The sequence below is a fragment of the Ovis canadensis genome, chromosome 21 (assembly GCF_042477335.2).
Source record: "Ovis canadensis isolate MfBH-ARS-UI-01 breed Bighorn chromosome 21, ARS-UI_OviCan_v2, whole genome shotgun sequence".
NCBI lineage: Eukaryota > Metazoa > Chordata > Mammalia > Artiodactyla > Bovidae > Ovis > Ovis canadensis.
In genome coordinates this window covers 63,249,547-63,319,546 of record NC_091265.1, presented here as the reverse complement: position 1 = coordinate 63,319,546, position 70,000 = coordinate 63,249,547, and the positions used below count along the sequence as shown (strand labels likewise).

At 55.9% G+C, this 70,000-nt stretch overlaps 1 protein-coding gene across 1 annotated transcript; it reads left to right on the top strand.

The window, feature by feature from the left end:
- Positions 1–56,900: 56,900 nt before the first annotated feature.
- FGF3 (fibroblast growth factor 3) lies at positions 56,901–65,003 on the top strand. Its single transcript, XM_069565027.1, has 3 exons — positions 56,901–57,598; positions 59,830–59,933; positions 63,951–65,003. Exons 1-3 carry the CDS (start codon positions 57,379–57,381, stop codon positions 64,323–64,325), a joined length of 699 nt encoding a protein of 232 aa, XP_069421128.1. The 5' UTR covers positions 56,901–57,378; the 3' UTR covers positions 64,326–65,003.
- Positions 65,004–70,000: the final 4,997 nt, after the last annotated feature.

Sequence of the window (70,000 nt, the reverse complement as noted above, 5' to 3'; positions counted from 1 at the left end):
CCTACACCTTAAAAGGCCTCTGGAGGTGGTTGACTGGCAACCCCCCAAAAGACATGGAACCCTGGAATGTGGTCTTATTCAGCACAGAGGTCCTTGCTGATGGGGTTGAGATAAGGCTCCAGAGCTGAGGGCTTTCCTGGTGGCTCAGATGGTAAAAAAATCTGCCTGCAATGGGGGAGACACAGGTTCAGTCCCTGGGTCAAGAAGATTCCCTGGAGAAGGGAATGGCAACTCACTCCAGTATTCTTACCTGGAGAATCCCATGGACAGAGGAGCCTGGTGGGCTACAGTCCACAGGGTCACAAAGAGTTGGACACAGCTGAGCGACTAACACCTTCTGGAGTCGTCATGGATCACCCAGGCGGGCCTGAAATCTGACAATGGGTGTCTTTATAAGAGAGAGAAGGCAGAAAGGTCCTCACAGACACTGAAGGAAGGAGGCCACGTGAGCACAGAGGCTGGAGGGGTGCAGCCTTGGACCCCAGAAGGTGGGAGTGACAGGACGGATGGGCCCTGGGGGCCTCTGGAGGGACAGCACGCCGGGTCTGGACGGCTGGACTCCACTCCGAGAGAGAATTCATCCGCGTCGTTTTGCCCACCCAGTCACTGGCCTCTTGCACTGATTCGAATCCGCTGCAGGTGGTTGGGGCCGGGCCAGAGGCTCAGAGCAGGGAGCACACTGCCATGAGCAACAGACTTCTTCCTGTGCGCCCTTCCCTTTTCTCTACAGCGTGACGACAGCGGTGCCCACCCCGCAGGGCTCAGGAGGACGAAACGGTCCCATCATGTCGAGCACCTGGAGCACTCTCGGCATCTACCCGTGCACTGCTTGTTTAGCCGTTATGATGATGGTTTCTCTCTTTTCACTGTGAGGAAGAATTTATTTATAACTGAAGTCCAGGAACTCAGCAAAATATACAATAAAACAACTCCACTGTCTATTAACGGTTATGACTTTTATAATTTGCCCAGTCACTTAGCTTGTAGGTGGCAAGCTCATATTTGAAGCCAGGTCCGCCAGCAGACAAAGCCCATGCTCTTGAGGCTTTTGTTGGGCTATGAAAAAGGGTAAAATGAATAGGCCCCCTAACAGGCCTGGAGTGTTATGCTGAGTGGAGTTCAGGAATGGCCTGATCTAGGAGGACAGGGACTGTGTCCAATGCGCAGCTGCACCCTCGGGACTTTGGACTGCGCTTGGTGCATAGCAGGTACTCAGTAAGTCAGCTTGGAAGGAATTGGTGATGAGCGATCCCTCTCCCCTCTCAGGAGGCCAGAGTTTTGGTCCAGCCAGCCTTGCCTCAGTGGGACTGGGGCAGAGATGGGAGTCTCTTTGCCCACATTCATGCCTGAGGCAGGGGTGGGATATCTTGGAAGGAATGTGGGAGACGGGCAGTAGACAATGGCTGGGGAGGTCAGCCCTCATGCCTGAGCCTTCGGAGGCGGTGACGTTAGCAGCTTGGTCCGAATTTTCATCCAGCTACAGAGCGAGGGCAGAGAATTTTCCAGAACCCCAGACCAGTGACTATACAATCCAAGAGCAGGGCAGCCCTGGCCTGTGAATTCCTGGGGGCAAAGCTGGCCGCCTGGAAGCCAGAGGGGTGGCAGCTTTGTCTGGGAGGCCTCAGAGGCCAAGGGTGAGGGGCAGTGGGATGACTGTGGGGCCCTGCATTTGGAAAGATCACTGGGTACCATGTGGGAGCTGAGGAGCTCTTAGTGGGAGTCTAAGGTCAGCCAGATTGGGTGGGGATGGGGGATAATTTTAGATCAAAAGCACCCAAAATAGCCCACTTCCCTTTCTGCAGGGCCCAAGGGAAGGATGGGAATCTCCAGATACGGGGAGGGGGCAGCGTGTGGTGGGAGGGCAATGAGAAAGCACCTGGTTTCCCGTCTTTTTGTCTTCAGCTTCTCTCTCTGAGAAGAAACAGGTGAGGATCCATCCTGCCTGCCCAGGTCTCAGCATCTAAGATGCCCAGGAAAGGACTTGATGAGCTCTGAACAGCTGAGGCATCTCTGTCGGGGTCAGGACTCTCTGAGCAGGGAGGTAGGCTGCAGGGCCAGGTACGGCTGGGAGGGCCCGGACCCTCTGTGCCCCGGCTTCTCTTGAGATGCTACCTAGAGAAGGCCTTGGGACCCATCGCTGTTGGCTTGGCATCTTCTGCTTTTTCCAGTCCCTGTGGGAGCCCCTGTTCCTTCTCTTTTGAAGCCCCTGCCTTCAGGGACAGGCTTTCAGGCCGAGGCCCTTGCTCTTGGAAGAGGCCTGGTCGGTCGTGGGGAGAGGGACGCTCATAAAAGAAACCCTTCCCTCCCTTCTTGGGCCGGGGTCTCCGCGGGACACCGTGCCTGTGTGCCTGAGGCCATCCCAATACCTCCCTTAACAACAACAAAAAACCCACCATTTGGTCCATCAAAGCCGTTTTGTCCTCGGCAGGGCTCAATTTGCACCTGGTTGCAGGTCAGTGAGCAGGCGGAGGAGGAGCTGGGATGGGTTTACGACAGGGCAGGCTGGGGGGCTCTGGAGGCTGCAGAGTTGGCACCATTTGGAGCCCCCCTGCTGGGACTGCCTCCCACTGTGGGCCCTGCCCCCACTGCACACAGGCCAGCAGGAGGGAGGTCTCTCCGGAGCCAGCTTCCAGGAGGCAGCCAGGGGTCCCAGACCTGGGAGGGGCGTTCAGGTGGGGATGGTGGCACTGCCTCCTGCTGGGAGGGACCCCTGGGTTAGCGCTGGTCAGAGCCCTCTGCCCTCAGTCCCCACGGGACAGCCAGGGTGGTCTTCCCCAAAGCAGACTGGCTAACCATACCCCCAGCTTGTAGCCTTCCAGAACCTTCTATGAGGTGAGGATTCTGCCTGTGCCTACACTCTTGACCTTGTCTCACCCCCTCTCTTCTGGCTCACAAGCCCCCCACTCCGTTATCCCTGAACCCCCCACCCCCCAGTTCAATTATCACCTCTGCAGGTAGGTCTTCCCAGATTTTCCTGGCTGGTCACCCCCTCCTAAGTCCCTCACAGCCCAGCTTGCATGATGTGGTCACCATCTGTCTTCCCAGCTGGACTCTGGGCTGCCTGGGGCGGAGACCCCACTGGAGTTTGCTCACTTCTGTGTCCCCATCCTCCTGGCCCAACTGGGGCAGAGCAGGGTCCCCCATGAGTGTGTGTTGGGTGGAGACAGGATGGTGGAGGGTGTTTGCAGGTGTCCTAGGTGAGCCCTGGGGGCCTGCTGCTGTCTGTCAGGCTGAGGGGGCCCCACCAGGACCCTCCTTCAGGGGCCTCACCTCCCTCACACCCCCCAGTCCCCATCACAATGACAGGCATGCGCTCTGGGCTGGGGCAGCTGAGGCCCCAGGAGAGGAGACCTTGATGCACCCAGGAGCCAGCTGGTCCTGCGTGGACAGAGCTCTGCGTCCAGCCCGAGGGTCTCCCCCGTCCCACCTCCACCACCAGGGCACCAGCCCAGCCTGTGTGATGAGAGTGGGGCTGTGTGGTTTACATGCAGACCCTGAGTGCAGGGCCTGGCTCTGGATGTGTCCCAGTGGGATAGGGGCAGGATGGGAGAGGCCCAGCCCACAGGCGGCCCGTGGCCGCTCTGACAAATGGTGACAAGCTGGGTGGCTTCAAACCACACAAACCGATCTTCTCTTGTGTTTGTGGAGGTCAGAGTCCTCGGTGAGCTTCTGGGCAGGGTCTGTGTTCTTGCCTCTTCCAGCTCCTGCAGGCTGCCGGCATCCCTTGGCGGGTGGCTCATCCCTTTGACCTCTGCCTCCGCCGTCTCCATCTCTGGCTTTGATCTGCTTCCCTCTTGTAAGAACCCTTGTGATGACATTGAGTCCATCCGGATAATCCAGGGTGATCTCCCCTTGGTTTCTTGTGTGTGTGCGTGCCAAGTTGCTTCAGTCATGTCTGACTCTTCGTCACCCTAAGGACTGCAGACCTCCAGGAACCTCTGTCCATGGGATTCTCCAGGCAAGAATTCTGGAGTGGGTTGCCGTGCCCTCCTCCAGGGGATCTTCTTGACCCAGGGATCGAACCTGCATCTCTTGTGTCTCCTGCACTGGTAGGTGGGTTCTCTACCTTTACACCGCCTGGGAAGCCCACCCCCTTAGCTTCGCTCCAACCTTTATTTTATCACACCCACAAAGTCCCCTCTGCCGCGTAAGGTAATGTGTTCTCAGGTTCCCGGGATCAAGGTGTGGACATTTATGGGAAGGAGAGACGCTTAGCTCCCTCTCCAGGAACTGAGAGGACGCCCAGCTGGCCAAGTCAGAAGGGTAGCAGCTCGCCTGGCCTGTGCAGGCTCGGACTCCCCTGTTACCTGCTCCCTGGGTCCTCAGAACAGTGCTCTCAGGTAGGGGCCACCATCGTTCCCACTGCGCAGGCGAGAAACCTGGAAAGGAGCCAAGTTCAGCCAGAAAAGCGAGGGCTCGAGTCCAGCTCGCGGGTGGGGGAACCTCACCCCCAAGCCTGCCTATCGCCCTGGTCTCACGCTGCGGCCGTCTACGCTTGGTTCTAACCTTATCTTTGAGAAACTTGCACTGACGTGATGCACGCACAGCCACGTGCACGGCTGGGTGGCTCGCCTACCCAGCCAGCGTCCCGATCAAGACAGAGCCACACCCTGCACCACGCCCTGAGGGTAACCACTCCTGACTCCCATCAGCATATCTGAATTCTGCCTGCTTCTGCTTTCTATGAAGGAATCGTCCAAAGTCTGTGCTCTGGAGTCTGGCTTCATTAATCTCGGCATCTATCTGATCGGCCCTTGGGTGAGCTGCTGGTCAGGAGCTCGCAAGGCTCCCTGGATGCCGATATACGGAGACACCAGGGCCCACCTGTGCACGCTTCTCTACGCGTGCTTTCGGGTGGAGTCCAGCTTGGGGCTTTTCTAACCAAGGCTTCAGAGAACGCTCCAGCGCATGTCTTTTGGGGTACATGTGCCTGCGTTTTGACTGGGTACGCACAAGAGCACACAGGCTGAACAGGGCTCTCCTTTTGTGTCTCTTTAGCCTCACGGAGACACGGTTCACAGCTCACGCAATCCGCTTGTTAGACTGTGCAGTCCAGTGGATCCTGGTGAACTCAGCGTCTTGTACAACCATCGGCCCCTCTGATTTTCACCGAGAGCTTCTCTTCAGGACTGAAGTCTCCCTGCTGGCCTCTGACACCTTCCCTTCCAAGTAAAAGTGAGACATTCAATGCCTACTGAGCGAGTGCCAGCTGTATGCATGCGTGTGTGCTGAGTCGCTCAGTCACGTCTGACTCTTTGGGACCCTACGGACTCTAGACCCAGGCCATGCCCTCCTGCCATGCCACGCTCAGCCATTAATTCCAGTTTGAGCCAGTTTAATAAACAGCTAAATAAAGGAGCTAAGAACAGCTTCACAATTAGAGTGGGTTGCCATGCCCTCCTCCACAGGATCTTCCTGACCCAGGGGCTGGACCTGCATCTCTTATGCCTTCTGTATTGACAGGCGAGTTCTTTACCACTAGCTCCACCTGAGAAGCCAGCTGTATACCCAGCAATATTCTAAAATCTAGTGACTCCGCCCAAATGGGAAGGTGCGGCCTTGGCTTCCTGGATTGTACGTTCGGGAACGGCAGGCAAACAGATATATGGGGCCACATCAAACTGCAAAGGGTGCCTCAAATTCAACAGTGAGGTGATGGGCAGAGGGTGTCCAGGACTTGGAGGGTTCCCGGGGTAGGTGCTGGGGTCGCCTGGCCCAGGCCAACGCAGGTGCTCATGCAGCAGCTGGGCAGAGTGTGCAGTGTGTGTGGGGGGTCAGGGCGTGGATTTTGAGGCAAAAATGGACTCACCAGCGGCAGCCAAGCCTGCAGGCCATGGGCTGTGCATTCCTGGGTCTGGCGCTTTGAGCTGTGGGTCCGAGTGAGGCGGTGGACTGGCGGAGCCTTTAATCAGGCCGAAATTGCTATGGGGGTGCCCTAGGACACACACAGGAGGGGCCACGAGGCTGGCTCAGCCATTAATTCCAGTTTGAGCCAGTTTAATAAATAGCTAAATAAAGAAACTGAGAACAGCTTCGCAATTAGCCTGGACTCCTCACTAAGTGGTAGGTGGATCCTCGTTTTCCTAAAATAAGTTCTTTCCGTTGCTTGGTGGCGACGCAGCCGGAGCCCTCCGTGGGATGAAAGCTCCTCCTGGCCACTGGGACGCAGCCGCAGGGACCGCAGAGTCCCCTGGAGTGAGGGCAAAATGACCGAGTCCAGCTCAGGAGGATTTCCGTAGATAGAAAACACACGTGCTCGCTTCTCCGCGGGCACCATGGAGACCAGTGAGCATTTGGGCCTGCCAGCTTGTCAACCTTGAGCTGCTCCCCAGGCACAGGGGGACCCCTGATGCCAGGGGACCCCCCAGGAGCAGACCTCCCTGCCTTCCAGACTCTCCCTGGCAAGCGACGTGGATGGTGGGGGTCTGCACCCAGGAAGCCCGCTCGCCATTGCCAGCAGCCCGGGACCCCTGAGCCTCAGTGGTCTGCTCTGTGAAATGGGCTCTCACCCACAAGGCTGTGTGAGACAAAGTAGAGTGTGAAGCTCTCAGTGTGGCCTTGGCGCTTGGAGGCCAGGTCTTGAGATGTGCTGATCACAGCCTCCCTTCATTAACCCTGGGATCCAGGGGCCAGCTTGGAAATCAGGTCTGAGCATAGAGAGGTGAGTGACTGGCCCAGCCTCATGCAGCACCAAAGACTTGTTTCCCCTCTCTTGTCTTGCTGCCGGCGGCTGGGGAGCAGGGCCTGGCGAGATGGGGCGTGAGCTGGCCGACCACCCAGGCTGGCGGGGGTGAGTGGGGCTGGCATCGCCCCAGTTGCCTCGCAGAGACCACTCTCAGGGTTCATCCAGCCAGGCCTCTGGGCCCACCTGGGCATGGCCATGCCGAGCTGTGCCCTCCCGAGCCACAATCAAGGCTGGAAGGTTCTGGAAGCTCCTGCAGTCACCGCGGCATGTTATCAGACATCCCAGCAATGCGCCCACGAGATGTTTGTTGATAAGCTACTTGTAAGTGGGGCGGAGCGGCAGTAATTAATGCCGGGAAGTGATAAGTGTTAAGTGCAGGAGTAGTCTGGGTGAACTTGGCGGAGAATCAGAAAGCCAGCGACGGCTGCCACCTGCCTCGGGGCTCCTCGGCTTCCCAGGTCAGGCACCCTTTCTGCATCTTCAATGCCGAGCACCATCTTTCCCAGTTGATTGGTGTGCTTTTCAATAATCGATAGACTAATTTTAGGGCAGTTTGAAGTTTACACGGCAATAGAGCTGATGGCGTGCAGCCTTCCAGACCCCTCAGAGCTGCCTATTTTTCACATCTTGCGTGAGTGGGACACTCACAGTTGGTGAATCCAGACTGGTACACTGTTGTTGGTTAAAGCCCTGAGTTCACTAGGGCAATGGCACCCACTCCAGGACTCTTGCCTGGAAGATCCCATGGACGGAGGAGCCTGGTGGGCTGCAGCCCAGGGGGTCGCTAAGAGTCGGACACAACTGAGCAACTTCACTTTCACTTTTCACTTTCATGCATTAGAGAAGGCAATGGCAACCCACTCCAGTGTTCTTGCCTGGAGAATCCCGGGGACGGGGGAGCCTGGTGGGCTGCCGTCTCTGGGGTCGCACAGAGTCGGACACGACTGCAGCGATGCAGCAGCAGCAGCCCCTTGAGCTGTTATTTCCCTGAACTGTGCTCAGTGGAGTCTTACTCTTTGTGACCCCACGGACTCACAGGCCCACCAGGCTCCTCTGTCCATGGGATTCTCCAGGCAAGTACCCTGGAGTGGGTTGCCATTTCCCTCTCCAGGGGATCTTCCTGACCCGGGGATGGAGCCCTTGTCTCCTGCGGCTCGTGCAGTGGCAGGCGGATTCTGTACCGCTGCACCACCTGGGAGGCCCCCAGGGTTTGCCAAAGTGTAGTAACACACAGATGGGGAAGGCGTGTGGTGCACGTCTGCATGTGTTCAGAGCAATTCTGGTACACAAGGATCTGGGTCGAGGTGGTCCAGATGGACAGAGCCTGGCGGCTAAGCTTCCATCCTTATTTTCATGTCTCTGTCTTCACCTTTAAAGTGGACAACCTGTGTCCACTTATCCAGGGGCTAAGACTCTGGGCTCCTGATGCAGGGAGCCTGGGCTCGATCTCTGGTCAGGGAACTGGATCTTGCAAGCTGCAACCAAGACTCAGCGCAGTCAAGCTAAATAATTAAAAGAGTAAAATAGTAGCTGTTTAAAAATAAAGTGCATGACCTGTGGACAGGGAATGGTTGGGTCTCACTCGTGTAATCAATCTGACCATCTTTGCCTTTTATTGGGAGCAATTATAGATCATTACTATTCAGTGACGTCCCCAGAGGGGGTTGCGCTGAAGGATGCCTTGTTGGCTTTTTCCGTCTTCTGTTCTGTCTCTCCTTTCTTCTCATTCTCCATCTGCTTATTAGCTTTACCTCTTGGTCTTCGTTTTGTTTGTTTAGCGCTTGCTTTGAAGTCTGTGTGTCCCCACCTAGCATCGCGTCACACGCAGCTTCACACAGAGCAAGAAACTCCTGGCAGTGCCCTCCCCCCGTCTCTCGTCCTCTGGCCTTCATACATTTTCTTCTGCATGTTTTCTGACCCCCCTCCCCCACCAGAATACGCCACAGCTATCTTCGCTTTAAGCAGCCACTTAAATATTTTGAGGAGATTTTTCTAAAGGGAAAAACTGTCTATTTGACTTCATGAAAGGAACCGTTTTCCGGGTGCCTTGCTATTTCTCAGCAGTGTGACTTGATTTTAAGTTTATAACATTTGGGGAGGCAAAAGTTACACTCTAGCAGACATTCCTTTGATGACGGAGCATTGTCATTCTTCAGTCACTGAGCCGTGTTCGACTTTTTGTGAACCCAAGACTGCGGCGTGCCAGGCTCCTCTTCCCTTCACCATCTCCTGGAGTTTGCTCAAACGCCTGTCCATTGAGTCCGTGATGCTGTCCAAGCATCTCATTCTCTGTCGGCCCCTTCTCCTGTCTTCATTCTTTCCCAGCATCAGGGTTTTTTCCAGTGAGTCGGCATTTTGCATCAGGTGGTCAAAGTATTAGAGCTTCAGCTTCAGCATCAGACCTCCCAGTGAATATTCACGGTTGATTTCCTTCAGGATGGACTGGTTTGATCTCCTTGCATTGTACACTTTGAATAGTAATAATATTCAACATTAACTGAGCACCTACTGTGTGCTACGCTCTCTGCTCCATGCTTTATATCCATAAAGTCAGTTTATTCAGTGAACCAGCTTTCTGAGGTGGATTCTGTTGTTACAGCTCTTGTTGCAGAGGAGAACACTGAAGCAACCAGAGGTCCCTGCTGCGGTGGGGCAGGCCCAGGGTCGCTTCCTGGCGCTTCCCCAGCCAGCCCATGCCAGCCTGGGCCCCGCTAAGGCGCCTGCATGAGCCGTTCCACAGCCCTGCCCCCTCGCCTGACTCCTGGCTGTTGGCAGAAAGTGAGAGTTCAAGCCCTTGTTAGAATCATGAAGTACCAGAGTGTATAAAGAACTCTCATCACTCGACAACACAAAGAACAAGCAAGAGGCCTTGAAGAAGCGTTTCTCCCAAAAAGATGTCACATGACTAATAAGCACATGGAAAGATGCTCATTCTGTTTTCCAACACACACACGCACACACGCACACTCATGCAAACACACAAGCATGCACGCACATGCACACACATGCACGCACGCACACAAGCATGCACACGCATGCACATGCACACACACACATGCACACGCACACATGCACACGCGCGCACGCACGCACTCACGGAGGTGGCAAAATTATGCAGATGTCATTTGGAGAAGTTTGGAGAAAACTGCTGTTGTTTCTTGCGGTGCCGGGCTGGGTCAGCGCCTTGGGGCAGGACCCCCCGGGAGAGCCAGGCGCTAGTTCCCCAACCACATCACAGAGCTAACGAGGCGGGGACCCAGGCTGCGGGCAACGGGGCGCTGCTCTGTCCAATGCTGACTTGCTTCCCCGTAGGGTCCTGGACTGTTGGAGCCCCAGAGAATATCGGTGCCTCTCGAACGCCCCTCTGGGGAGCACGTGGAGGAGGGGACAAGAGATCAAGGGGTCCCTGGCCTCAGCCGCTGTCTCCAGCACACCTCTGGTGTGCTCAGCTTTGCCTGTGATGCTCCATTTCACCGGGAAAACGGGCGGTCCTAACAAAGATCAGCTTTAAACAGTGACGTGTGGCAACGCCCATACAAGAGGGAGGCTCGGGGAAGGGAGGCAGCGTGCCCACGGCTCTCAGAGCTCGTGTCTGGGGAGAGCCGCTGTGTGCAGAGTCCACGCTGACCACCTTGTCCTGGCTGCCCCCAGGCCCAGCCACTAGACCCAGCTGACGGCAGGATGCCTTAGACCTTCTGCCTGGTCTCCCTGCCGTGGTGAAGCCTCGGAGTCCACATACTACTGCCTAGAACCGGCTGAGCTCTGCTCCGTCTGATGCAGATTTGATGCCTGTCCCTGGCAAGAGACCCGTCTTTGCGGCGCTGTCCACAGCAGTCTCTCCCGGACCACAGGGACCGTTCTGTGAGTCCTCCTCCCCAGACCTGTGGGCCACCCCTCCTCATGCATACGGGGTACTCAGCACCCAGACACGGGCTTCCCAAGAGAAGCTGAGAGCTGGCCTCACAGTACGGGCTTCCCAAGCGGGGCAGTGGTAAAGAATCAGCCTGCCCTTGCAGGAGAGGCAAGAGACCTGGGTTTGATCCCTGGGTCAGGAAGATCCCCTGAAGAAGGGAATGGCAACCCACTCCAGTGCTCTTGCCTGGAAAATTCCATGGACAGAGGAGCCTGGTGGGCAGCAGTGCTTGGAGTCACACAGAGTTGGACACACTGAGGGCGCACACACGGGCTCACACTACAGCAGACCAGGCTTGAGACTTGTTCCTCATCTGTCACCTCCGGAGCCACTGGCCCACGTGACGGCCCATCCTTCTACGATCGACATCCTCAGCCCAGCGGACGTGCAGGCAGGCACCCTGCCTCCTGCCCCGCTGACCACTGTAGTCAGCTCGCGGCTCTTGCCAAACCCTCAGCTACGGGCCAGACTCTGCTGCCACAGGGCTTTGGCACATACTGGCTCCACGGCTTAGAGCGGTCCTGCCCGTCCACTCTCATCTGGGGAACGGCCTGTCCTGCCTTCAGGCCAGGCAGCTCTCTGTTTGGCCTCTCTCCTCCGGCCTCTCATCTCTCCTGTCTCTGTTGCGATCTCGCCTCCCTCCTCAGACTGGGTTGACGCGTGATGGCTGAGGCAGGTGTTGGGACCCCAGGAGTGGAAGAAGTTACCCCAGGGGATGCCAGTTCTAAGCAGGTGGCAATCATGACTTAGCCTCAGAAGGTGGGCAGCCCGGAACAGGGGCCATCAGCAGCCAGGCTCCTGGAAGCCCCATGTGCCCCTCGGAGGGGTTGCCACACACCCTGCTGTGTGGACCTTGGTAAATCGGGAGCTGCTTGTCACCGTTGGGTGACTAGGGTGTCTCCCTTGCCAGCCCGTGAGCAACCACAGAGCACAGGCAGGGGCACGTGTCCTGGACCAAAGTGCTCGGGGTTCCTGAGCCTCAGTCTTCCCGAGCCTCAGTCTTCCCATCTGTAAAATGGAAGTTGTGGTCCTGGCCGGACAGGGCTCAGTGAGGTAAAGCTGTGATGGGGTGGCGGGGTGTCTGGCATGCCCCAGTATTGATAAGGGGTTGGGCACACTGGGTTCCTGTTTCCAGTGTGGAGTAAGGACGCTGCAGGGTGCTGACCACTGGCCACCCAGTCTCCATGCCCCCACCACTCAGGCACAGCAGAGAGCCCAGAGCAGCAGGCAGGGCTGACTGCTGCAGCTTTGGCGTCCCTTGAGCTCTGCGATGACCCCGTTGAAGGTGCCTAGACGGACGGCCCCTTTGCGGCCGGCATGGGGCTGGCCTGGGAGCTGGCACCTGGTCACCAGGGTCTGATCGTGGCTGGGGGGAACCTCCCCTGCATGGCCAGGGGCTTTGTGCAAGCTTGGCCGCATGCTGGCTGGGCGGCTGGAAACAATGGGGCCGGGGCTGGGCTGGGGACTGGCATAGCGGGCTGGCAGCGGAGCAGAACAAATCCCCAGGGACCTTCCTGTACCTCCGCCCGCGCACGAAACCTAATCTGGTAGGGTGCGGGGCCGCGGCCGGGGTGGGGGGCACCACTGCGGCCTTTGGGCTGCAGTGTGTGTTCACGGTAATTTGAGGGCTTCCACTGGGGGGGGGGGTTCTCGATCATTTGATGTGGCAATTAACGAGGGGACTTTTGTCATCCGGAAAGACACAGGCCGCCCACTTCAATCACCCTGTTTATGCTCCGGCAGAAGCAAACAGCCCCAGCGGCAGATAACGGGTGGACTTCAAACGGCTCAGGTCGGGCGGCCCTGGGACCGCCAGGCCGCGCTGCGTCCCCTCTCTGCCTTTCAAGCAAGCAAAGCGTTACTTTTCCCATGAGAAGTTCCGGCCTTAATGGCATCGGATGACAAAGGCGGTCCCTCACCCACTTGAGCCCTTTTCATGTGGGTACCTGGCTCTCGAGGTGGGTGGGGCCAGGGGCAGGTCATTTCCCATTGATTCAAAGGGCACGTGACCCCCTACACATGCCGAGTGGGGCCGGCCTGGGGGTCTCCTGGATGCCCGCAGGGGCCTGTGTCCCTGCCCTGTCCCTGTAGGGCTGGCAGCTCCAGACTTCGCCCCCCATCCCACCCCGAGAGGGGGCCTCCCCGTCCAGGGAGCTTGGCTGTGGCTTGGATGATGACGAAACAGTGATGACCGTGAGGATACCAGGCTGCCTCCAGCCAGGGCCTCAGCCCCCGACGGCCTCACTCCGACACCCCCAGCTTCCAGAGCGGGCTGGAGAAGGCGCGGGGACTTGCTGTGGTCACAGGTGAGCCCCGTGGACTCAGCTGCGCCTGCCACCCACCCCTCCTGACTCCCCTCTCTGTGGCTGAGGGCAAGCTGAAACCTCGCTGGTCCTCCCCGTCCGGAAAATGGGCCTTTCACCCAAACCCCGCCGCTGCTGCAGTGCAAAGGTGTTGGGAGGGCCAGGCAGAGAAAGGCCTCCGCCTGTGCCAGGCATTTGTCAAAGCTCAGCCAGCTGCACTCTGGGCCTCCATCCTTTCACCTGTGAGCTGGGGCACCAGACACGCCTGGCTGGAACCACACCTGCCCGGCGGACGTCTCACCCCAGGCTCTTCATGGGATCTCACGGCAGGAGCGCAGTGAGGGAGATAGGTGGACGGGGAGGAAAAGGGCTGGTGGGACCCCCGTGCCCATCTGTACGCAAGCCAGATGCCACCCAAGCACTCACACAACAGACTCAGACTGGCCCTTGTTGATGGAGCTCATTCAAGCCTTCATCATGGGCTGAGTCATCCCTTCTAGACCACGCCACTGTGGACAGAAGGCAGAGGGGGGCCTGTGCTGCCAGAATTTCCGCTTGGTGGGGTCTGGTGGGCAGTAAAGACAGACAGGACACCCCCCACGGTCGGCCCTCGGACTGGGGGCGGCAGGAGGGTAGGGGGCAGGGGGAGGGTCCTTGTTGCCTGAGCAGTGAGATGGGGGGCTTCCCTGGGATGGGATGAGGGAGCAGGGAGGGGGAGAGGGGGGGCCTGTGGAGGAATGAGTCTGTAGGCTCGGGGACCAAGGTAGCACCAGGTGGCTGGAGCTCACTGGGGGCCTGGCAGTGACCCCAGGGCCCCACTGGGAAAGGCCAGGCCTGCCAGCGAAAGGAGCTTGCTTTTAGCCTCAATGCCTAGGAGTCACTAAGACGAGGCTCTAGCCTTGCTATGCCCCCACTCTACAGCCCTCCACGGCTCCCACAGCCTCCGTAACGATCTCTGTCTTGCTCTGACATTCAAGGCCCAGCATAACATGGAGCTAATACCTCTCGTGATTAAGACTCCAGCCATCCCCTTACACACGTGCCAGCCCACCTTCAGTCTCCCCCTTCCTTACGTCTCCTACCCTTGCCCTCGGATCAGGAGACGCCTTCATCTGAATGTCACCTCTTCTAACTCACCACCAGCAAGGAACTGAAGGATTTTTGTCAAGGCCTTGTGGAAACACCGAGTCCCTTGAGAGGGCAGCTGGGCCTAAGCCTCCTGGGGTGGACTGCATGGACAAGTCTGCTGTGTGACCTCAGAGGAGGTCTTAACATCTCTAAGCCTCTCTGTATAAAACAGGATAATAATAGTGAGTACCAACTGAGGTTGTTAGTGGGATTAAGTGAGCTAGTGGGTCCTGTGAGATAGATTGACTTTATCGTGTATTGTGCGATATAAGATACCACTTACTCTAACCAGCGAAGCAGTGAAGTTGCTCAGTCGTGTCCGACTCTCTGTGATTCTGTGGACTGTAGCCTACCAGGCTCCTCCAGGAATTTTCCAGGCAGGAGTACTGGAGTGGGTTCCATTCCCTTCTCTAGGGGATCTTCCCGACCTAGGAATCGAACCCAGGTCTCCCACATTGCAGGCAGACACTTTACCATCTGAGCCACCAGGGATGCCCACTGATTCTAAGAATAGCCATTATTTTATATCCCCCTAGGGAAGCCTGGCATACTACAGTCTATGGGGGTCGCAAAGAGTCAGACACGACTGAGCAATTGAACAACAGCAAGACGGCTTCCCAGGGGGCTCAGTGAGTTAAGAATTTGCCCGCAATGCAGGAGCTTGCGGAGACTCGAGTTCAGTCCCTGGGTGGAGAAGATCCCCTGGAGAAGGAAATAGCCACTCACTCCAGTATTCTTGCGTGGGAAACCCCATGGACAGAGGAGCCTGGCGGGCTACAGTCCATGGGGTCGCAAGGAGTCAGACACAGCTGAGTGACTGAACACATCCAAGCAGTGGGAAAGCTGACAGGTAAACCATAACGCGTCTCAGAAGGTCCCTCTGAGGGAGCCAAGGAGTTCAAATTTTAACTGGAAGGAGGTTGAGGGTTTTAAGCAAAGGAAGTACAAGAACAGATTCAAGGCCTGCGTGCGTGCTAAGCTGCTTCAGTCATGAACTCTTTGTGACCCCATGGACTGTAACCCCAGGTTCCTCTGTCCGTGAAATTCTCCAGGCAAGAATACAGGAATGGGTTGCCATTTCCTTCTCCAGGGGATCTTCCCGACCCAGGGATCGAACCCGCATCTCTTGCATTGCAGGCACGTACTTTACCACTGAGCCACCTGGGAAGCCAGATTTAAGGCCTAAGAGGCTTCAAGTTGCTGCCTGTCTGGGATTGGCCCCTTGGAATTCCAAAGCTGGAAAGAATCAGGGGAAGGGAGACACAGAGAAGAGGAGGCCCAGCCTGGGTCCCCTGGGGACGGGGGAGGGATCCCCTCGAGCAGAGGCCCCTCCCCTGCAGTGGCCGCCGAGGTCCGCATCTCTCCCTGCCCTGCCATCACATCTCCACTGCCGCCCACTGGGCGGCGGGCCCAGCGAAGGTCTGTGAAGTCGAGTTTTCAGTGGTCAGCTCCTGTCCAAACAGAAAAGGGGACTCGGGGCCGATGGGTGTGGGTCCAGAAGGAGCCCCTCTGTGAAGCCCCCATCCCCTACCTTTCCACGTATTCAGTGTCACACCTGCCTGGTGGAACTGGAGGGACTGGAGATGAAACCAGGGTATCATGACCAGCAGGAGAGTTGGACAGGTAAACAGCTGGAGATTACGGGAGCACCAGCCGGGGGAGGTCCAGGCAGACTTCCTGGAGGAGAGAGCGGAGGCCTGTGGCGGCGTGGCTGCAGCAGCTGGATACCAGCATCTCCAGAGTTTGGTCCTCTTTCCCAGAGTCCTGGGTTCCCTCTCCTGCTGGGCAGCTCTCAAGCAAGAGCCACCGTGGCCCGGGGATCCTGGTTTCTTTCCTGCAACATACTCAGCCTCCTCGCCAGATAAGTGTCAGCATGGGGGCAGGGGTCCTTCCTCCATAGAGCACCTGCGGGATGCTGAGCCCTTGTTTCAAGATGCAGACAGGGCGGGAGGCAGGGGTGAGGGCCCAGCTCTGCGCTGGCTTGCTGTGTGACCCTGGGCAGAAGGCCGCCCCTCTCTGCCCTGGCAACCTCTCTCTTCCGGACATGCAGACACCAGCCTGTTACCACCCTCCTTGTCAGGGGAGGAGGAGGTGAGGTGCTGACTCAGGGCTCTGCCTCCAAAGCCTAGCACCTTCTGCTCCTGCCCCTGCTGCTCCTCTGCGTGGCAGCCCCCCCCCCCCCAACTTCCTCGCCAGGTGGGAGGGCTCAGGCCCCACGGCCCAGAGCGTGCAGGGCCTGGCCTGGCTTCCACTGCAGCTGGCTGCGCCTGCCCCTCTTCCTGCACCGCCCGCCTCCCTGCTGCACACGCCTGGCTTCCTCTCAACATTCAGGCCTTGAGTTGAAGGCACTGCACCGAGAAGCCTTGTGTGTCTACAGGGTCTTGGGTACCTCTCTTGGGGGATGGGAGCCAGACTTCTCTGACTCTGTAGTGAGCAAGGCTGCAGGCCCCCCACCATGATGGTGGTCATGCAGTCACCATCATCACCATCACCGCCATCAGGCCAAACAGACTTGGTGGCAGGAGACAGGCTTGGTGGCGGCCCCACTGGGCTGCCCCAGAGATTCTGCAACCAGGGAGGAGGCTCACAGCCTTCTCAGCTGACCACAGTGGAGGAAAGGAAGATTCCAGACCAGCGTAGACTCCCAGGTAGGTGCCCAGAGGTGCTGCCTGGCTGGCGGATCTCTCGAGGCCAACTCTGAAATTAACAAGGATCTGAGATTTTAAGTTTCATGGAGGGGGTGGTGAGCTGGGCACCCCTAGCTGCAACGGGGTGGTGGGGGAGGGACAGGTAGCCTGACCCCCAGGGAACAACGGGGTTGCTGGCGGTCGCTGCAGCTCCTTTAGTGACCAGTCAGCCCTTCTTCATTCTGCCCCTACAGAAAGGCTCCTGGGGGAGCCCTTCCCCTGGGGCCAGGCCTTTGACAGCTTCCTGGACACGGGCTGAAGTAGTTGGCTTTTGAGCATCTAAGACGGCAATTTGCCACTTCATTATGAGCTTGATGGATGAGCCCTGAGCGGCTCCTGGGTTGCCCGAGGCTGGTGAAAGGCCGCTGATGTGCATGACAAAATGTTTTCTTGCCGCCCTGGCCCTGGTGACAAGCCCCTCAAAGGAACTGCAGTCCCTGCAGAAGCGATTCACGCGCTCGCCTTTTTGCGTCGCTGAGGTCGGCAGCTTTTATTTGGTGGCCGAAGAAAGGGCCGCCAACCCTTCCTTGTCTCCGAGAATGCCTTCCCTGAGGGCCATCAGCCCCGACCAGCCTCTGCGAGGCCCCCTTTCATTCTGATGAGGTTTCAAAAAGCCTTGCTGTAGCTGATGGTGGCAGTGGGGAGGAGGGACCTGGTCCCTTAGCCAGGGCCAGAGTTAGAGCTGCCTTCGCTGGCCGCGCTGGATTCCAAGAGAGAGGAAGGGGCTTCTGCCATCTCAGACAGAATGCAAGCCAGCACCAGGTCCCCACGGTGCTCTGGACCACCCCTCCCCACCCCACCAACGTCATCAAGAATGAACTGTACCATCCATCAATGGGACTCTTGTTCTCACTAAACTGTGACCTCCAGGACGACTGTTCTTGTTGGGTGTTAGGTTCCAGCCTGGGGATAAACAAACCTAGGAGAGACCCACCTTGGATCGGCTTTGCTGCGGGAACTGGATCCGCCCCCCGGCCCTGAGGGTTCCTCCTCACCCGAGAGAAATCATGCCGATCTCTGTCACGGGTGGGCACACAAGTCAACACGTGCGTCAAAACCCACACAGCCGGGCACCACAAGGAGTGGGTTTTCCTGAGTGTAAAGAGTAGTTACCTCTCTCGGGGTCAGGACACAGGGAAGGGAGCAAGATTTCTTTGACTGTATTTCCTGTGGGGAACAATGCCTGGTAGCCCAGATGGTAAAGAATCCATCTGCCAATGCAGGAGACTCAGGAGATGAGGGTTCGATCCCTGGATAGGGAAGATCCTCTGGAGAAGGAAATGGCAACCACTCCAGTATTCTAGCCTGGGGAACTCCATGGGCAGAGGAGCCTGGTGGGCTACAGCCCATGGGGTCACAAAGATTTGGAGACGACTGAGAGACGAACACAGATGCCCACGTCCTGATCTCCAGAACCTGTGACCTTACAGGACAGACGGGCCGTTGCAGGGGAGACTGAGTTCAGGATCTCGAGACAGGGAGATTGTTCTGGATGCCAAGAGGGGAAGCGTCATCATAGCATCCTTATAAGAGGGAGTCAGGAAGGCCAGAGCTAGAGGGGCTGTGACTACGGAAGCAGAGATCAGAGTGACCCAGGGAAGGGGTCACGAGCCAAGGGTGCAGGTGGCCCACAGGAGGAGGAAAGGTGAGGAACCGGAGTGTCCCCTGGAGCCTCCAGGAGGAAGCGGCTACATTGGTCTGGGTTCCTCTGGTCTCCAGAGCTGTGAGAGAATCAACGTGTGTTTTTTTTTAAAGACACCAACAGCCATAGGAAACAGCCTTGTTTGACATGTCTGACTTTATAATCAAGTCAATATTTCACGTAATTTTAAAAAATGAGGTTGAATTATAATTAGTGTGTCCATTGCTCAGTCATGTCCAGTTCTTTGCAATACATGGACTGTAGCCCTCCAGGCTCCTCTGTCCATGGGATTTGCCAGGCAAGAATACTGGAGTGGATTGCCATTTCCTTCTCCAGAAGATCTTCTCAATGCAGGGACTGAACCCACATTTCCTGCATTGAAGGCAGATTCTTTACCGTCTGAGCCACCAGGGAAGTCCCTGGTGAATTAGAAGAGGAATCCCTAAATGTTGAAAATAAAACAGAAAAACAAGGACAGCTACAGCCACCAACTCAGACCGTCTCAGACTCTGACACAGGGTGGTTTGATAGCACGTTTCAGTGCTGAGTCCACTGCTGGCAAGTTCAAGGCTCTAAATGGAAAAGGGAGCTGGGGCACTGCAGGGTCTCCCCCTCTACCACAGCCCTCCTGCAAGTGAGGAAACAGGCGGGATGGTGGGGCAGGCGGCGGGGGGGTGGTCTACTGTCACAGTTCAACCCAGCCTCCCCAGGAAGAGGATCTTAAAACCGACTGGGTTGGAGCGCATTCTGGGCCTGAGTCGAGTCTGGGCAGCTCCTCTGCCTCTCGCAGACTTGATCTCCCAGGGCTGAGCCGCTCCTCCACCCAGGCACAGGCCCTCTCTGGGGTAGCGGTGACCTGCTGGGCGGGAAGAGGCTCTAAGGGCCTCCAGGTCCGGCACTGCCCAGCAGCCTCACTTTCAGCTTCCGTCTGTTCACCTGCTGCCACCCTCCGGGTGTTACTGGACCAAACTTGCATCCACTTGCAGTAAAGCCACCCGACGGAGATCAGGTTGTGGTGAAGGAAAGCACAGCGTTTCTTGCAGGCACCAAGCAAGGAGTCCAGGTAGCTTGTGCTTCCAAGACCCCAAATTTCCAAAAAGCTTTCAGGCAAAGGTTTTTAAAGACAGGGGAAGTGTGGGGTGTTGTGTGTGTGTGTGTGTATGGGGGTGGGGTGCGTGATCAGTTCGTGGGCTTTCTTCTGATTGGTTGGTGGTGAGGTAATTGGGAGTCAACATCATCAACCTTCTGGTTCCAACAGGTGTGGGGTCTCGTGCTTGTGGGTCCCACCCAGTTACCTTCTCCCACCTGGTGTGGGCATCCAGGATCTGCAAACCAGCTCTGAGGACATGGCTCAGAATATCATCTACAGCCCCAGAGGAGGAGCTCAAGGTACTTGACTTTGCCTCGTGGCTAAACTATTATTAACTGGTCTTGTTTGACTGTTTTCCTTTCTTTTTGCATTTTCTCACTTATCTGATTAAGTTTAGTCTTTGGAACTCAAGGAAGGCCTAGGAGGATAGAGTTTTCTATAGTCAACATTCTTGTGAAGGACTTGTTGGGGGAGCCCATTCTGGGAAGGCGCCATATAGCCCTGTTTGATTGTACAGACTCTGGGTGTGGCTGTGGGTGGGACAGAATGAGCTCATCATGGGCGCAATGTGGGTGACATGTCACGTGACAAGTGCAAGGGGCAGGCACCGATGAGGACTTGAGGTTCTCACTGGAGTGGTTGGGGAAGCTCCTCTGAGGGGAGACTGAGTAGATACTGGGCAGGTTCCATACATCTGAGCATCCTCACCTGGGACATGGGGCCTACATCTGCTCCATGGTAAGTGGCTGGGAGTGTGGAGTAAGGGTTAAGAGAACATCGCTCAGGTGTGTCTGACTCTTTTCAGTTCCATGGACTGTAGCCCACCAGGCTCCTCTGTCCATGGAGTTCTCCAGGTAAGAATACTGGAGTGGGTAGCCGTTCCCTTCTCCAGGGGATCTTTCTGACCCAGGGTTGAACCCAAGTCTCATGCATCACAGGCAGATTCTTCACAATCTGAGCCACCAGGGAAGCCCCAAGACCTCAATAAATGGCAGCCACTATTATTGTTGCTGCCATGGTTATTGTTATTCAGATGAGGTTCATCCCAGAACAGAGTTATTCCCATAATTTATATTGTTTATTGATCATTCACTGTATATTGTCATTCATTGTATATTGTCACCCTGCTTATTTAACTTCTATGCAGAGTACATCATGAGAAATGCTGGGCTGGAAGAAGCACAAGCTGGAATCAAGATTGCCGGGAGAAATACCAATAACCTCAGATATGCAGATGACACCACTCTTATGGTAGAAAGTGAAGAGGAACTAAAAAGCCTCTTGATGAAAGTGAAAGAGGAGAGTGAAAAAGTTGGCTTAAAGCTCAACATTCAGAAAACGAAGATCGTGGCATCTAGTCCCATCACTTCGTGGGAAATAGATGGGGAAACAGTGGAAACAGTGTCAGACTTTATTTTTTTGGGCTCCAAAATCACTGCAGATGGTGATTGCAGCCATGAAATTAAAAGACGCTTACTCCTTGGAAGAAAAGTTATGACCAACCTAGATAGCATATTCAAAAGCAGAAACATTACTTTGCCAACAAAGGTCTGTCTAGTCAAGGCTGTGGTTTTTCCTGTGGTCATGTATGGATGTGAGAGTTGGACTGTGAAGAAGGCTGAGTTCTGAAGAATTGATGCTTTTGAACTGTGGTGTTGGAGAAGACTCTTGAGAGTCCCTTGGAGTGCAAGGAGATCCAACCAGTCCATTCTGAAGGAGATCAGCCCTGGGATTTCTTTGGAAGGAATGATGCTAAAGCTGAAGCTCCAGTACTTTGGCCACCTCATGTGAAACGTTGACTCATTGGAAAAGACTCTGATGCTGGGAGGGATTGGGGGCAGGAGGAGAAGGGGGCGACAGAGGATGAGATGGTTGGATGGCATCACTGACTTGATGGACGTGGGTCTGAGTGAAGTCCGGGAGTTGGTGATGGGCAGGGAGGCCTGGCGTGCTGCGATTCATGGGGTCGCAAAGAGTCAGACAGACTGAGTGACTGAACTGAACTGAACTGAACTGACTGATCATTCATTTAACAAATACTTACACCACACTGTGTGTGGTGTGTGTCTCAGTCTGAAGTCTCTGAGGCCCCTCCAGCCACAGCGCCTGGCGGAGCACAGCTGTTTCCTCCAGGAGAAAGGGGAGGGAGAGATAATGAAGGTGACCACTGTCCAGATTAACAGGAAACTGCCTCGGGTGGGCAGTAGTTCTGGATGGCCAAGGTCAGTCCTGGGTCAGTGCAGGTGAGCACTGCACTGGGGGCACTTTGTGGACTTAGAGAGTCTCAATCTGAGGGTGTGAAAGCTGAGATTTGGCAAATCAGAAGTGGTCAAGGTGGACGTCCTTGATGGCTCAATGGTGAAGAATCTGCCTGCCGATGCAGGAGACACAGCTTCCACCCCTAGTCCAGGAAGACTAGACCTGAGGAGTGCTTCATGTCCTACAGGTCTCTACGTGTTACAGGATCTAGTTTTGACGTGGGAGTAGAAATGATTGTAGCAGTTAGCTATTGCTGTGTAACAAACCACCCCCAGACACAGCTGCTTTGTGTGGGAAACATTTGTCTCTGTTTTCAGCCCCGTGGCTCAGCTGGGCAGTTGTGCTACTGGATCAGGCTTCAGCGATTTGACTGAAGTCATTTTTAAGTCTACAGGTGACTGGTGGGTCGTCTGGTGGCTGGCTGGTCTATGATGGCCTCGCTCCCATAACGGTGGGCTGGCTCGGAGCTGGGAGGATGGGGGCAGCATAGTTGCATGTGTCTCCCCTTCCAGCAGGCTAGCCTGAGCTGGTCCACATGGCAGGGACTGTGTGTCCTCCTGGGCCCTAGACTCAGAGCTACCAATGGTTCTCTGCTCCCGCACATTACTGGCTGAAGCAAAGATCAGCCTAGTTTTGGGGAGAGGGAGTGCAGGGAAATAACACTTTGCCTCCTGATGGGAATTTCTGCATCCAGAGGTATGGATTCAGGGACAAAGCAATTAGGGACATTTCTTTCTGCAGTCTTACTCAGGCACAAGGACCAACAGAATGGCTTTGCAGAGGGGACCAGCCCAGAAGTAGAAGAGATGCTGTGTAAACAACAGTTTTAGAAAGAAACTCAGATTCCAGCTAAGAATTGGACTTCACATTTTCCTCTAAAAGCCACTGTGGATGCTGTTTGCCCTGCTAAAGGGGAGGAAATGCATCTGTACCCTGAATCTAAGCCCAGTAAACAAGTGATGGGAAGAAGGGACAGCTGATCCTTAGAAAAGAATTCCATTTAATAAATGTAGAAAGAACTGGGAAAATAGAAAGTCAGAGCAACATAGTAACGATTGTTACAGACCCACAGGCTCAAATGAGTGGATACAATTTCAAGGAGAAGTAAAGTATTTTCATTGTCTCAAAGTACCCCACTACCAAATAATTTTAAAGTGCATCAGGAAAAATAATAAATTTACTAAAGAAGCTGGCAGACACCGCCTTCACTAACTGATCTAAGTTTCCATCGTCAGGAGTAAGACAGATCCATTCTGTATGATGCCCTTAGGACGGCACATCGCTTGAAAAAATGTAGCCTCAATCTAATTGCGTAACAGGGGCTCCCCTGTGGCTCAGACAGTAAAGGATCCACCTGCAATGCAGGAGACCAGGGTTCCATCCCTGGGTCAGGAAGATCCCCTGGAGAAGGGTGTAAGCGGTTCACTCCGGTATTCTTGCCTGGGAAATCCCATGGACAGAGGAGCCTGGTGGGCTATAGTCCATGAGGTCTCAAAAAATCTGACACAACCGAGCAACGAACACACACACACACAAACGCAACTGTTAAAATAAAATAAAATAAAATAAATTAACCTCAGTTGAGGATCATTCTCTTAATGTGTGTGCATGGGGAAGACCTTGCCTTAGGACAGTCCTGAAGAAAGGAAGCTTAGGGGCTTGAGGAACCTTCTGGGATGGGGATGGGAGACATGGGAATGTCTCTGCCCATCCTTGTGTGGGTGGAGAAGTACAGATGACCACGAAGGGCGGCTGGTGCAACAACAGGATGAATGCCCAGAGGTGGGAACTGGACAGGGGTGGGAGCAAGGGAGGCTTCTGTGTGGTTGTTGGTGCACTTGGGTGCTCCAACTCTGTACTCTGCAAGGCTTCACCGGCTCCCGGGAGATAACCTTGGTGCTCTTGGGGCCTCCTCCCTGGACGAGCATCTGCGTGCACCTGAGCCTTTGGCCTCGCTCTGCCAGTGCGGCTGTCAGAGGGGCTGGAGATTGAGAGGCTCCACGTCTGTGTGACTGACCCCCCTGGACACCCAGGCTCGGGCGGGCTTCCCTGGTTGGCAAGACTCCGGGAGTGCAGTCACACAAGCTGCTGGGAGGAGGTGACCTACAGGAAGGAGATGGTTGGAAGCCCTGCCTCTTCTGGATTCTGCTCCACCAGCCTCTCACTTGCGTTGATTTTAATGTGCATCCTTTTGCTGTAATGAAGGGAACCATGAGTGTAACAGCTTTGCTGGGTTCTGTGGGCCCTTCTGGTGAATTGTTGAACCTGAGGGTGGTCTCGGGGATCCCTGAGATTTCACAGAGGAGGAGACAAGGGAGCCAGGTCTGGAAGGGTGAACGAGTCTTGCAGGAGAAAGGCTGGTATTCCAGGGAGAGGGACCAAGAGCTTGGAGATGGAGATGGCATCTACCCCCTTCCTTCTTTTGCTTGAAGAGAGCGTAGAATGGTGACTTCAGAGAGAGTGTATGTGTTTTTACAAATATAATGGCATATATATGACGCATATGTGAGTTCCCTTTTTGACACACAACATAACCAGCACAGGCCTTTCCACTCATTTGAGAGACAAATGGGACCTGCCCTCTGCTTGAACCTCCAACACAATCTTCCCTGTTCTCACTCTCAGCTGATGGTCTCATTTCCTGCTTCATTGAGAAACATAGATGCGATGGGAGAGACAGAATTCCTTGGAGAAATGGCTGATTCCAGGGGCAGGGAAGGTACCAGGTGGATCTAAAGCATCTTATTCCAGTGTATCAGAAAGTGCTCAAAGAATGATGAGACATGTCTGAGGGGCTTGATGGGGTTCCCACCGGTCAAATGTAGAACAAATTGAGGATCAAAATAAATAATGGGGAGAATTTTGAGCATTACTTTACTAGCATGTGAGATGAAAAAATAAATAATGCTAGGAATGTATTATAATCCATTGGCTAAAATAATAAACTACGACTCCATGATGACATAAATGAGTAAATGAATCGAAACATACATTAATTATGAAGAGAGATAGTAACATCACATCACAGAAGGCGGGCAGACGCCACCTTTGTCAAGGGATCAGCGTGGCTGGCACAAATTGTGGGCTGATGGAAATCACATACTGCTCAACAGGAGGCAGTGAGAAAGATGCTGAGTTCCTTCTGTGATATTCTTGCAAAAAAAAACAAATGCAAAACTTGCCTGAACCTCACCATGAGGACACATCAGATGAACCCAAACTGGGAGTCATTCTTCAAAGTAACTGGCCTGCATCCAAAAACGACAAGGTCATGAAGGTCAAGAGATGACTGAAGAATGTCCCATGCAGAAGGGGCCTAAGATTCTAAACTGAATGCTTTGCTAGGCACGCCTGAGACAATCGGTGAAGCCAGAAGGGTGTCGGGATACACCAGTGTTAATTTCTTGAGTTTGAGAGTTTGCTGCAATAATGCAGAAGAATGTCACTGTTTCTAAGAAATATGAACTAGAGCAGTCAGGGGTAGTCTCACATGGGCAACTATCTCAAGTGGCTCAAGAAAATGAAAGTCATTTGTGTATTATCTTCTTGTTGCTACGGTAGCAAATGACCACAAACTTGATGGCTTAAAACAGCAGAAATTTATTCTCTTCAGGTTCTGGAGGCCAGAGGTCTGAAGTCAGTTTCACTGGACTAAAGTCAAGGTGTCATTAGGGCCGATTCTTTCTGAAGGCCCCAGGGAGAATCCACTCCTCCTCTTTTCTGGAGGTGCCTACGTTGCTTGGCCCTTAACTTCTCCTTTGCCTCACTCCAAACTCTGCCTGCAACGTCTCATCTGCTACTCCCTCCTCTGTAAGCAAATCTCCCTCAGTCTTGCAGTGTAGGGACTGTTTTTTACTATATTCAGGACTCACCTGGATAATGCAGGATAATTTCCACACCGCAGTATGTTTAACTTAATCACCTTTGCAAAGTTCCTTTTGCCACACAAGGTGACATATAGGTTCCAGATACTGAGGACTTGGATATCTTTGGGGGCCTTAATTCAACCTACCTCATCTCAAACACCAGGATGTTACCTCAATGATGGCAGGAATTTAAATTTTTTTTTCTTTAAGTACAGTAAATATACAGATGATGAAGGTATACCTTGATGATTTTCAAACTGAACACAGCTGTGTTTGAGGATCAGAACATTTCTGGCACCAGAAGCCTCGTTTAGAAAGCAGGGGTTTGCACCTGTTTTGTTCACAGTGACATCCACTGTGCTTGCAACAGAGCCAAGCACCAAACAGGATTCAATAAACATTTGGAGAATGAGATGAATTATGAGCTGGAAAATGCAGACAGGTTTGTGTGCACCTGGACAAATCTCTGCGTCTCTGAGTCTGTTTTACCACCTGCCAAAGGAACATCTCTTGGCTCCTGTTTTCCAAGCTATGGTGAGAATAAGTGACGTAAAACATCACTTGTGTGAAGCCCTGGCACAGAAACTCACATGTAGTAGGCCTTCAGCATGTGTGAACATGAATTCTCTCTTTCCGTCCTATGAATGCCAAAGGAGCTCAAGAAAAGGTAAGCTGTGGTGCAGTCTGGTCTAGCGCCCCATGGAGGTGACAGCATTGGAGGTACAAGTTTGGGAATGACTTCGAGCAGCATGGGCAAGGCTGGAGCACCTTGGTGCCCTTAAAAGCTCCCCGCCTCTAGAGACTGCAGCAGCCATGTCCCTGAACCACAGAGTGGTCCCCCCAGACTCAGCGCTGTCCTCCCCGGCTCTGCCAGCTCCTTAGCTGGATGCCCCAGGTGGTCTCCTCTCCTCCTCTTCTGTGGCCCAAGGAAACTCCTCTTGCACTCACAGCCCAGGATCTCCCAGCTTGGACATCTGCTCACAATAAAGCCAGGAATTGGACTGGTGAAGCGCAGAGAAGAGGTGATATGGTATGAGCAAAGATGGATGGGGAGAGGGGCAGGCCCTTTGAGAAAAATGATCTCTTCTGCAAACTCATTTATTTATTTTCAAATTTTTATTTTATATTGGAGTATAGCCAGTTAACAATGTTGTGCTAGTTTCAGGGGAAATTCAGGCATACATAATACATGTATCCATCCTCCTCCAAACTCCCCTCCCATTGAGGCTGCCACATAACACTGGGCAGAGTTCCCTGTGCTACACGGCAGATGCTTGTTGCTTTTCCGCCTTGAATATAACAGTTGCAAAATCATTCTAAGAGCAGTAGGTTTGCCTCTTCATACAGCTGCAAAGGTCTCTGATTCCGCTTGATTGACAAGACCATTCACCTAGGAATCTGACGTCTCAGCAGCTGACCTTTGTCTCCATGCAGTTCTTGTTAGTAACCACACCTCACGGGTCCCCAAGCACCAGCTGACCCCAGGTTCTCTGTCACATGATCAAGGATTTCTGGCTGAAGTTCACTCCTCTTCCTTCTCCCGTGCTGTCCCTCTGCCGCAGCCCACTGAAGGTCACTGACCTGCCTGCATGTTGGCTTGAAGACAAGTGGGTGCTTCCACTGTGTCATTCAAAGAAAAGGAAGTGGATTTTTTTTTATATGAACACATCACACCCAGTTTCTAAATATTTACACACAGCTGTGTCTCTGCCCTGAAGGCACATGGCCTCTTGTTCCTCATTAAAAACACATCTGTTCTGTTTGGCTGATCAGAGGGGCCCAGCCATGCCCTATTCTCTGCCCCTGGGGCACTTGGAACATGGAAAGCAATTGCCTAACTGCTTGTGCGGCAGCCCCAGACAGGGCCCCTGAGGCCAGGAAAACCTTCTCATATCTGGATGACTGCAGATATCTCCCAGCTGGGCTCCTCCCACCTGGCAACCAGAGTGTCCTTTAAAAATGCATGTGCACATGAGATCCCACCACACCCTGCTCCTGATCCTGCGGCGGCCTCTCCTCTCACCCGGAATAAGGCTCAGAGTCCTTGAGGTGGTTTACGACACTCTGCACAACTGGCCCCCACCTCAGTCTCTCGTATCAGTGCCCACCTCTCATCCCCATGTTAGTTTCCCATGGCTGCTGTAGCAGATGACCTCAAGTGGTGGCTTAAAGCAATAAGAATTTATTCTCTTGCAGTTGAATGCTGGAAGTTCAAGTTCAAGGTGTTGGCAGGGCTGTGCTCCCTTCAAAGGCTCCAGACAAGGATCCCTCCTGTCTCTTCCAGCTTCAGGTGGCTGTCCGCACCTCTTGGCTTGTGGCTGTGTCCCTCCTGTCTCTGCCTCTGTGGTCACATGACTCACTGCTTGCCACCCCTTTATCTTCTCCTCTGTGTGTCTGTCTTATAAGGACACATGTGATTGCATATAGGGCCCACTCAATCCAAGATAAATTCCTCATCTCAAGAGCTTGTATTAATCATATCTTTTGCCATATGAGGTAATACAAGTTCCAGGATTGTGACGTGGACAGGTCTTTTGGGGGTCCAGACCCAACTCCATTTACACCCCCAACATTCACACAACCCCAGCTCCATGATCCTTAGCTACTCCTCAAACACACGAAGCATATTTCCATGAGCCAGCCCCCTCTGATGGACTGTCCCTCCCCCACCCCACCCTTAGTGACTTTCTTAGGAAGATCCCCTGGAGGAGGAAATGGCAACCCACTCCAGTCTTCTTGCCTGGAGAATCCCATGGACAGAGGAGCCCGGTGGGCTAGAGTCCACGGGGTCACAGAGTTGGACATGACTGAGCGACTGACTACCACCCCCACTAGCCCTTAATGCAGGACTTAGAGGTCACCTTCACTCCTAAAGCAGCACAACCTGGCAGTTCTCCACTCCTTTCCTTGCCTTTATCACCACCAGACTTGAACACATTCACCTGTTTATTGTTTTATTTCCTGCCTCCCTTAACCAGCATGAATGCTCCACACGGCAGGCTCTTCTCTTCAGCAAAACAAAGGTGAGCATTCTGGCAGGTGTGTGAGGGTCTGTAGTCTTCAAGGACTCTGGCCCTTTCTCTTTCTGCTCCTCCCTCCTCAGCATATGACCTCCTTTCTCATGACCTCATGATACAAGATTGCTGCTCCAGCTCCAGCCATCCTGTTGGTATCCCAGGAAGAGGAAGAAAGTCGGTTGTTGTTGTTTTTCAGTTGCTACGTCATGTCCGACTCTTCGCAACCCCGTGGACTGCAGCCAGGCCTCGCTGTCCCTCACCATCTCCCAGAGTTTGCCCAAGTTCATGTCCATTACATATGTTGGGGACGCCTTCTTAGAAGTGTTATCTAAGAAGTTGGTTTTGCGGCTGACAGTGAGGGATACAGAGATGGATCCCCCTCCCCAGCATAATAAGTTCCCTCAAGGCCAGGTTTTGGGCTGGAGTCTGATCCTGCCCACATGGGGTTCAGGTACCCTGGTGAGATGATGAGCCTTTAGCTCAGCAGGAGCAGGTGAATGAAGCACGGGGCAAGGCCTGCACCTGCTCAGGGCCCAGGAGGGAGGCTGCAAGTGCCCTCAGGCGCAGACGGCCCCAGGAGTCCCAGGATGAGGCCCTGAAGCTCCTTGTGGTTGCCAGGAGGTGCTACAGGGCAGCCAGTCAGTTCCCCATCTCCTCTAAGCACCTGGCTGGGCTGGCGAAATCCCCCGGGGCCCCTGACTGAGGGTCCAGCTGCTGCTAAGTTCCCCACCCTGAAAGGCACGTTTGTCTTGCAGCCGACCCCCCGTTCCCAACAGCTGTCATTTGCTAGGAACTTAAGCGGAACACTTCACTCATCATCACCGTCATCTTGTTACTGTTGTTCCATCGCCAAGTCGTGTCCAGCTCCCTGCGACCCCATGATCTGCAGCACGCCAGGCCTCCTTGTCCCCCATCATCTCTTGGAGTTTGCCCAAGTCCATGTCCATTGAATCGGTGATGCCATCAACTGTCTCATCCTCTCTTGCCCCCTTCTCCTCCTGCCCTCAATCTTTCCCAGCATCAGGGTCTTTAAAATGAGTTGGCTTTTTCGTATCATGTGGCCAAAGTATTGGAGCTTCACCTTCAGCATCAGCCCTTCCAGTGAATATTCAGGGTTGATTTCTTTCGGGATTACGAGTCTAAGGACCTCATTTAATCACTTATGTAATCCTGACCATGGCTCTGCAAGGCAGGCACCACGTTATCACCCTTATCTCATGGGTGCGGGGCCCGTGCGGGCACTGCCCTTGGCATTGCTGGGGTTTCCTTGGTTGGTGTTGCTGGTGGTGACGGTGCTGTTGGTGGTGTGGCTGGTGGGCTGGCAGGACGCTGGTGCTGGCTGCCCGTGGGTACCCCACTCACACCCGGGGCCAGGATCTCCAGGGTACTGCTGCTTGGCTCCCTGTAAGACCCCACCCCGTCCTTCTCTGCCTCCCACCGCAGGGCTGCCTGGGGAGTGGTGGAGGAGGCCCACCCCCTTGCCAGCGGGCGCTGCGGGCTTGGTACACGGTGCCCTTCAAGGTGCGCCAGACTGCAGCTGGCCCCACCGCCCAGCCCTTTCTTCTCTCCGCTTTGTGTTCAGGCCCTTTTGATTCGGGAACAAGGCCCCTTTATGTGGCGCTGGCCTCGCTGGGCCGCGCCGACCCACCCATGGCTGCGGATTTCCTTTGCATCTGGCGCTAGAAGCCCCTCTGGGAGCTAGATGGCAGGAGGGCTCGGTGGTGTCACAAAACCTGGGTGACTCAGCTTTCAGTGGGGCATTGTGGCCCCGTAGCTTTGATAGTTTAAGTGGGAATCTTAACAAAGGGGAGGCCGGGGCCGCGGGGAAGGTGAGGCTCCTGAGACCGCCCTTCATGGGGCAGCCTCCGCAGTCTTGCCCGCCAGGAGAAGGCCCCTCTCCCAGAAGGACGATTGCATTTCACCGGGAGGGCTGGCCTGTGACCCTAGTCTCTTAAGGACGACATTGAGCAGGGCTGTCGTCTCGGGGCTCAGGGTTGAGGGGGCGGGGGGTGGACAGACACTGGCTCCCCGCCTCCACCAGCCAGCTCCTCACCTGCCCTTGGTGTCTGCAGCTGCCCACAGGGAGGTGGCGGCCAGGCGTTGCCAGGCAGGGAGGCACTTGGCAGGGCCCCCAGCCCTAGTCCAGGTGAGCCAGCCTGGAAGGGCCGGAGTTCTGGGTCCCCAGCAGCTCAAGGAGCCTGACTAGGAGGAAAGAACCTGCTGGGGGCAGGGCGGTCACCAGCCTGGACACAGAGAATCCACGTCAAACAAGCCAGTTCTTGCTCCTTCGCTGACCTGTAAACAGCACAGGGCCTGCGTGGAAATTAACACAGACGGGAGCCAAAGTCGGCTACCTAGATCCTCCGAGCCCCAGTTTCCTCACCTGAAGAATAAGGCCCCAGAGCCACTCATTTTTGCAGGCGCTGTGAGGGGCATGACTGATACCCATCGGCACGCAGAAGCATCCACTCCACATGCGAAATACTCTTAGGTTTTAGGATGGTTTCTTTGTGGCACCAGAGTTTTATTCATTAATTTATTTATTTGGCCAAGAACATTGGAGTGGGTTGCCATTTCCTTCTCCAATGCATGAAAGTGAAAAGTGGAAGTGAAGTCGCTCAGTCGTGTCCGACCCTCAGCGACCCCGTGGACTGCAGCCTTCCAGGCTCCTCCATCCATGGGATTTTCCAGGCAAGAGTACTGGAGTGGGGTGCCATCGCCTTCTCCGATTTATTTGGCCACTGCTTGCAAAATCTTAGCTCCCCAACCAGGGACTGAACATGGGCCCACAGCAGAAAATGCAACGTCCTAACCACTGAACTCCTAGGGAAGTCCTGCTCTGTATTTCTAAATCACCCCCTTCATTTTCTTGCAGGATGTTGCTGTTGATGTTCAGTCTCCGCGACCCCATGGACTGCAGCATGCCAGGCTTCCCTGTTCTTCACCATCTCCCAGAGCTTACTCAGACTCATGTCTGTGGAGTTGATGATGCCATCCAACCGTCTCATCCTCTGTCGTCCCCTTCTCCTCCTGCCCTCAATCTCGCCCAGTATCAGGGGCTTTTCCAATGAGTCAGCTCTTTGCATCAGGTGGCCAAAGCTTCAGCTTCGGCATCAGTCCTTCCAATAAGTATTCAGGGTTGATTTCCCCTAGGACTGACTTGCAGGAGGGTCTCACGATAAAGAACACGTGCCATCAGGCCATAAGAGAAGGTTCAAGCCGTGGCAGAACCTGGGGCTACTGCAAGCCCCGACTTCAGGCTTCTCCTTTGCTAAGAGGGCGTTATGATCAAACAGACCCTGGTTGGGTTACGGAAGGATGAAATGAATTGTCTTTGAGGAGTGTTTTGTCCTGAGCTGGCCCATCCAGGGCACTCGACCCACACGACTGCTTCCAGGTCAGTTGCTGGACATGCTTCTCGGGCGACGTGTCTGACCTGTGACTGGCCGGAGGCAGGAGAGCCTGTGGCTGACTCTGGCACCACACGGTCGGCTTCTGATCCTGGGGCTTCCTTTCTGTGGCTGAGTGGCCCTGGAAAGCTCATGTCACACTCTGAGCCTTGGGTTCCCTCCTCTTCAAACTGGGAGCGCAGACACCGCCAGCTCTTCATGTGACCGTACCTGGTGCCCCGAGGGTCTCAAGCAACACTTGTCACTGTCAAGGGTGATGTGCGATAGAAGGAGTCCTGGGTGAACTTCCCCGGAGGCGAAGGTCCTTCTGTTAAGTCAGCGGGGCCTCTTGGAGCAGATGTGTGCACACTTAGGTGCGTCCAGCGCTTCATGGTCCACTGTAGCTTCTGTGTCCAGCCCTGCTCCAGGGGATCTTCCTGGCTCAGGGACCGAACCTGTGTCTCCTACATTAGCAGGCAGATTCTTTACCACTGAGCCACCTAGCAAGCCCCTTTGAGCGAATACCTTGCTCCAAAGAAAATTATAGATTTAGGACAGATGGGAGATGATAGATGGGTCCGGGGAAATTTCTACACTTTGATCTTTCTGATGATAATCACAGCCGACGTCTGGCACTAGCTCTGTCCCAGGCCATGCGCTGAGCAGTTCAGTTAACACTCGTAATTGTCCCTGGAGGGAAGGACCACCACGATCCCCTTTCTACCCTAGGACACTTGATGCTCTGGGTTGAGTGACTTGGGAGCAAGCCATGAGGGGCAGGGCTGGGCTTAGACCCCAGTAGAGGGACCCTGAGTGTCTGCTCAGCTGGGGAAGACTGTGGCCCCAGGCAGTCTGTCCTGGCTGCCCACTGAAGATAGGAAGGGAGGTCTCACTGCCTCCACTCACTAGGTAGTTTGAGAGAGCACCCCGGGAGTGGGAAAACTGAGACTCCATCCCCTGGAAGTCCCAGGATCAGGGAGCCTCTGTGTATCCAGGGAGCCAAGCCCGTGAGGGTGGCCTGGGAGACCCTCTTGTGTCCCTGGGGGATCTGGGAAACCCTCCCTGTCAGCTCCCGTCAGCCCCGAGGTGCCGAGTGGGTGCATCTCCTGGCCCCCAGAGAATGGTCACGGCCAAGCTTTAGAAATCGCTTCCAGGTGATTGAGAAGCCTGCCAGTGAGAGACAGGCTCTATATCCCCTCCCCTTGGATCTGGCTGGGTGCGTGTCTACCAGGAGAATGTGGTGGGACTGATGCTGGGGGACCTCAGGCCGAGCAGGAAAGGGGCTCCATGAAGGCACGAGAAGGCTACATCCTGAGGGTTCACGGGCAGCATGGGGCCAAGCGGAGAGCACGGTGCTGTAGACTGAAGGCGGCTCAGAGTAGATCTTAGGTGTTCTCACCCCTCACAAAAGAGGAGTTCAGTGGGTGAGACGGATGTGTTGAGATCTCCATCTTGGAAATCGCTCCATGATGTGTGTGTCATCACGTTGCTCACCTTAAACACACACAAGGATGCTTGTCAATTATTCCTCAATGAAGTTGAAAAGAGGAAAAGCCGGGGAGCTGCTTCACCCTCCTGCAGGCTACTCTGGGGACATGCCCTTCAGAACCCAAGGCCCACGGCAGGCCCAGAGGAGCCCAGCTTCTGAGCCATGTCTGCCAGGGAGCTCTGGGTGACTCCAGGGCCCAGCCACCCGGCCTCCCCAGCTGAGGCTCCAGCAGAAACCAGTTTCCGTGTCCCAGCTGGGGTCTGACCCACAGGACCTGAAAGCGTTGTGGACGATGGGTATGTGCCCCTGAATGTTGAGTTGTCTGCTACACAGCAATGGAGACAGGGACCATCTCCTATTGGGAGAAGAGGCTTAGCCAGCAGCCCTCTGTTGGGCCTCCCAATGGCCATCCTTGACAGCTGCAACCTTGATGCCTAGGGCAGATTCGCCCAGGGGGAAACTGCTGGCACACATGAGGTTCCACAGATGGGCCAGACACAAGGGAGTATGAACATCCCAAAGTCATACACAAAGTGCTGTGTGTGCACACCCCCAGGTGTTGGGATGCGGGCAGGTCCACGGCATCCTTCAGATCCTCAGGAAGGTGCCTGGGGCACTTGGTGTACCAAGAAGCTGCACCTCCCTGCCTGATTGGCCTGTCACTTAGCTACACTCCCTGTGCCATGTGACTTAGAAGCTCCTCCCACAGGAGGTGGAGCCTATTTCCCCAGCCCCTGAATCAGCTCAGATCTATGATCTTCCCCCCCCCCCGTCATTAATAAACTACTTTTTATTTTGTAGAATTGTATAATAGGAAAGTTCTAGAAAGTATTTATTCTAATGAATATTTGTAGTCCAAGATGAAGAGGCTTTAAGCCCAAAGAGATTAAGTGGTTTTTCCCAGTGAATAATGAAGAAGTGGCAAGATCAGCCTAGACTTCCATTTGTTTGGTTGCTGTGTGAGTGCTCTAAAAGCTGCATTTAACCACGCTGAAAGCAACAGTCTTCACTAACAAAACACCAAGTCGGCTTAAGCTATCTTTTTTAGACTTGACAGACTCAGTAAAGTAATGTTTTTCATTGAAGTATAGTTGAGGTACACTGTGTAAATTACAGATGTATAATGCAGTGATTCACAGTTTTTAAAGGTTACGCTCCTTTTTCATTTATAAAATACTGGCTATATTCCCCTTGCTACACTATCTATCCTAGTACTTATTATTTATTTATTTATTTCGGTTGTGCTGGGTCTTCCTTGCTGCACACAGGCTTTCTCCAGTTGCAGCGAGTGGAGACTACCCTTCACTGCGGTGCACAGAGACGGCCTCTCTTGTCGCAAAGCACAGGATCCAGGGGGCTCTGGTCTCAGTAACTGCAGCACGTGGGCTCTAGCGGGTGGGCTCAGCAGTTGTGGCACTCGGGCTTAGTTGCTCCGCGGCACGTGGAATCTTCCAGGACCAGGGATCAAACCTGTGTCCTCTGCATTGGCAGGCAGGCTTTTATTCACTGGACCGCCAGGGAAGTCCTCTTGTAGCTTATTTTATACCTAATACTTCACGGCTCTTAATTCCCTGCCCCTATCTTGCTCACCACCCCCCACCCTGTTCCTTCTCCTCACTGGCGGCCACGAGTGTGTTCTTCGTGTTTGTGAGTCTGCTTCTTCTTTGTTGTCTTCACTAGTCTCTTGGATGTCTTAGATTCCACATCTTATATAAGTGATATCATGCAGTATTTATCTTTCTTTCTCCACCGATTTGTTTCACGTGGAGCATCACGCCCTCCAAGCCCACCCTTGTTGCTGCAAACTGCAGTGGAGTGGTTATCGTGATCCTTGTTTTGAGCGTGGAGACTGAGGCTCAGAGAGGTTAAGGAAGCTGCCTGAGGCCACACAGGTAGAAAGCACAGAGCTAGAATTTGAGTGCCAGGGTTCTTACCCACTGCACTCCCGGGGCATAGATACAGAGAGGTGACAAGCTTGCCTCAGTTGCATTCAGGCAAGACTCTCACCCAGGTTTCTTTCATCTCAGCCCATGGCTGCAAGTCCATGGGGAGAGGTGGGGAGCAGGCCTTGTGTATGCAGGCACCAGGGCACCATACCCACACCACAGCCCTGGGAGGGCATGGTTGTTCGCACCCCCATTTTACAGGTGGGCAAAGTGAGGCTGGGTGGAGCAGAGAGGCATACCCAGGTCTACTTGGCTGTCTGGCCCTCGCCTTGAGCCTGTGCAGGGATCTTCACCTCTGTCTCTTCCCTGAATCCTCCCAACACACACAGTCCTGGTTTCTGGAGAGCCAGCCTGGACCAAGTCACCCAGCTGTGCCTCCCTGAGGCGCCTGGCACTGAGCGCAGGAGAAGGAAGTGGGCGTTTCACACACACGAGCGACAGAGATGCAGAGCGCAGGGAACCATACTCCACATTGCGTAACGGCCGATCAGGGAAAAGAGTATTCACGTCACTGAGTCGCTGCACCGCACACCTGAAATTCAGCCAAATTCAGGCTGAAATTGAGGAAAGTGGAGAAAACCGCTAGACCGTTCAGGTATGACCTAAGTCAAACCCCTCATGATCATGCAGTGGAAGTGAGAAAAGATTTAAGGGCCTAGATCTGATAGATAGAGTGCCTGGTGAACTATGGACGGGTTCCCGACACTGTACAGGAGACAGGGATCGAGACCATCCCCAAGAAGAAGAAATGCAGAAGGGCAAAATGGCTGTCTGAGGAGGCCTCACAAATAGCTGTGAAAAGAAGGGAAGAGAAAAGCAAAGAAGAAAAGGAAAGAAATACCCATTCCAATGCAGAGTTCCAAAGAATAGCAAGGAGAGATAAGAAAGCCTTCCTCAGTGATCAGTGCAAAGAAATAGAGGAAAACAATAGAACAGGAAAGATTAGAGATCTCTTCAAGAAAATTAGAGATACCAAGGGAACATTTCATGCAAAGATGGGCTCGATAAAGGACAGAAATGGTGTGAACCTAGCAGAAGCAGAAGATATTAAGAAGAGGTGGCAAGAATACACAGAAGAACTGTACAAAAAAGATCTTCATGACCCAGATAATCATAATAGTGTGATCACTCACCTAGAGCCAGACATCCTGGAATGTGAAGCCAAGTGGGCCTTAGAAAGCATCACTATGAACAAAGCTATTGGAGGTGATGGTATTCCAGTTGAGCTATTTCAAATCCTGAAAGATGTTGCTGTGAAAGTGCTGCACTCAATATGCCAGGAAATTTGGAAAACTCAACAGTGGCCACAGGACTGGAAAAGGTCAGTTTTCATTCCAATCCCAAAGAAAGGCAATGCCAAAGAATGCTCAAACTACCGCACAATTGTAGTCATCTCATACGCTAGTAAAGTAATGCTCAAAATTCTCCAAGCCAGGCTTCAGCAATATGTGAACCGTGAACTTCCAGATGTTCAAGCTGATTTTAGAAAAGGCAGAGGAACCAGAGATCAAATTGCCGACATCCGCTGGATCATGGAAAAAGCAAGAGAGTCCAAGAAAAACATCTATTTCTGCTTTATTGACCATGCCAAAGCCTTTCCACAATAACCTGTGGAAAATTCTGAAAGAGATAGGAATACCAGACCACCTGACCTGTCTCTTGAGAAACCTGTATGCAGGTCAGGAAGCAACAGTTAGAACTGGACATGGAACAACAGACTGGTTCCAAATAGGAAAAGGAGTATGTCAAGGCTGTATATTGTCACCCTGCTTATTTAACTTCTATGCAGAGTACATCATGAGAAACGCTGGGCTGGATGAAGGACAAGCTGGAATCAAGATCTCCGGGAGAAATATCAACAACCTCAGATATGCAGATGACACCACCCTTATGGCAGAAAATGAAGAACTAAAGAGTCTCTTGATGAAAGTAAAAGAGGAGAGTCGAAAAATTGGCTTAAAGCTCAACATTCAGAAAACTAAGATCATGCCATCTGGTCCCATCACTTCATGGCAAATAGATGGGGGGACAGTGGCTGACTATTTTTCTGGGCTCCAAAATCACTGCAGATGGTGATTGCAGCCATGACTTGGAAGGAAAGTTATGACCAACCTAGATAGCATATTAAAAAGCAGAAACATTACTTTGTCAACAAAGGTCTGTCTAGTAAAGGCTATGGTTTTTCCAGTAGTCATGTATGGATATGAGAGTTGGACTATAAAGAAAGCTGAGTGCCAAAGAATTGATGCTTTTGAACTGTGGTGTTGGAGAAGACTCTTGAGAGTCCCTTGGACTGCAAGGAGATCCAACCAGTCCATCCTAAAGAAGATCAGCCCTGGGTGTTCATTGGAAGGACTGATGCTGAAGCTGAAACTCCAATACTTTGGCCACCTCACGCGAAGAGCTGACTCATTTGAAAAGACCCTGATGCTGGGAAAGATTGAGGGCAGGAGGAGAAGGGGATGACAGAGGATGAGATGGTTGGATGGCATCACTGACTTGATGGACATGGGTTTGGGTGGACTCCTGGAGTTGGTGATGGACAGGGAGGCCTGGCATGCTGCGGTTCACGGGGTTACAAAGAGTCAGACATGATTGAGTGACTGAACAGAACTGAACACCTGAAATTTATACCATATTGTAAATCAACTATATTTTAATTTAAAAATTAAAAAAAAAGAGTATACTGTGACCTTCCCATTTTCTAGCAGTCACATTTCAACAACTATTGGAGAAACAACTTCAATAATGTACTTTACGTGGCCAGATACATGCAAAATAGTATCGTTTCAATATGTTTTCAGTGTAATAAGTCCCGATTTCCTGATTTCCTATTCTTTTCTTTCTTTTCAGTCTCTGAAATCTAGTATGTGCATTTTAATTACTGGAACGTCTCGACCCATACGCACAGCTTTCTTCAGGGTGTACTTGATCTGTGTCTAGGTTTCATAAAATCTAAGCTTGAAAAAGCAGAGTTGTTCACCCAAGTTGTTCCAAATGCACATAGAAGTTTTCCCACAACCAAATCAACCATCTGTTTTTGAACCTACATTTTAATTAAAAGTTGGTATAATGGAGCGGGTGTTGCTCGGTCACGCCAGCCACATTAGACACACTCGATGACACCCATGGCATCTGCTGTGACGCAGTGAAGACACAGACTTTCCCTTCTTTCCCAGAGCACAAACTGAGGCCTGGAGGGGTGTCCCAGGCCGACTGCCAGGCTCTGCCTGAGCTGGGACCAGAGCGCATTTTTGGCTCCTCGGCCGTGATGCTCAACATCGTGAACACATGGCTCACTCCACCAAGATCAAGGGTTTGCCCGGCTTGGGGGCCAGTGCGGCATGCTGGCAGTGCTCACACAGGACTGGACAGATTGGGCTGGGGACAGAGGGCAGGGGCCTGATGTCACAGTCTGTCCTCATACCTTCGTGGTGCCTGGGCGGGTGGATGGGAGTCGGGCTCTGTGCCTTGACCTCTCCATCTGTACCAGCAACAGTGACCGTGGATGGGAGTTGGGCTCTGTGCCTTGACCTCTCCATCTATACCAGCAACAGTGACCGTGTGTCACTATGCCTTTCCTCCTGCTGCTGCGTGGGGAAGGGTCTCCAAGGTGATGCCTGAGAAGGGATCTGCCACTGTGGACAGCACATGAGAGGGCAGAGGTAGGAGCATGTTCTCCCAAAAGATGTCCCCAAGTCCTGACTCCAGGGACCTGTGAAGGGGACCCTCTTTAGAAGTGGGACTCCCTGGTGGCTCAGACAGTAAAGAATCTGCCTGCAATGCAGGAGACCTGGGTTCAACCCCTGGATCAGGAAGATGCCCTGGAGAAGGGAATGGCAACCCACTATAGTATTCTTGCCTGGAGAATTCCATGGAAGGAGGAGCCTGGTGGACTACAGGCCACGGGGTCAGACACAACTGGGTGACTACCACACACAGAACAAAGAAGAACAGAGGTGACCAAGTTAATATGAGGTCACGCGGGTGTGCGGTGGACCCTGCCCCAGTGACGGATGGCCCTATGAGAAGAGAAAGAGACACAGACACACCCAGGACAGGAGACCACGGAAAGGCAGAGACTGGAGGGATGCGGCCGCAAGCCAAGGAACGCCTGGAGCCCCCAGTTGCTAGGAGAGGCGAGGAGGGACCCTTCCCTAGAGCCTTTGGAGGGCGCTCAGCTCTGGCCACGCCTTGACCTCAGATTCCTGGCCCCCAGAACCTTGAGAGAATAAATTTCTCTTATTCAAAGCCGCGCAGTTTGTGGTGTTTCATTAGCGCAGTCCTGGAAAACCAAGACAAAAAGCTGTTATTACAATCCCCCATCCCAGACGGTGCCCGAGACTACAGTCCTCCCACCCAGGAGCCCAAGTCCAGCGGGGCTGACCCAGGGCGCCTGTGGTTTCCCGAACCAAAGCTGGAATGTCTGACTTGGGGCGGTGGACACCGTTCGGCTGGGCTGTGGGGTTCTTGGCCGGAGTCTGGACTGGCCTGGGGAGGGGACGCACCCCGCCTGCCTGCCCCCCAGGTGCAGCGCTCACAGTGAGAGCCGCCTCTGCGCTCCCCCCCCGACCCCCGCCCAAACTCCAATTACCCATCATTTCAGGGACTTAAGCAAAGTTCTCCCAGCCACTCACAAGGCCCGCCTGGCTCCTCGGGAGCCTTTTCTCTTCCTGGCTTTGAAGATGAATGATTTTTAAAGACCACAGTATCCAGACAAATTGGGAGGGGACAGAGGTGGTCTGAGTCTAAGATACTCTGAAGAGGGAGTGTGCTGGGCTCCACCAATCGCGACCGGATGCCAGGAAAAGGCTGTGGGTGAGCGAGGAGCAGCCGGCAGTGAAGCTTCAAGAAGGGAGGGCAGGACAGGAGCCAGGGAGCGGGGCCTGAGTTCAAATTCCGTACCTGTCACTCCACACCCTGAGCCGGTCCGCACCTCTAAACAGGGCGAGGGGGTGTTAGATCGATCACTGTGCAGCTCAGACTGGTGCAGCCATCGTCGCTAAATAAAGAACCAGCCCCTCGGGGGCTCTGGGCTGCTGTGTGACCTTCGGAAGGCTCTGGGCCTCTGGCTTCAACAGTCAGTGAGGAGGGTGGAAGTGGTGAAGGAGAAAACTGCTGAGCTGGGAGGGGAGTGGGCCCATGGAAGGCCCGCCTGGCATCATGAAGGGGCAGCCTGAGGGGGAGCCGGGCCCCCTGGGGGAGACCTCCCTGTGCGTACCAGCTTTCCCTCTCTCTCTAGCCTGACCCAAAGGTCCAGGGTCTGATGCATCACTGGCTTGGGGCTGTGGCTCAGGGACTCCAGCGGAGCGAAGGCTGGTGTAGCTGAAATCCCATAAACTCTCGAGGAAAGTCTCTTCCTCCTCTTTCAAGTTTTCTTAATCCAGTTGGCCTGAGCCCCTCCCTGAGCACCCCTCTCCCCCAATCCCTACAGCTTGCTTCCCTTTATAAAGCAAGAGCGGGTGACCACGTCTGAGCCTGAGACTTGGTGAAAACTTAATAATACAGTTTTCTTGTGTTTATTTATATAGTTACATCGTAATGTAGTTACGTTGTGATCAGGACACACAATACCGTTCTCTTTTCTTGACAAGGGTGTGAATTTTCCTTGAAAATAAATATAAGTAAGAAAAAAAAAAGAAGAAGATTCCATTTGCTCTTGTCAGATCTTTTTGATGATGAGATGTTTGGTGCACGTTTCTCACTGCTGGGAGGGCCACGTCCCAGGACCTGGAGGTCCAATGATGACCTGGGAGATGGCATGACTCCAGGAACAGCCCCGAGAGGAAGCCACCTCCAGGGACCCCAAGCGCGTCCCTTAGCTTCTCTTCATGTCTATTCCTCCCTGCAAATCACAAATCACAGGTGACAGGAAGGCAGCCCTCGGGGCTGCGTCAGGGACTCGGGAGTGCTGGCTGCGGACGTTGCTCTAGCGCTTCCTGCCTGCAGCGGGTCATCGTCACAGACAGCCTAGGAACTGGGTGCCGCTACACGTCCATTTCACAGATGAGGAGACAGAGACACAGGATGAGTCAGTCCAAGGCCAGTGTCTGACTTCTGAGCCACCGTGTTCGCCACTGACTCCAGGGCCAGGTGGCACACGGCGCTCATCCAGGCAGCGGGGAGACTTCCGTGTGCTCTCCCGGGCGTGTACCCGCGGCAGAAGTGTCCTCAGATTCTTTCATCCTGTGTGAATAGCACCGGGGGCTGCAGCCCCCGATGCTTCCCTGCCCGCCTCCCCTGGCGAGGCAGGATGTGGTGGTGTTCAGGGCACATTTGGCGCTGTGATTACAGGTGGGGCGTCTTGGGGGAGGTCAGCTGCCTCCCTGGTCCAGGACACTCCGGGGGTCCCTGAGACTGGCTTGGGGCAGATGCCAGCGTGGAGAGGAGGCGGGGAGCCCCGAGCTTCCGGCCTCACACACTCTTCTGCACGTGGGGTCTGGTTACATCCGGACGTCCCAGCGGCCCAGAGAAAGGCCATTTTCCTTTCAGGTGGTGCATCCCGAGATCAAAGCCCCGCGGAGATGGCACTCCTGTCCCTGCGTCCTGAGCCCGGGATAATGGTTCCCCTCCTCCCGCTCCAGGCACCTGAATGAGCCTGGAGAATCCAAAAGGAATTTTGAAGTGACACCCTAAAGAAACCCACTCATGGGGAAACGAGCCATTTTTGTTGGAAAGACAAAGGGGTGGAAATCAGGAAACAAGGCCCATCCCCACACCCATTCCTGCACGCTAATCACTCTTGTGTCCTGGGCTCTGTGTCTGCCCCCACCACGACCTGGCCCCAGGTAACGTGTGGCTATCATGTTGTTCGTATAAAAGGATGCCTCTATTTTTTTTTCTCCTATTTGCAAACAAAAGACATGTACAGTGCTGAATGATGATTTCCAGCTTAATATTTTATCACAGGCTTTCCCCTACCCAACGCATGATCGCTGTAATTATCGTTCAAGGTGTCCTGCGTCGGGCAGCAGAGCCTGGTGCTTTGGACAAAGTCCAGAGCCTGTGTTCCTGCCTATGAATCCTGGCTCTGCCTCTTGGCCACTGACCATTCACAGGCATGTGGCTTGACCTCTCTGTGACTGTTTTCTCATCTCTGAGACTGGGTTATTCGTAGGCCCTACTCACTAGCATTGGTATGAGGCTTAAGGGAGTTAATATTCATAAAATGCTTTGAAGGCCACGTTGTCTACCACAAGCACTGTATCAGCATCTGGTAAATAGATTTCATGGGTTTTGCCAGGCTCTGGGGGTGCTCACCCCTGCTGGCTACAAATCACATCCAGAAGAATAGCATCCCCATGTGGCCTTCTCTTTCCTGTTGAGAGTTACTAATGGGGGTGCAGTGTGTGACTTTGGGTCCTGGACTCAGACCTCAGCTCACCCACCCACCCTTGGGTGTGCTTGAGCAAGCTGGTTGTGTCCTGTGCCTCAGCTTCCTCATCTGAGAAATGGAGCCAGTAGCCTCTGCCCTGCTGTTTCACAGAGCTCAGGTGCCATGCCAAGAGGGCATGGCTGTGAGAGGGAAGACATGCCCAAACGCAGAACAGCTTCGGGGAAGGTGAAATGCGAGAGACTTGGGGTGCAGGAGGGACCTGTGAGACTGGCTGAGTGGTTAGTGAGGGTCCAGCGCTAGCCAGCCTGCGGTGGGGGTGGCTGCTTCCCGACCTCCCCAGGCTCGTTAGGAGGGTGGGGGCAGGGCCAGCTCGCATCCAAAAGGACTGAAGGTTTTGCTGTCACTTGTGATGTCTGTCGGCTCTCCCCCACCCCCGCCTCCGCCAGGAAAGCGGCGTGCCCCATTCATCCTGCAGCCTCAGCTCACGGCCTGGCAGAAGGCGGTGGCTCAAAGTTTTGAACGGAGGAGTGAATGGATGACGTTATGAATGAGGGAGAAAATGCCAACAGAAGAGTTTTCAGGCTGTGTTTTGGCTTCCCTGGTGGCTCAGATGGTAAAGAATCTGCCTGCAATGCAGGAGACCTGGGTTCAATCCCTGGATCAGGAAGATCCCCTGGAGAAGGGAATGGCAACCCATTCCAGTATTCTTGCCTGGAGACCTCCATGGACAGAGGAGCCTGGCAAACTACGTTCCATGGGGTCGCAAAGAGTCAGACACAACTGAGCAACTAGTACTTTGGTCTCATGGATGCTCTAACACAGCAATTTCCGTAGCTGGTGGATGCTGGATTTCCCCAGAGAATCTTGTTTAGGAGTGACTGAAACCTGGGATGTGTGTTCACGCTCAATCGCTCAGTTGTGTCTGACTCTCTGTGACCCCATGGACCGTAGCCCATCAGCCTCCTCTGTCCATGAGATTCTCCGGGCAAGAATACCGGGAGTGGATAGCCATTCTTTTCTCCAGGGGATCTTCCTGACCCAGGAACCAAACCTGGGTCTCTTGCATCGGTAGGCAGGTTCTCCTCCTCGTCCTGATTTGAACCCGGGACCTCTCATACCCAGAGTGAGAATCACACCCCTGGACCACTGAGTCAGTCTGAAGCCTGGGACGCCTGTGGTGCAGCAGCTAGGCCTCCTTAGTGTTCATGGCACGTGCCAGTCAGCGGTCAGGGGTCTCCTGGTGGTGTGTGTCCTGCAGACGGGTGTCGGTGGCCTCAGGGTCCAGTATGTCTGATTTCAATCAGTCACAGATGAGCCCCCAGTGGTTCTAACAAACACTCACAAGTCCACCATGATGGGTGGGACCCGGCAGAGTCATCCCAGTAGATATGCAGAGACACAGACGCTGACTGGCTCTTGACAAACTTCTTTTGGGAAGGAATTAAAGCCCAGTGTTTTGTGAATATTTTTACAAAAACTTTGTGATGAGAAAGCAGATTTCTTCCTGGGGAACACTCCCAAATGGTCTTACCTCTTCACGGGTCCCTGGAGGCAGGTTCCTGGAGTTGGCACAACCTCTGGCTTCTGGGGCTCTCCTGTCATTTCTCCCAGGGCCAGTGGTGGGGTCACTTCCCAGGCCAGAGATGGCCTGCTGGAGGCCCAGGCCCCTGCCCGCATCCACCAGTGGCTTGAAATCTGAAAGCAAAAATCAAAGAGAGACGACAGTGTGCAGAAGCCAGTCCAGATTCAAGTCGGAGCCAGTCTTTCCAGGGGGGCGTTCTGAAGGATGTCCTTTTCTCTCTCCTCCTGGTCTACCAGGGATCCCCCACAGAGGCCTCGGAGCTCCTCTGGGGCTGGTGAGGGCCGTGCAGCGCTCTTGGCTTCTGTCTCCAAGGCTGGGAGGGAGGCACGGCTCGAGAAGCCCGCAGCCCAGGCTCTCAGCATGAAAGTGACCTGGCAAAGTGAAATGCGTGCGTGCGTGCACCTGTGTGTGTGCATGGATGGGGAGGATTAAGAGAGGGAGGCGCAATATCTCTGTCGATGTAGATGGTTTCCCAAGGCATGGCCTTTGGCCCCCTGGTTGGTTCCGCTCTGCGGAAAGGCAGACTTTCCAGAGTCACAGCCTCAGCAGGAGCAGGTGCTGCCTGCGGGCAGGAGTGATGGGAAGCTGGGCTCTCCCAGGGGTTGCCTGCGGGCAGGAGTGACGGAGAAGGCTCTGGGCTCTCCTGGGGATTGCCTGCGGGCAGGAGTGACGGAGAAGGCTCTGGGCTCTCCCGGGGGTTGCCTGCGGGCAGGAATGACGGAGAAGGCTCTGGGCTCTCCTGGGGGCTGCCTATGGGCAGGAGTGAGGAGAAGGCTCTGGGCTCTCCCGGGGGCTGGGGACGGGGGCAGAGGTCATGGTGGCATCTCACAGTGGATCTGAGAGTCCCGATGAGTGGTCTGTGGGCTTCCCTGTTACACACTGGCTGAAGGGAGGGGCTAACCAGCACTGAGCAGGGGAGAGAGGGTGGGAGGGCAGGCAGGTGGGGAAGGGGCCGGTGTGGCCAAGTGCCTCCCTTACAGCGCTGCCCCATCCCCAACAGCCTCACAAGGATGCTTCTGCTGGCACTGTGTCCATTTTCCAGATGTGGAGACTGAGGGCTTGTTACCTGACTGCCCAACTCCTGGATTTGGGAAGAGGAGGTGCTGGGGGACGCAGGCAGAGGAAGAGGCCCCTGCTTCTGGGAGAACAGCCTGGGCTCCTGGCCTGTGCTGTATCGAGGAACGAGCTGGGAAGAAGTTTCTGGACAAAATGCTGGCCCTGCCACGTGCAGCAAGATGACTTGCAGGGCCTAAAACATGTCCATCCAGCCACACTCCTGGCACAACACGCAGGGCCCCAACTGAGCTCACCGTTAGGACCAGCGCTGCTCCTTTGGGATTTGGCCAGTGTGGTCTGAACGGGCAGCCCCTGGGAGCCTTGTCAAGGGAACCTACCACCAATTTTCAGAGTCTAGCTTGGAAGAACTGACAGAAAAGCCTGCTGTCTCCACACCAGGTGAAGCTAGGATCTTGTCTCTCAAAACCTACCATGGGTGGCTAACTAGAGGGGAACTTTTTTTTATTCCAAAAAGACATTTCTCCAGATGGACAACAAGCACATGAAAAGACGCTCAGCATCACTAACCATCAGAGAAACACAAATCAACACCACAGTGAGGCGCCACCTCATCCTGGAAGGGCCATCATCAAAAAGTCTACAACCAGTAAATGCTGGAGGAGTGTGTGGGGAAAAGGTGGCCCCTCTCTGCTGTTGGTGGCAATGTATAACCACTATGGAGAACAGGGCGAAAGCTCTGTAAGAAACTAAATACAGAATTCCCATAGAACCCAGCAACCTCACTCCTTGGGAAAGTTGCATCGAGAGAAAACCCTAATTCCAAAACATACATGTATTGCATCCTTGTAGCACTGTGCTCAATAGCCAACACATGGAAGCACCTATTTAGTGCTATCCTTTATTTTGCCGCCAAAAATAAAAATGTTCTTTGTCCGGTGGCGGGCACCCCTCCAGGTGGCTAGCTGGATAGGTTTCTAGTTCAGCCTATCCGCCGACAGACAGATGAATAAAAATCTGGCGTGTATCACAAGAATGGCATGGAGACGATCATACTAAGGGAAGTCAATCAGAGAAAGACAAATACTTTATAATATTGCTAATATGCGGAATCTAAACATATATATTGTACATTTATATGTATACATACATATATACAGATGAACTTATCTAAAAAACAGAAATAGGCCCATGGCTATAAAACTCAAACTTATGGTTGCCAAAGGGGAAAGGTGGGAAGGGATAAATTAGCAGTTTGCGATTTACATATACACACGACTATATATGAAATAGATAACCAACAAGGATATACTGTGTAGTACAGGGAACTATATTCAATATTTTATAATAGCCTATAAGGGAAGGGAATCTGGAAAAGAATACATATACGTGTGTGCGTTTATCCATATAACTGAATCAGTGCCCCATACACCTGAAACTAACGCAACATTGTAAATCAAAGATACTTCCATAGAGCTTAAAAAACGAACAAACAAATAAGTTGTGAGTCAGCATTACAGAGAGTGCCTGAGTACCAGCCTGCAGCAAAGTCCACGGCAACCTCCATGGGGCCAGCATGGAGGATACCCCAACCAGGCTGTCCCCGGGCGCCCGATGAGGTACAGAGGACCCCGAGCCTCTTTTTGCTGTGGAGCCAAGTTGTCAAAATGTGGCCTCATCCAGGTACAAGAAAAACTGTACAAGTTTATCGCCAGTGATCAAAATGCTGCTGAGAAGCATCACAGTTTTGCCAGTGAGGCTGCCACAGCTGTGGCGGGAAGACAGATGGTGAGAAGCCGCTGGAAGGGGTGCCCGCCACTGGGGAAAAGTCTGGTTTTGGCTGCAAGATCTTAGTTCCCTGACGAAGGATCCATCCCCTGCCTCTGCACTGGGAGTGCAGAGGCTTAATCTCTGAACCACCAGGGAAATCCCAACAAAGCATATGTCTTCTGCCTTTACCAGGAGCTCCTGGTTTAGGAGACCAAGCCCTCCAAATCCTCATTAGTCGCACTCTCAAAAAGGTCTTAGACTCTGGCAGCATCTTTTCTAGTCCAGGTGTGATTGGGCCAATGCCCCTGCCCCATGCCACAGCCTGGCACCCTGGAGAAGGTTGACGGGGCTGTGTGCATCAGAGGGAGTCAGGTAAGAGGGGTGCAGGGCATGGAGGGGGCAGTGGCTGCCAGTTTGAAGGCAGGTGAGATCAAAAACTGCAGGGACTTCAGACCTCCCTGGGGGTCCAGTGGCTAAGATTCTGTGCTCCCCCTGCAGAGGTCCTGGGTTCGATCCCTGGTCAGGGAACTAGATCCCACACCCTGCAACCAAGGGTTTGTACCCTGTAACCAAGGCCTGTGCAGTCAAAGAAATAAATAAATATTTTTAAAAAAGAAAAAGAAAAGTGCTCCAAGGACTAAAGGAGCCAAGGTGACTGTCCAGCCAAGGCAGGGCGGTCTAGCGGTGCAGCCCAGCCAGCCTCGAGCCCACATCCCAAAGGAGCCCCCACCCCGGAAACAAGTGCCTGTAAAGGGAAAAGGTCAGGGGTTTGACTTGCATTCTGGTGCCTGCTTTGCACTGGAGCCGAGCACTGAGGAGCAGGCTGAGGGCCTCCAGGACGGTGGGCCCTGAGTCGCAGGGAGGCTCCTTTGTCAGCGCGGCCCGGGATGAAAGTGGGCATTGTGGTCCCGAGACAGTCTTCATCTTTGTGTGCCCGGCCCCAGGAGAGACGCTGCCCCTTCAAGCCACCCGGTAACGAGGCTGGCCCGGGGTGGCGAGCCCTCACCGTCCCTGGCCTAATGACGGCCTGAGAATCCAGCCCATTGTCCTGTGATCTGTGGCTCAAGGGATTTAAAATTCAAGAAAGAAAAATGTGGGGGCCAATTAGCTACATTGTGCTGGCATTGAGCAGGCTGCGGCCACGTCTACGGGGCCCTGAGGACCCTCTCGATTCAAGTGGAGGCTTTGCTTAAGCACCACCGTCAGTCAGTCCCCGAGGTGAACTCACTTTCATCTCCTAGCATCAAGGTTTTGTGTGTCAATTGGGCGAGTAGGTCCAGGGCCTGGGGTCTCCAGGAAGCCCTGCCTGTGTCCCCACTCTAGTCCATTACTTATGAGGTGGGGGCGGGAAAGTCGCTCTGTGCGGAGATGGCCACCCAAACTAATCTGCAAGGGGGTCTGGTTTTCTGCTCAGTTCTGGTTGACAAGGGAAGAGAAAGTGGACTGTGGAGCCTGAATCTGGCGCCTCTGTCCACCTGGGCGGGGCTCCTGCTTCCTGGGCTCCTACCAGCTGTAGTCTTCCCTCCCGGGAGGAGCTGCCGTCAGAGGAAACTGTGGGTGCACAGGGCAGGACCCCGCTGCCCCCCACCCATCTCCTTCCTTCTCGTCTCTGCAGGTGTTAGTCCTGAGCCTTTCAGATTCCTTCCACCCCAGCCAAAGGGCCTCAGCTCAGTGAGCCTCGACCAAGGACCAGCCCCCTTATCAATCATCAAAGAATACCTGCTCACAATAAAAATCAAAGCAGCAGTGAAGTCAACACCCAAGGGTGAATGTGAGCCACCCAGTCCCCTCTCAGCCCTTGCTCTCATCCTCCTTCCCAGAGGCAGCTAACCACGCCTTCAGTTTCCTGTATCTTTCAGAAACATCCTGCGTATCTATGAGCATGTGCAAATACTAACCCCAGCGTTGACCACAGGACTGGAGCCCCAGCGCCCCAGACACTGCCCTGAGCACTGTGAACTTCACTCAGCCTCATGGTTGTTGCTAAGTCGCTAAGCTGTGTCTGACTCTTTGCTACCCCATGGACTAGCAGCAGGCTGCCCTGGTCCTTCACCATCTCCTGGAGTTTGCTCAAACTCATGTCTGTTGAGTCAGTGATGCCATCCAGCTATCGCATCCTCTGTTGCCCCCTTCTCCTCCTGCCCTCAATCTTTCCCAGCCTCAGGGTCTTTTCCAATGAGTCGACTCTTTGCATCAGGTGGCCAAAGGACTGGAGCTTCCGCTTTAGTGTCAGTCCTTCCAATGAACATTCAGGGTTCAATCATTTTCTTTAAGATTGACTGGTTTGATCTCTGTGCTGTCCAAAGGACTCTCAAGAGTCTTCTCCAGCACCCCAGTTTGAGATCATCAATTCTTTGGCACTCAGCCTCCTTTATGGTCCAACTCTCATATCCGTTCATGACTACTGGGAAAACCATAGCTTTGACTATACAGAACTTTGCCGGCAAAGTGATGTCTCTGCTTTTTAATACACTCGCAGTAATCATCCCATTTTGCAGATGAGGAAGCTGAGGCCTGGAGAGGTTTGTCTGCCCAAGCTCACACAGGTAGTAAGCGGCAGAATCTGGACTTGAACCCAGCAAGTCACAGATGGGATTGTGGTCCCCACACTGCCGTGTTGCTGTGTGGGGTCCCTTCCATCCCAGGCGAGCTCTGCCGTGGTGAGGCCTGCGTGCCGTAGTCACCACGTGTGGGTGGTTTGCGTCATTTCTGGGCTGATACCCTGGTGCATGAAGCCAGTGGGCGTTCCTGGGCACATTGCTTTACAGACTTGGTGAGACCAAGGGCTCTTGTGGGATTGCTAGGGCAAGGGGCACTGCGGCAGCTGCTGTCACAGACCCTGCCTGGCGTCCCTTGTGGAGGTGGCCCTGGCTTGCATGCCCTGCGGTTCTGCGGGACACCCCTGAGCACAGCTCTCATCTTTTCAGCTGCCCTTGCTGTGTTGTCTGCTGGACAGACCCCTCCCTGTTTGAAAACTGCCTCAGAATCGGCTTCACGCCCTGCTAAGCAGTTCTTACGACAGATCATTTTCTAGTCGACAAATTGTCTGGAGTTTTGCCAAACCTAACGTTCTGGAAGTCACCCTCTATCCCTGTTGGAAATAGCGGCTCCAACTGGCCACCCACCCTGGCCGGTAGCGACATGAGACGAGGCCGTATTGTCCCCTGCCTCCCGCCCTGGGCCAGGATCATCAGGCTCATAGTTCCAGCTTCTCTTCTGCATTTTGTTCACGCAAATGGCCAACACTGTCAGACCAAAGGGTGCTATGGGAATTTCATTCACTCGTTCGTCTGCGTGGGGGGTTGATTCAGGCCAAGCCCCGGGGGGAGACACTGAGGCAGAGTGGTCCTGGCTTCCTTACAGCCTCCCAGGACCCTGGGCTCGACGGACACAGGGAGCCAGGGGGAGGGACTCCTGACCCAGCCAGGGAGTGTGGGGAAGGTGGATGCAGGCACACACCCCACTCCCCCCCGCGCCGAGGCGGGCCTCTGGGCCGGGTCACCAAGAGCAGGGAGAATCTAGGCAAGCAGAGAGGGGACTGGGTGCTGCAGGCAGTGGGGAGAGCCAGCGCAGAGGCCCCCCGGGGCAGCAGAGCCTGTGATCCCAGGAGCTGCGGGAGCAGTGACTGCTTAAGGGCGACGGGCAGGGGCCAGCCCATGCCTGAGCTCAAGTTCCTTGCCCTGAAGGTGAGGGGTTGCAGCTACGCCTGGTGGGCGCAGCAGGCCTGCAAGCAACATTGGCAGCTGGCAAGGATGGAGGTGGGGGATAGGGGGGCCTGGAAGCCTGTCTCACTCTGTGGAGGGCAGCCCACCTGTTAGGGGATGGGGTCACGAGTGTCCTGCCCCACCTCTTGAAGCTGGGAAATGAGAGATGCTTCCTGCTAACAAAAGTAACCAGGAGCCCAGCCGGCTCCCTCACGCCTTGCTGCACCAGCCCTCCAGGTGAGAGCCCACTGTCCATTGACGTCACCTGTCAGCCTGCCTGTCCCGCGGCGGCCTCCTGGGGGGACCCAGTGTGGGCTCAGATCGCAGTCGCTTCTCTCTGCAGACTTAGGTCAGGCAGCAGTGCCCAAGGGTCCCGGGGGAGGAGAAGGTGCCGACAAGGAGGATGCTGGTCCCTGGGCGTGGGGGCCAGGGCCCTCCTCCCTACTAGCGCCTCAAGAGCACTCTTCATGCCCATCCTCCACCCTCCAGGGTCCCACACCTCCTGGTCGCCGTCTCAATCATCCTGGCTGCAAGACACAGGGCACAGAGACAGAGCCTGCCCAGCCTCCGAGACACGAGGTCTGCGTGGGAAGCAGTGGGAAACTGACCCCGAGGGGCCTTGGAATCAGGATGGCACGTGGGGAGAGGAGAGACTCACTGTGCCTGGGCAGCTGGGAGCTGCTTCCAGGAGCAGCAGAAGTTTCTAGAAGGAAAAGGCTATTGGGTACCCAGTGGGGGAAGGACCAGCATGTGTCAAGACCTGGATGGGGCGGGGAGCAGAAGTAAGGTGGGCCTGAGTTTGCTTCCATAGCTCTTATCAGGGTCCGCCAGACCCTGATAGAGGAGCGTGCGAATCTCAGCCCAAGCCCCTGATGCAGCCAGGCCTGGGGGCACACCTCATCGTTAGCACTTACCATAGTCTGAATTGCATCTCCCTAAATTCACATGTTCAAGTCGTTAACCCCTAATTGCTCAGAACATGAATGTATTTGGAGATACGATCTTTAAAGAGGTCATTAAGGTAAAATGCGGTCACTAGAGTGCACTTTAATCCCACAGGACTGGGGTCCTGATAAAAAGAGGAGGTCAGGACACAGACACACTCAGAGGGACGGCCCTGAGAGGAAGCGGGGAGGAGACGGCCGTCTGCACGCCCAGGAGGGGGCCTCAGGAGGACCAGCCCCGCCCACACCTGGGTCTGGGAATCCAGCCTGCAGGACTGGAGACAGGCAATGTCAGCTGTTTGGGCCGCCCAGGCTGTGGGCCTTTCTGACGGTGGCCTGAGCTGCGTGGTCATCCTTACTCTTTACACTGAGTTAGCTTTCAAGACGGGCTTCAGAAGCACCAGCTCCTGATGGGGTCATGGTCCCCGTGGGTGAGCTGATGGCCCGCAGTGGGTGTGATGTGGTTTTCCCTCGCTGAGTCCTCATACCCAGCACATGCCGGAGGAGGGATGGTCTTTCTGTCACAGAGGGGGAGACTGAGGCACGCAGAGGTCTGGCCAGGCCACCATCTCTGGAGGCTCCTGGTATCTCCAGCTGCTCAGTGTGAGGCCCCACACCAGGCACTGAGGGGGGCCAAGGGCCGGAGGCCGCCCTCCGTCTGCAGGGGAAGGAGTAGGGGCAGGTCACGGGGTGTGTCTCCCCTACCCTCTCCCAATCCTGAAAGAACTGCTCTTCCTCCTCCTCTCAGGCTCAGTCTGGAGCGTCATAAGAGCCAGGAAGCAAGCTGAAGGTCCATCAACAGAAGATCAGAGAAACAAAGTGTGGTCCACCCATCCAAGGGAATATTACTCAGCCCTGAAAATGAATGAAGCATTGACACTTGCTACCACATAGATGAACATCGAAAACATTATCCCAAGTGAGAGAAAGCAGACACAGGGAGACAGATACCGCATGACTCCATTCATGTGAAACGTCCAGGATAGGGAAATCCGAGGAAACGCAAAGTAGATCTGTGCTGCTCGGGGCTGAGTGGGGGAGGGGGGAGGAGGGGAATGACAGCCGAAGGTTGGAGGTTTCTTCTGAGACGATGAGAAGGTTCTAAACGCAGCTGTGGTGATGACTGCACAGCAGCAGTGTATTACAAACTACGGAACTGTACAGTTGAAAAGGGTGAATTCTAGGGTGTGGGGATCCCATCTCACTGCAGCTCTTTAAAATTTAAAATAAATGAATAATTTAAAACACTTGATTTGGATGGCGGTACAGAGTCAGACATGACTGAAGCGACTTAGCAGCAGCAGCAGCCGCAGTATCCCTGAGGCCCCCAGACTTCGGGTCACCCTCCTGGGTCTGTCCTTCCCCTTCTTGGTGAGCTGCCTGGCCCAGGACCCCGTACTGGGGCTGACCCACTCCGAGATCCTGCTGGCCTATAGGAGAGTGGGGACCCCCTCCTCTCTGTGCCCAGAAGCCGTCACTCTCCTTGCCCACAAACAATGTTCAGGGGCCCTCAGGTGCAGTGGCCTCACCATCCCTGCTGCCCAGGGATCCTGGGATATTTGGTGAGAAGGGGGCCCCCAGCTGGGTGCATCCAGGAAGACCCTCAAGAGGGAGCGAGCCCCTCAGTAAATGGGCTCTTACCTGCACTGGGACCAGGTTCTGCCCTTAGGAGTGGGTGGTCTTGGCCAGGGGAGGCAGTCAACTGGTCTACCCAGAGGCAGCGTCTATCGGCAAAAACTGACCCCAGTTGGGCTTGGAGAGTCTGCCCTCAAGGACTATCCCTGTTGCTCCTTATCTTCTGACTTTGCTGGAAGCAAACTTGGGGCCAGAAAATAAAGACTCCTCTGCTCAGCCCTGGACCCTCAGCCTACTTGGGCGGGGTGGTGGGGGCGGTCGAGGGGCCAGATGGAGGCACCAGACCCCTCACCTTGCCTCCCAGCTAAAGATTAGAGGTTTCTTTTGCGATGATGAGAAGGTTTTTGACTTCAGTCTCTGCAGGTCTCCAAGCCTCCAATTCTCATCTCTAAGGCGGGGCTGAGCAGGGCTACCCTGGCTCCGAGCTGGCCCGCTGTGGCCCAGGCCTCTCTCCCACTGCTCTTGGGGACAGGGGGTAATTAGAGCGAGTTTGGGGCCTGAAGCCAGCACCACATCTGATAGTCACCCTGGTGGGCAGGCTGGGACCACTTCACAGAACACTGTTCTCCATCCCCCCTCCCTGCTCCTTCTCCAGGGGAAGCGACTGGAGGTGTGAGGCCTGGACCTAAGTGAGGTCAGGGGGGTCACCCAGATACCAGATAGGGTTGGGAGGGGATGTGGGGGTGAGGACACCCACAGCAGAAGTCCCAGAACTGGTGGTAGGAGGCCGGCTGGGGCCGGGCCTGGGAGTGTCCAGGCTGGGGCTGGAGGAGACCAATCAGTCAAATGGCAGCAGGGACCATTTGGTAGCAATTAACAGGCTCGCTATTACCGAATTACACGCCCCCACCTGGTTCCGTATTGAGGGGGAGGTCGCCATGGGGTGGGCTGTGTGGGTGCCCCGACCTGGCCCAGCACGCCTCTGCGCCTGCCAGAAAGCTTGCAGGAAATCGGGCGCCCCTCCTTGGCTATGCCCTGGCATCCGAGGGCCTGGCAGCCCAGCAACATTCAGAGCTAAGCCCAGGTCTGTGGGAGCCTTGGGGACAGAACTGACGGGGATCAGGGAGACTTCGATGACCAGGAGCCTCAGTGGGTAGGAAAGCAAAGGTCAGGGCAGAGAGGGAGAGGCTGTGGGCGGTGGGCTGCGGTGCAGGAGGGTTGGCGAGGCCCCCAAACACCAGCAGAGGAAGGGGCTGCCCCAGAGCCTGGTGTGGGGAAGATGGCAATTTTGGCTTTTAGACACTCCTTCTGGCTTCAGCCCAGAGGTTACTGCCGGGGCCAGGGAGCTTAGCTGCCTCAGAGGAGTTCCCCTAACAAGAATGCCCATGGGGAGTCAGGTTTGCTGGAAGGAACCTGGGGTGTGGGGGCCTGCTCTCCTGGCCTAACTGTTCACAGCACCCAGTTCGCATAATAAACTGTGATCCCTTAGTGATAGGGTTGGCCTCTGCACTGATACGGTGGTGGGACCTTTGCAAAGGTACTTTCCTTGAATTTCTCTCACTATATTTGAGGCATTTTCCTAAAGGAAATCAACCCTGAAGACTCACTGGAAGGACTGATGCTGAAGCTGAAGCTCCAATCCTTTGGCCGCCTCATACAAAGCGCTGACTCACTGGAAAAGCCCCTGAAGCTGGGAAAGATCGAGGGCAAGAGGAGACAAGGGTGACAGAGGATGAGGTGGTTGGATGGCATCACCGACTCAATGGACATGAATTTGAGCAAACTCCAGGAGACAGTGAAGAACAGGGAAGCCAGGTGTGCAGCAGTCCATGGGGTTGCAAAGAGCTGGATATGACTTAGCGACTGAACGACAAAAACGTGCACAAGGAGCCAGCATCTGAGAGGGTGATGCTACACGGCCAAGGTCGCAGGACTAGGAGGCAGCTGAGCTATTCGTTCATTCATCCATGGGGTAGGTTCTGAGGGGCTGCTCTGTGGCCGGCACAGTCTAGAAGCTACAGGTGCAACAGTGAACAAAACCAGCAGAACCTCCTGACCTCTCAGCACTCTTGGACCCCTGTTCTGCGGCAGTACCCCCCCCCCCCCCACCAGTTCTAGGGCGCAGGCAGACTGGAGCAGGGCACAGACAACCCTCTCCATATCTCTCCTGAGTTCTCACTGGAAGTTCAAGTGACCAGTAGTCCCAGGCCAGCTCAGTGAGTGAAGCCCCAATGCACTGCGCTTGGCTCCATCCTCAGGGGCTGCCTGACAGCGGTCCTCTGTCCCTTGTAAAGCCGGCTCCATCATCACGGGGCTCTAGCAGTCGGTGGCGTGTTCTTTTAACTGTTCAGGGGCTCTGACTAGACAGACTGTAGTCAGAAGCCACTTCTCCTGGGACTGGGGTACTGAGTGATGCCCCGGGGCTGGCCCAGGGCCACTTAGGCACTGCAGGTGCTGGGGAGGGCTCACTGAGAACGCACCGCCCTGCTTGTGTTAGGTCAGGATCTGAGATGTATCCCAATGGGAGGCACTAGCTCCTGCAGCTTGAGAGAGCCCCTGGTGCCCCCCACACACCCCTCCCCCCAAGGAAGGACCAAGGTTCCAAATCCCCATGCAGGTAGAAGGGACAGGGACGCCAGCCCACTGGGCTCATCTTCAAGCCCCTGAACTCGGAGCCTAGACTATTGGACCCTACAGGGAGCCCTCATGACCACCAAGTACCCTTGCTTGAGCCTGGGTGTCAGTATCAGCTGCTGGGCAGGGGGCTGCAGGAGCGCAGAGTGGGTGGGTGGGTGGGGGAGCAAGAGAAGGGGTGAGGATGTGGCTCTTCCCAGCCCTCTATCCATCTACATGGCCGTTCCCAACCCACCAGGCGGGGATGCCCACCCACCTTTGCCAGTTTCTGCTCAGCTCCCTTCTTGGTGGCTAGCAGGCTCCCCATGCTTTTCCAAGCCATCTGTCCCGAGCTCTCTGGGTCCCCATCTCTGGTTCTCAGTCTCTCTCCTTCCTGTCCTGTTCTCGCCTGTTCTCTGAGCTGTCTGCGTCTGTCTCTCTTGCTCTCCAGGGCTTTATGTCTCTGTGCCCCTTTCTCTGGCTATACTGTCGCCCTCCTACAGCCCCAGCCCCCTCTCTGGCGCGCTCCTGAGACTGGACGCTCCAAACGCAAACCTCATCCTTCCCGCCATGTGCCGGGTGCTTGGGATGCGCGAGGGGATAAAGCACCTTCAAGCCTTGGGCTCCAGTGGGCAGCCCTGGGCGCAGTCAACCTCGGGGTCCCCCACGCGCGCCCGCGCCCGCGCGCAAGGCCCGCCCCTCCGCGGAGCTCCGCGGGCCCGCTTCATTACGCGCCGCCTTTAATGGGCGTTTGTCAGCGCGACTGCCCCGCGAGTTGTATTCGCGGACATCAGTCATCGGCTGCTTTCCCATTGTGCCAGGGGATTGACGAGGGGCGGGAGGGGGTGACAGGGCCTGGGGCGGCCGCCTGGAGGCCTGGGTCTATAATTTTCGGAGGCATAATTGGTCTGGGGGAGGGGGTGGGGGAGGGGGCGGGGGAGGGACCTTTCGGAACCGGGAGGGCTCACGGGCGCGCGGCGCGCGGCGGAGCAGAGCCACGGCTCGACGGCGGCACGCGGGGGGCGAGCGAGCGCGGGGGGCGCCCGGCTCGGACTCCGCGCCCTGCCCGGGCTCTCCACCCCGCCCGGCCTCCCGCCCCTCGCGCGCCTCCCGCGCCTCTGCCTGGGGACCGCACCGGCCTTTTGTTGCCGAACCGTCTTTTCTTTCAGCTCTTTGCGCAGCAACGGAAATCTCACCCGTTTCGGGGTGAAAATTAAAGGATCTCTCTCTCTCTGTCTCCCTCTCCCTCCCTCACACCCACCGCTCCCCTCCCCTCCGCTCCCCTCCCCCGCTCCGCGGAGCCGGAGTCGGCACCGCCAGGCGCGGGAGTGGGCTCCGAGCGCCTCGCCCCGGCTCGGCTCGCCGTCCCTTCCATGGGCGCCGCGCTCGCCTGCAGCCGCCGCCCCGGGGCGGGCGCGATGCCACGATGGACCTGATCTGGCTGCTGCTGCTCAGCCTGCTGGAGCCCGGCTGGCCGGCCGCGGGCCCCGGGGCGCGGCCGCGGCGGGATGCGGGCGGCCGCGGCGGCGTCTACGAGCACCTCGGCGGGGCGCCCCGGCGCCGAAAGCTCTACTGCGCCACCAAATACCACCTCCAGCTGCACCCGAGCGGCCGCGTCAACGGCAGCCTAGGGAACAGTGCCTACAGTGAGTGTCCGGGGCCCGGAAGGAGCGGTGCCCACGCGGGGGCTGGCGAGGCAAGGATGCCTGCCCGGGGACGCGGACCGACGCTGCGGCCTGAGGGCGACCGCCGGGGTCCCCTGGGCTCCCCCAACGTCTGGGAGCTGAAGAGAGGGGAGCTGGGGTGGGGGGGGGGCGCGGGTCACGTCCGAAGAGGCCCGGGCTGGTGGCTGCCCCCGGCGCCCCGCCGCCTCTGGTCCGAGGAGGTGTGAGGAAAGCCGTCCGGGACTCCCCGCTCGATTGGGTTCGGCGGTCCTGACAAATCTGAGCCCTTTGAGTTTTTGGGAGAAAAGGCCCTGGACAAGGCATTTATCGTCCTCTGTATTATTTAGACCCCTTCTCCTCCTGCCGCCCTTGGGGGCTCCCCGCCATCCCCTCCGCCCTCCTGGCTCGCGGCAGCCCAGGTTGCCGCCCCGGCGCGCAGCCTCTGCGCGGAAGAAGCTCGCCGGACAGAGCGGGGCTCCCGGGGCTCCCGGGAGGCGACCGCAAGGATAGAGAATCGTGTCCCCACACCGGAATCCCCAGCCCTCCCGCCTCTGCCCTCGGCCGCCGCCGAGCGACCGGCGGGATGAGCTCCTGGGTCTCCGGTGGGGGGCCACGGGATGCGCTTAGGAGCACGCAGGGGCGTCCGCCTGGTGCTGGGGGCGCGGGCGCACTGTCACCCCGCCCCGCAGCCTGAACCCGCGCCCGGACTGCGCCCCAGCCGGAGTCCCGCGAGGTCCCAAGGTTTGGCTCCTCCGGCCGCGGGGACCCGGGGTCGTGCGGAGTCCTTTCTCGAGGAGGAGCGCAGGGCCGTGGGGACTTGACGCAGCTCCCCTCTGTGAGGAGCTGGAGAGCCGAGCTCGGGGCCAGGCAGGAGCTCAGTGGGCGGGGTGTGTGGCCAGAGAATCGGGGTCCTCCACTGCGCCCCGCGATCTGCCCCTCCCCCTGCCCCGGGCTCAGGAAAAGGCGCGGTGTATTCCAGAGGCGGCCGGAAAAACTCTGCTTCCTCCAGGAAAGCCGCGGCCCGGCGAGGGCGTCTTCCAAAGACGCCTCCGGAGCCGCGCGGTGGAAGCCAATGTTACCAGGGCGTCCGCTGCGCGCGGGACGCGACTGCGAGAGCCCCTGCTCCCGCCTGGTAGCGATTCTTCAGTTCTGTCCAAATCCAGTCTCTCCCCACTCCCAGGAGTCGCAGAGCATCCAAATTCTTGAGGCATCCAAGGCGGGCAGCCCAGCGCCGCCCTGGTCCCACATCCAGGCGCGGGTACTATGGTCTTCAGGCCGGCGCGACCGGGCGGGGCGGGGGAATCCGCCCAGCCTGCGGTCCAGAGAGCCCAGAGGCCCGCATCCTGTGCCTCCCGGGCCCCGAACGCTCCGGGCAAGACTCTGGCGGCCGGCGGCCTGGCCCTGTGATCGCTGACATGTGCCGGGGGCAGGTCGCTGGACCGGAGAGGCGCCCCCTGGAGAGGGCACCGGTGGTTACCCCAGGGGCACCGTGGCCCCATGTGGGGCTTTGTTGCAGACTCCCCAGGGGGGAAAAAAGTGCCCTCGGTCCTAACGGAAGGTGTTAGGGGAAATTTAAACTGTCTTCCATTGGGTGGGGAGTGGGTGAACACAGGTGGCTTCCCTCTGTGAGCTCCCTGCCAACACCCTACAGGCTCGAGACAATTATCTCCCACCCAGGTCCACTGCCAGCAGGTTTGGGTGGCACCCTCCATGCGCTGGTGGATCCCATTATCAGTTCACCTCGCCAAGGGCCCAGCTTCCCCTCCCAGGCCCCCAGAGGCACTCCAGAGCCAGACACTGCCACGTTCAAGGGGTTTGAATCCCGGTGCAGACACCTGTGAGCCATCTTGAGCAAGTCCCTCAGCCCCCAGTCTCAGCTGGCGCGTCTGGCCAGCCCATCATGAAACTGGCTTACTAAGTGCTGGAGTGGCTCCCGGGGGCTCATGTCCAGCGCAGGGAAACACTGGTTTCCTTTTCTCCCAGGTTGGCGTTCTTCTCCTTGCAGACGCCTTCCCTGGTGTTCCCCGTTCTGCACCTCCCACCCAGGGGTTTCTCCCTCCCCCAAACTTCCAAAGTCACCCCCTTTCAGTGTGGGTTGCCCTCAGCACCCCATCCCCCCACCCCGAGCTGGCTCAGGGAAAAGGGGTGTTCAGCCTTCGCTGCTGGGCTCTGTGGGAGGTGGAGGGAGTAACAGGCTGTCCGGCTCCTCACAGGCATCCTGGAGATAACGGCGGTGGAGGTGGGCATTGTGGCTATCAAGGGGCTCTTCTCCGGGCGGTATCTGGCCATGAACAAGAGGGGACGGCTCTACGCTTCGGTGAGTCCAGGGCCTCGTGTTGGGGGCAGGGCACAAACGGAGCAGCCGGCTCCCTTGGACGTCACATCAGAGGACACACAGGGACATGGGCGGCGTAACGCTCTGTCCGGGGACATGCAGGGACCAGCACCCCAGGTCCCACGGCTCCCCGCCCGGTGCTCTTCTGCCCGATTCTGCTTAGAGGTGGCTGCCAGCTGACGGGGTAGAGATATCCTCTGTTCTCCAGTGCTGTGGGGTGAGAAAACACTTCCCCAGGCATTCTGCGGTCACCTTCAAGGTAACTGAGAGGAGAGGAGAGGTTGTGCCCCAAGTTTCTACCAAGATAAACGGACCCTGGCGAGCCAGGGGACGAAGCAAGGGTGTCCAAGAGGCAAAAGGTCTTCTGTGGGTTCACCCGGACAGAGGTCTCTTGGGAGCGGAGTGAGGAACAGGGAGCAAAGGCAAGAGATGTGAGTCGGCAGGAGGGAACCAAGAGGGCGATGGGGCCCACGTCCCAGGCACATAGGTTTGGAGCCCAGTCTTTGTACCATCTGGGTCTCTACACAACAAGGGGTCCTGTGATTGTGGGCGTTGGCAGTGTTCATCCCCCAGGGGCGGGGCATACACGGAGTAAAATACATGTACTAGGAAGTTTCCTACCTCCAACTAGTCATTACATGCAATTCAGCTGATGCTCCCTGGGCAGTGAGAGGCTTTTCACCCACCCACCCACCCGTCACCTAGACGACGCAGGCGAGGACCATTTCCTCCGTTCGGTTGTGTTTGCAGGGGAAACACGGACATTTCCCTGCCTGTCTGAAGTCAGGCAAAGCACCGTCGAGAAATTCAGGGAAGTCCTCCTTTAGGCAGTTTTTTCCATCACAGATTGTTCACGGTTTGGCCAAAGGAGAGGCAGAAGTAGGAAGATGGCCATTTGCTTTCTGTGACCCGGGGGAGTCTCTGTCTGGGAAGAGGGACCCTCGGGCGCCCGGCCTCCTTTATGTGGGCTCCTAGTCTGTAAACACCAAGCATGGTTTATAAACACATGCCCTTAGCCCAGGGTCTGGTCTGACTTTTTCTTGAGGTGGACGGTGGCTTTCCAGACCCCTCCAGCCCTCCCCTTTGGTGCAGAGTGAGCAAAACTGACTTTCTGTTCCTGAAATGGGCTCGGACCACCCACAGTCACTCCCAACCCTGATGGTGAGGGGAGGCCTAGCCAGCCTGCGGTACTTGTGCAGGTCTTACTGACCAGGGGCGGCCTTTGTTCACATTGGGCAAGTTCACACAGGGAGGCAGGTAGGGCTGGAATCAGGGGAGGAAGCATCTGGCCGCTGCTACCTCTTCCATGAGAGACCCAGGTCAGATCTCTTCCATGAGAGACCCAGGTCAGGACCCTGGAGGGGCAGAATTATGCGTGCCCGGTGGGCCAGAGTCTCCCTGTCGCTTCCGTCTCTGAGAGCTGGCAGCGCTGGCTTCGGGGACGGAAGAGGAGAGGTTCCTGGTCCCACGCGGGTAGCCTGGTGGTCTAGCTGGGTGGGGTGGGACTTGGCAGAATGCCTGGCATCGGAGGCCTCACTACGTTGCAGATAAACTGGAAGGTGAGGCAGCCCAGGGGCCACCCCTGCCACCCCTTGTCCCCGTCCTGAGCCCCCCCATTTGCCCGTGCGTGCTGCTCCGACTGCGCTGCCTCTTGACCATCTGAGCCCCTGGTCTTTGCCATCACCTTGCTTCTCCCCTCCCAGGCTAGCTCATCCACTGTTGCACCCTGACAGCCCCCAATCCCAGTCCTGACCTCCCTTCAGAGTTACAGATCCGCCAAATGTCCTGATGGTTCAGAGACTACCCTGGCAGAGGGCAGCACACCCCCAGCTGAATCCAGCAGCTCCCTGACTCCCCTGCCATAGTTGTTACGCCACCAGCCACTCACTCAAGCCCAGGGTCAGCCGGGAGTCCTGGTGGACACCTGCTTCTTTCTTGGCCGCACACTCAGTCTGCCTCCAAGTCCTCGAACACACTTCCTGAATCCCTGTCTTCAGCTTCAGCCTCCCTCCACCCCACCCCTGTGCCCTTATAACTCAGGCCCTCGCCCTCTCCCAGCTGGACCGTCACAGCAGTCTTGGGACCCAGCTACCGGCCTCCAGGTCTCCCTCCTCCAGTCCACACCCCCCTTCCCTCCCTCCTGTCTCCTTCCATCCATCTATCTGTCCATCCATCCATCCATTCACACATCCACCCATCAACACCCATCCATCCACCTTTCTTTCCTCCCATCCACCTGGCATTCATCCCTTCATTCCTCAGTGTCCCGGGCACTTCCCATACGTCACACTCTGTGCTAGGCACCTACTCATCAGTCATCTCCCTAAACTGCAAATCCACTCACCTGATGGCCTCCAGGAACACCCCATCACCCCCAGATTATCACCCAGATTCCTTAGCTCAGCTCACAGTGGAGCAACCCAGACCGCCTTCTGCCTGCCCCTCCCCCCATCACTTCACAGCTACCATCTCCATTCAGGCTCTGGACCTCTTGTCTTCTGCAGAACAAGCCCTGCTGTTCCCAGCCCATGCTTCCCCTGTACTCTGCTGCCCAGAGTGCCCCCTCCTGCCCCACAGGAACACGCCCTCCCCTTCAATTGTCACCCCACTGGGAGGGTGCCTGCCCTTCCTGTGCACCTCTGCCTGGTCCCCACCTCTGCCCTGCCCTGGCTGATTCTTCTGGAGCAGCGCCAGGAGCTGGCAAAACTAAGAAGGAGGAGCAGCCTCCCTGAGGACGAGGGTGATGGCAAGGAGTAGAGCCTGAGCGGGTGGAGCCTGGGGTGGGGGTGGCTCTGGGGAGGGCCCTCGGGAGCAGGCTCTGGGGTGGGACCACAGGGGCGGGACAGGCACTGGGACCTGGTGCGTCTGTGATGCCTTTTTCTAGCCTGTCTCAGCCCTTTACCCATAGCCTCCCCGCACCCAGGAGCCCCCTCAAGGTGCAAACAATGTTCCACCCCCAAGAAGCCCTCCCATAGGGCCTGAGCCCCTGTTCACAGCACTGTGTCCCTTCCATGGCCCCCACCCCTAAGTGTCCCAGCAAAGAGCAAACCCACCAGGCTTCCTGCAGGGTGGGCCTCAGCCGGGGAGAAGGTACCTTCTCCAGGACAGAGGGGCCTGGGAGGAGAGCTGGTTCAGCTGCTGAGTTTTTCACAGACACTCAGTGTGGGCAGAGGTGGGGGGAACAAGTGAAGATGCCGAAGCAGTGTGCCGGCATGGGGGGTGGGGCGGGTCTGTCCTAGCCCACCCTCCCGCCCACCCCAGAGGGCCCCACGACATGCAGGGAGTGGGCACAGGCCACAGGGGCATCAGATCCCTCTGTGATTTGGGGTCTGACACCCCTCCGGACCTCAGTTTCCCCATCTGTAAAATCTTGGGCAGTGGCATCTGTACGCAGACCCAAAGAGCCCCGAGCCTCCACCAAGGGGCCGGGGGGCGGGGGGCAGAGCAGAGAGGAGGTGCTGCGGTTATTGGGGGAGGCCCTCCCCTCCCACGCTCTCCAGCCTTGCCTCTGGGCTCCTGAGTCACTGGAGAGAGAGGGCTGGTGCTTCCCATCTTGCTTCCTGAGGTCCTCAGGGATCATAAGGTGCCCAGTCTGTAGGTCCACTGGGCCACCTGCACCCTTCCCCCCTCTGCCAATGGAGAGGGGCCCTGAGGGTGTCCTGCCTCACGGTCAGTGCCCGGAGAAGAGGCCAGTCTTCCTGGCCGGCTGTCCCGGTGCCCCAGCCCTGCCCCTTGGCACAGTGCGGGAGGGGGGCCTTGGCGTGCCTGTCCCCCTACAGCTGGGACGAGGGCCTAGGCTGGCGGAAGGCATGCCGAGCCCCCCAGTTGAAGACGCTCCACAGCAGCCTGCGGAGGGCGCTGACAAAAGCTGTTTCCATTCCGCGTTTGTCCGTCCAGACGGCCAGCCCAGGCCGCCCAGACCCCGGCCCAGGGCTCCCCTCCCCGCCTGCCTGCTCGCGGGGAGCTGCGCGCTGACCCTGGCCCCCGCCCGCCCCGCAGGAGAGCTACAACGCCGAGTGCGAGTTCGTGGAGCGCATCCACGAGCTGGGCTACAACACCTACGCCTCCCGGCTGTACCGCACGGCGCCCGGAGGGCCCGGGGCCCGGCGCCCGGCCAGCGCCGAGAGACTGTGGTACGTGTCCGTGAACGGCAAGGGCCGGCCCCGCCGGGGCTTCAAGACACGCCGCACGCAGAAGTCCTCGCTCTTCCTGCCCCGCGTGCTGGACCGCAAGGACCACGAGATGGTGCGGCTGCTCCTGGGCACGGCCGGGCTGCGCGGCGGCCAGGCCAGGCCTCCTCCCCCTGGCAGGGCCGCTTCCACGCGGCAGCGGAGGCGGAGGCAGCAGGCGAGGCCGCGGGACCGGGGAGGCTGAGCTTAGCCCCCGCCCCGGGGAGGGAGCGGCGGCCGTGAGCGTCCCTGCCCCGCGGCTGGGCTCCGAGCTCAGGCCGCCAGGACCGGGGTGCAGACCAGACGATGGATGCCTGAAGTCCCCGCCGTCCAAGCCGACCCGGGCGTGCCGGGCTCCACCCCTGACTCTTCCGTGCTCTCGCCCTTCCCACCTGGCAGCCGGCTGCTCTGCCCAGGCCAACGGAATACACCCCCACCCCTTCCTGCTTCTCTCAAACAACCAGCACGTCAACGCAGCAAGGAGCCCTCGTCCGGGCTTGGAGAGGGCTGCTGTAAACGGGACACTTGTGCATTTGCTAAGGCTGGGAGCGCCCTTGCCCACACCGGGAGCATCAGCTGGAGCAAGGGGTCCCGGCTGTTGGAGGCGCTGTGGGACAATGGGTGGGTGGGTGGGGGTGTGTGATCAAAACGTTGAAAGTATTTTGTTCTACGTTGTTATTTAATAGATGAGGATGCAGCCTGCAGACACACGTGAAGGTTTTACTTGAAAGAATCTGCTTGTGATGATGGTGGAATCTGTGCCAAATTGATGTCTTAAGATGTAAGACTGTACCTGAGAAACTGGGCTGAAGACACATTTCAATTCCCTGGTTTTGAAAGTTACTATTTTTTTTAACCACTAGAGGTTTTGTCTGGATGGAAAGAAGAGACTAATGCGTCTGTGTGTGTGTGTGTGTGTGTGTGTGTGTGTGTGTGTGAATTCCCGAGTGTCTGCATGTGGGGGGTTGGGTATGTGGGCTTCCCAGGTGGCCCAGCGGTAAAGAATCTGCCTGCAATACAGTAGACGCAGGTTCGATCCCTGGGCCAGGAAGACCCTCTGGAGGAGGGCATGGCAGCCCACTCCAGTGTTCTTGCCTGGAGAAACCCCTGGAGAGAGGAACCTGGCGGGCTAGAGTCTATCGGGTCACACAGAGTCGGACACGACTGAGAGGACTTAGCACACAGCACGTGTGGGTGTGCGCCTGTGTGTGTGTGTGTGCATGCGTGAATCTACGTATGCGTGTGGTTGTGTGTTCCTGGTTGTGCATAGGTGTGCACACATGTGGAGAGAGAGAAAGGAAGAGATTTACTTTGTGTGGCTATTCCCCAACTCCCTCCATCTTGAAGCTGTGTGCTTCTCCGTGGACTATTCTGAGCACCCGGGCTGCGGGCCACCGGGAGCCATTCCAGAACTCCTTCATTCCCCCAACCTGCCACCAAGGCCTTGGGGGGGTCTACGTTTGCCTGAGAAGTTGAGGCTCAGAGAGGGGATGTGGTTTGTTGCAGTCTTTCCTGATGGCTCAAACAGTAAAGAATCTTCCTCAATGCAGGAGACCCGGGTTCAATTCCTGGGTCAGGAAGATCCCCTGGAGAAGGGAATCCAGCATTCTTGCTTGGAGAAATCCCTTGGACAGAGGAGCCTGGAGGGCTACAGTCCACGGGGTTGCAAAGAGTTGGACACGCCTGAGCGACCAACACTTTACTTACAGCCTGTAGCTGGCTGACCCGCTGGCATCCCCGCCCGCTCCCTACATCTGCTTCTCTATAACAGCAACTGGCGGGGTCCCCTGGGGCAGGCCCAGGTGCGAGCCAGGGGCAGGGCAGCCCTGGGGGCCAGGTGAGGGGTGTGGCCTGAGCCCGTCCCCCAGAGGAGCTCAGTGCTGTTCCTGCTGACGTCACTCACACGTGCCAAACACGCAGGGGGTGGCTCAGCACCAGCACCTGTGCAACGAGCTGCTGGGCATGGCGACAGGGGCTTGGCTCCCCGCCACCGCCCCCTCAGCAAGTCGGACTTGCTTGTCTCCCCCTGACCGACTGCCCCTGCAGGAAGGAACATTCTCTGAGCATCAGTTCATACTAAGCTATCCCCTTGAGTTTTATCATTCATCTGGAGTGAGACGGAGCAGGTGTTACCTTCGCCCCCATTTTGCAGATGATGAAACTGAGGCTCAGCGGGTGAACTAGCTCCTGCATGTCGTGAGGTGGGCGCAGCCTCGCCTCCACCCCAGCGCTACACCATCAGCAGACAGGCCCTGAAGCTGGTGGAGGGGGACATTTGGGGGTCTTGGTTAATACTGAAAACGGCTTAGACGAGAACATGTGTTTTCTGTAATTCACGGGCTGTGGAGGTGGTGCCCGTGGTGAAGAACCCACCTGCCAGTGCAGGAGATGTAAGAGACACGAGTTTGATCTCTGGGTGGGGAAGACTCCCCTGGAGGAGAGCATGGCAACCCACTCCAGTAGTCTTGCCTGGAGAATCCCCATAGACAGAGGAGCCTGGCGGGCTACTGTTTGTAGGGTCACCAAGAGATGGACTGAAATGACTCAGCACACGTGCACGCACGCTTGGGTCACTATGGACCCCTCTGCCGGCCAAGCCGCTTCATTTTGGGTGTGGGACAGGAGGGCGTGGTGGGTTGACTCACTTCTCCCACAGTTCATATGTTGAAGTCCTGCCCCGTGCCCACCTGGGGCCTCAGAACTTGGCCACATCTCATTGCAGATGTGATCAAGTTAGGGTGAGGCTGTCTGGAGCTGGACGCTCTCTGCCCCAGGGTGACCGGGTCCTTGTAAGAAGGGGGATGACGAGGGCAGACCTGGGCACAAGGTTGGTGCCGGGTGAGGATGAGGGCAGAGACTGGGGTGATGCTTCTGTAAAGAGACTGGACCGCACCTCCACATGGCCCGCCCTGCCCACACCTTGGGCCCCCAGAACTGGGAGACCACACATCTCTGTTGTTATAGCCGTTAGGTGTGTGGAACTTTGTCATAGCTGCCCAAGCAAGCTTGTATAGGGAGCAAGGGGCCCGGCTGTGCTGCCGCTTATGTGGTCCCTGAAGGGAGAGGGCCCCTGTTTCTGTTGAATGAGGGGGAAGCGCAGGAAGTCCACAGGCTGAAAGCATGGGATCCAGGGAGGGTTCCGAGGACGTCAATCTGCAGGATCCACCGAGCAGCCAACACCAGACTCATCTAATGTGGGCCGTGGGGGCAACTTGGGGTGCCGAGGAGGGGGCTTCAGGGGATTTCCGAAGTGGGGCCTGCATGAGCATTCCCACCCCTTTCTGCTTTTGAACCGCAGACACTGCCTCCAAACCAGCTTTTTGGTTTTTAAGCAATGCAAATGGATCCCAAAGGGATCCATTGCAGATGTCATCAAGTTAGGGTGAGGCCGTCTGGAACATTTCATGTCCGTTTAAAAACACTTCAGTAAATGCAGCCTGGTGTGCTGCAGTCCATGGGGTCGCAAAGAGTCGGACGCGACTGAGCGACTGAACTAAGTGAGTAAGTAAACGAAATTAAAAGATGCTTGCTCCTTGGAAGAAAAGCCACGACCAACCTAGACAGCATATTAAAAACCAGAGACATCACTTTGCCGACAAAGGTCCATCTAGTCAAAGATACGGTTTTTCTGATAGTCACGTATGGATGTGAGAGTTGGACCATAAAGAAAGCTGTGTGCCAAAGAACTGATGCTTCTGATCTGTGGTGCTGGAGAAGACTTTTGGGAGTCCCTTGGACTGCAAGGAGATCAAACCAGTCAGTCCTAAAGGAAATCAACCTTGAATGTTCATTGGAAGCACTGATGCTAAAGCTGAAGCTCCAATACTTGGGTCACCTGATGCAAAGAATCAACTCATCAGAAAAGACCCTGATGTTGGGAAAGGTTGAAGGTAGCAGGAGAAGGGGGCAACAGAGGATGAGACAGTTGGATGACATCATCGACTCAAAGAACATGAGTTTGAGCAAATTCCCGGAGATGATGAAGGACAGGGAAGCCCGTCCAAGTGAAACTTGCTCCTCTATGGAGCAGAAACAAGGGGAGCCAGAGACTAGTGCTGCAATCCATGGGGCTGCAAAGAGTCAGACACGACCAAGCAACTGAACAACAATGGCAGCATCAAAGCACATGCAGTGGAACCTAGCCCTTGGACCCCACGTCACTAAGAGCCGCTGTGTCCCCGGGACTTTGCGAAGATGGCCTTAGGCTCAAGAGCGCTCTGGGGAAGGGGTTCCCCTGTGTGGCCAGTGCTGCAGCCACGCCCACCTCTCAGGCGAGGGTGCTGAGGTGTGCCTTGCCCCTGGAGGGAGGCTGAGTGCCAGCTGGGTGAGGTCCCTGCAGGGCGAGGGTCTTTCAGGTGCCAGGGCTCCAGGGTCCAAGTCAGGTGCATGGAGAAGGTGGCTCTGCTGCTGCTCCCCTCGGCCTCCCCGACCTGGCCCCTGGGAGGCCGGGGGATCCTCCTGGGGCAGGCATTTCTTCCTCTTGCCCAGGGGTCAAGGCCCACCCACCTCAGAGCCACTGGCCGCCCTGGCTTCTCTCTGTCTGATTGGCCTGTTTGCAGGACATGGAAGCTGGCATGGGTCAGCCCTGAGTGACGCTCTGGCCTGGCGCCCCTGGGGACACGCCTGGGGACATCCCCGTCCACACCCCGCCAAGTGCTTTCTTCCTCCGTCCGCCTCCACACCCTCAGGAGGCCCCCAGCCCTCTGAACGCCCCTTCAGGTCCTGTGTCGACGCTGTCTTCCCTCCTTCGTGAGTTGTCAAGCCCCCAGAGAGCCCTCCTGGGCGAGGGGCTGTGGGCTGCATGCAGGAGGCCACAGGAGTGGGCAGGAGCCCCCGAAAGGGAAACCAGGATGAGAGTGGAGCCCGGCGGACCTAGCACCCGGGGCCGTCCTGCTTCGGCCTGCAGTGGCAGAGGCTGGAGACTAGGTCCCTGAGCTCCAGGAGTTCATGCCCCCTAAGCTGGGACGGGGAGTCCCGGAGGCTCTGGGAACAGCCTCCCCTACCTGCCCAGCCAAGGAGGGCAGGGCAGGAGTTGGGGGGCAGGGGAAGAGATTGGAGGGCATGGGGCAGGTCTGTGCCGTCAGGGGGATCTGGGGCTTTGGGCCGGTCACCTGCAGGAGCAGGAACCTGAATTGCGGCAGACGCTGTGGAAGACAGGATGATGGTTCCTTGAAAAGAGAGGCACAGAGGGGACATCCCCCCTGGTCCAGTGGCTTAGACTCTGAGCTCCCAATGCAAGGGGGCCTGGGTTCAATCCCTGATCAGGGAACTAGATCCCACATGCAGCAACCAAGACCCAGAGCAGCCAAAATAAATGAATACAAATTAAAAATTTAAGTGAGGCATAGAATCGACACTTGGTCCAGTAGCCCCGTCCCCGGGTACAGGCCCAAATGGAGCAAAAGTAGGGCGCTGATGGGTACTCACCACACCCCACTGCACGGCAAGGATTAAGCCCAGCTATCAAAAGACGGAAAGAGCCCAGGTGTCCATCGACGGATGCATGGACAAGTGAAATGTTTCCAACTGTAGGATGAATGTTATTCAGCCTTGAAGAAGGTGGAGATTGACTCAGGCTATGAGGTGGATGAGCCTGGAGGGCATGACACTCAGTGAATGAAGCCAGACACAGAGGGACCAATCCTGCCTGAGGCCACCTGCTTCCTGCACGTGTGGTTAAATCCGTAGAGACAGGAGGTAGGATGGCGGGGGCCAGGGGCGAGGGGAGGAGCAGGGACAGTCAGCGGCTCGTGAGGACGGAGTCTCAGTTTCGGATGAGGAAGGAGTACTGGAAACAGACAGTGATGGCGGAGACGCACGCTTGTGAATGCGCCGCTGCAAAATTGTGCGCCTGAAAGCGGATCCACGGGCTCCCGGCCT

What these genes read in the sequence shown, in the direction of transcription:
- FGF3 (XM_069565027.1), top strand. Translation starts at nt 57,379, where the DNA reads ATGGACCTGATCTGGCTGCTGCTGCTCAGCCTGCTGGAGCCCGGCTGG. An exon ending in CCTAGGGAACAGTGCCTACA is followed by an intron (nt 57,599 to 59,829) that starts GTGAGTGTCCGG and finishes GGCTCCTCACAG; the next exon opens with GCATCCTGGAGATAACGGCG. An exon ending in GGGGACGGCTCTACGCTTCG is followed by an intron (nt 59,934 to 63,950) that starts GTGAGTCCAGGG and finishes CCCGCCCCGCAG; the next exon opens with GAGAGCTACAACGCCGAGTG.